This window comes from Ammospiza caudacuta, chromosome 7, assembly GCF_027887145.1.
Source record: "Ammospiza caudacuta isolate bAmmCau1 chromosome 7, bAmmCau1.pri, whole genome shotgun sequence".
Lineage (NCBI taxonomy): Eukaryota > Metazoa > Chordata > Aves > Passeriformes > Passerellidae > Ammospiza > Ammospiza caudacuta.
In genome coordinates, this window is record NC_080599.1 from 47,498,230 (window position 1) to 47,560,802 (window position 62,573).

Consider the following 62,573-nt stretch of genomic DNA (forward strand, 5'->3'; position numbering starts at 1 on the left):
CACCTACATCCCAGGTGGGACAGCCCAGGAACCCCCTTCTGCTGGGCACTGCTCCTCAGGACCTTAGAAATCCAAATCAGGCTGTAAATGTGGATTAGATTATAAATCCAAATCAGACTGTAAATCTGGATTAGATTATAACTCCAAATCAGACTATAAATCTGAATTAGATTATAAATCCAAATCAGACTATAAATCTCAATTAGATTATAAATCCAAATCAGACTATAAATCCAGATTACATTATAAATCCAAATCAAACTATCAATCAGGATTAGATTAGAAATCCAAATCAGAGCATAAATCCAAATTAGATTATAAATCCAAATCAAACTATCAATCTGAATTACATTATAAATTCGAATTAGATTATAAATCTGAATCAGACTATCAATCAGGATTAAATTATAAATCCAAACCAGACTATCAAGGCAGCTTCATTTGAGTTTGAGCCCCTGCCCACTTTTTTGGGGGAGGGAGTGGGGCCATGGAGAGTCCTTAGAGAAGGAGGGGAGGGAAGCAGCTGGAGATGTGAGGGCAGACAGTGGGATTTGGGTCCCTGGGTGAAGATCACAGGGGAAGGAGGGGATGGGGAGGGAAAGAAAATTAATTAAATGCATTCATTATTTAATGAATTAAAAACGAGCTGGTGGGCCAGGAACGACCCCAGACCCTCAAGGGGTAACTCAGCTGCTGTCACCGCTCAGTAGCCAGCCCCTGGCCCAGCCCAGCAGACAAAATGCCCATTTTGAAGGTAAATCTGTGCTTTGCCGGCAGGGACAGCGGCTCCGCGGCAGGCGCGGCTGTACGCGGTGTATCCCGGCGGGATCAGCGCTCCCCGCTCCAGCCCAGGTGAGCCTGACGGGGGAAACATCCCTGGGGCTGGGAACGGCGCAAACCCTCCCGCCCAGCACGGCAAGGAAAGGATAAAATGCATTTAACCAATGGACTGGTGTCAGACCCGTCTCCAGCTGGTGTTTGCTCCTACCGAGCAGGGCAGGAAAGGATAGAACACATTTAATCGATGTACTGGTGTCAGACCCATCTGCAGCTGGTCTTTGCTCCCTGCACAGACCCAGAACCTCATTTCCCATCAGCAGAGGCACCTGCGGGGTCGTTGTCCCTTTCTGGGGCAGAAAAGTGAGTTTGCACATGCAGAACTCACAGTAAGATGTTGCAGATAAACCAAAATCCAGCACAGAGCTTTTCCAGGGAGCAGCTGGGCAGAGCCAGCCTGCCCTTCCTACCTGGAGTCACAGAGCCTTGGGGGGGGGGGGGACATCTGCAGCTGGGTCAGTGCTGGGAAGGGTTTGGGGAAGGAAGGAAAACCTCATTTCCAGCACTGGGGTGGCTTTGTGCACCCTCAGAGCTGCGCAGGAGGGTGAGGCCAAGCTGTGACACCAGAGCAGGGTCTGAGCCCCAGAGCTGCCCCAGCCCAGCCCAGCCCAGCTGGGGCTGAGGGCCAGGGCTGGCCTTAAATAGAGCCCACCCTGGGGCCAGGTGGGGCTGGGCAGGACCATCAAGGGCTGTCAGAGCCCAAAGTACCTGCAGGTGACACCTGAGGGGACACCCGAGGGTGTCCCCAGCTCCTGGCTCTGATGCCACCTGAGATGGGCCCTCTGCAGCTGCTCAGGGGTTTCTCCTGTGCCAGAGCAGCCCCGTGGCCCTGCAGGAGCCCCTGGAGCAGGGCAGCTGCTCCCAGGAAACGCAAGCAGACGTTCCTAGATGGGTGTCCCGGGTTGGCCCTGGGTGCTGTCCGCGGGGCAGGACCCTTCCCTGTGGCTCCAAATCAGGGACAAGGGATCCCGAGGGAATTGCTGAACTGGCCAGGATCAGAGGGAATCGCTGAACTGGCCAGGATCAAAGCTGGCTGCTTATCTCAGCAGAAAGAGGCTTCTTGCCATGGCAGGGCCTCCAGCTGCAGATCTTCCCTCACTGCATGGAAATAATCAGGAAATTCATTCCCAAGGGGTGCAGGCACTTTGGGAATCACAGAATCCCACAATGGGCTGGGTTGGAATTGACCTCAAATCCCATCCAGTGCCACCCCTGCCATGGCAGGGACACCTCCCACTGTGCCAGGCTGCTCCAGCCTGGCCTGGGACACTCCAGGGATCCACAACTTCTCTGGAAAAGATGTTAACAACCTGGGAGTGCTTGTGGAAAATGATGGAGCTCCCCAGGGGGACTAAATCCTTGTTTAGAGTGCTGAGGGCAGGGAGGGATGTGCGGGGAAGAGGTTCTGTAGGTGGGGACAGGATTGATCAACATCTCATTTAATTGTGGGGATGATGTGGAGAGCCCAGCAGAGCTGGAGTTACTCATTGCTTCAGGGAGCTAAATTGTCCTTGTTACACCATTATTTATTTTTCTCAAAAGATAGAACCAAGGCAGGTTTGGTGTCACCCAGAGCCCTCTGAAGGAACCACAGACATTTTTTCCCTCTCTCTGTTCCAGCCCCTGCAGAGGAGTCGCTCCTGGGCAGCATCTACAGCGAGATGTCCCAGGGTAAGGAGGGCAGCTCTGCCTTGCTGGGCCAAGCTTTGTCCTGTGTGGCAGCTCTGCCTTGCTAGGCCAAGCTTTGTCCTGTGTGGCAGCTCTGCCTTGCTAGGCCAGGCTTTGTCCCGTGGGAGCTCTGCCTTGCTGGGCCAGGCTTTGTCCTGTGTGGCAGCTCTGCCTTGCTGGGCCAGGCTTTGTCCCGTGGCAGCTCTGCCTTGCTGGGCCAGGCTTTGTGCTGTGGCAGCTCTGCCTTGCTGGGCCAGGCTTTGTCCTGTGTGGGAGCTCTGCCTTGCTGGGCCAGGCTTTGTGCTGTGGCAGCTCTGCCTTGCTGGGCCAGGCTTTGTGCTGTGGCAGCTCTGCCTTGCTGGGCCAGGCTTTGTGCTGTGTGGGAGCTCTGCCTGGCTGGGCCAGGCTTTGTGCTGTGGCAGCTCTGCCTGGCTGGGCCAGGCTTTGTGCTGTGGCAGCTCTGCCTTGCTGGGCCAGGCTTTGTGCTGTGTGGGAGCTCTGCCTGGCTGGGCCAGGCTTTGTGCTGTGGCAGCTCTGCCTGGCTGGGCCAGGCTTTGTGCTGTGGCAGCTCTGCCTTGCTGGGCCAGGCTTTGTGCTGTGGCAGCTCTGCCTTGCTGGGCCAGGCTTTGTCCTGTGTGGGAGCTCTGCCTTGCTGGGTCAGGCTTTGTCCTATGGGGGGTTTAACCCAGGCAGCTCCTGGCAGTGGGAATTGAGAGCTCCCAGATGCTCTGGGTTCTCATTCTCAAGGTTGTTTATTGTTCCTTATCTATAAAACTCTCTCTCCTGTCCAGCTGAGGTCTGTTCAGCAGCACAGACAGAGGCACTCTGCCTGCCACCAGGGCAGTGTTATCTTTTATACTAAAAACTACCTGTACAATATTTACCATAACTTCCCAATACCCATCACCTATGTCAGACAGTGAGCTTCTACTCTAAACCAATCCCAAAGTGCCACCATCACAGCAGGAGATGGAGGCCAAGAAGAAGAAGGAGAAAGGCTGGACGCAGATTCCTCCATCTTACCCCTTGGACACCCATTCTAAAAACCCTAAAAAAAAATCTCTTTTTCACTCTGTGACAAACTATTTTTCTACTTAAACTCTTTTGACTTGTAATCCTTCATACAAGGTTGGTAATTGTTTTTCCATGGATCAAGACCAAAGGCACAGGGTCCTTGGGCTCTGTGCTGAGGCCTCTGAGCCCCCTGGGCAGGGGCTGGAGCCCTCCAGGGCAGCCAGAGGGATTTCCTGGGTTCCAACAAGAGCCAATAAAGGAGTTTTTCCCCAAGTGCAGGGAAGGATGAGCAGCACCCACAGAATGCAAGCTTTGAGTTCTGCTCTCTACCGAGGCTAAAACACGATGCCCTGTCCAAGGGGGAGGTGTCAAACCCAGGAAATATCGAATTAACCCATGCAGGAGGCTGACTCCACCCTGCAGCTGGGACCAGGGACGTGTTTCAGCATTTCCCACCCTTCTGGGGATGCTCAGCTTGCACATCCTCTGGTAAAGGTCACGGGTCTGTTTCAGCTCCTAAACCAAAAGCAAAACCAGCCCAGGCTGAGGAATTCACGTCAGCACTTCTGGGGCAGGAAATGGTGAATGGTGAATGGTGAGTGAGTGCAGCCCCCAGGCCGTGACCTCCTCCCTTCCACCCCCTGCAGATGATGACATCCGAGTTTTCCTGGGACTGAGCCTCAGCGTGGTCGGATTATCCGTTCTTTTTGCAGTTGTGATGTTTAAAAAGTCAGTCAGGAAAAGGTATTCCTTTCTCCTCCATGTCTTCTTCCCTTATTCCCAATTCAGAATTTTTTACCCCTTTTTTGGGGGAGGGTGTTTGAGGGTTTGGGGGGATTTTGGGGGAGGTTTTGTGGTTTCTTTTTTTCTTTTTTTTTTTTTTTCTTTTTTTTTTTTTTTTTTTTTTTGTACATAGAAGAAATATAAAATTTCTTCTGGGATGTTTTAAAATCAACTACAGAGTCCCTTTCAACTCAGCCTGAGGGCAATATCACACATTTATCATATGAAAGGACTTTCTGGTGCTCTACAGTAAGGCAGGGACCAACAAAAAACCAGTCAAATATACATGAAATTGGTGAAATTTAAGAATGGGGAACCCAGAGTTTCCAAGGCTGGGTGTTCTTCATGTGTCCTTCCCACCCAGAGAGTTTCATCCTGCATGAGGAATATCTGAATAACACACTACAGTAACATTTGGGGTTTGTTTTTGCCTTTTGTGAAGGGTTAAGGCCGTCCTCGTGTCCCTCTTGCCAAGGTGGATGTTTGAGGACTTTCCCCACATGGAGAACAGCACTGTGGTGAAGTCACTCCAGGTGAGGGCAGGGTTATCTCCTGGCTTTGCTTCCCCTCAGATTAAAGCTGGGCTTTACAGAATTATCCAGGTTGGAAAATCCCTCTGAGACCATTGAGTCCAACCACCCCCAGCACTGCCAAGGCCAACACTGCCCCATGTCCCCAAGTGCAACATCCATGGGGATTTAAAATCCCTCCAGGGCTGGACAGCCCGTTCCACACAGACATTTTCCCAAAAATCCAGCCCAAAACTCCCCTGGCACGACTTGAGGCCATTTCCTCTGGTAACATTCCCTGTTAGCTGGGAGAGGGCAGCTTGTGTGAGATCAGGGATGGGATGGAGGAGCAGGGCTGGGATGGATGGAGGAGCAGGGGTGGGATAGATGGAGGAGCAGGGATGGGATGGAGGAGCAGGGATGGGATGGAGGAGCAGGGATGGGATGGATGGAGGAGTAGGGATGGGATGGATGGAGGAGCTGGGATGGGATGGATGGAGGAGCTGGGATGGGATGGATGGAGGAGCAGGGATGGGATGGAGGAGCAGGGATGGGATGGATGGAGGAGCTGGGATGGGATGGAGGAGCAGGGATGGGATGGATGGAGGAGCTGGGATGGGATGGAGGAGCAGGGATGGGATGGAGGAGCTGGGATGGGATGGAGGAGCTGGGATGGATGGAGGAGCAGGGATGGGATGGATGGAGGAGCAGGGCTGGGATGGATGGAGGAGTAGGGATGGGATGGAGGAGCAGGGCTGGGATGGAGGAGCTGGGATGGGATGGAGGAGCTGGGATGGATGGAGGAGCAGGGATGGGATGGATGAAGGAGCAGGGCTGGGATGGAGGAGCTGGGTTGGGATGGATGGAGGAGCTGGGATGGGATGGAGGAGCTGGGATGGGATGGATGGAGGAGCAGGGATGGGATGAAGCAGCAGGGCTGGATGAAGGTGGCACAGCTATCCTCATTTCCCAGGACAAGGCTGATTTCCCCAGTGCCAGCCTCCAGGAGCCCTTCCTGGACCCCGCAGTCTCCGATGTCCAGGAGGTGCCAGCGCAGGAGCGGCCCCAGCGCCGGGACCCCGAGGCCAGGGCAGGGGTGGCCGAGCCCAGGGAGGTGCCCGGGAGCGTGGTGGCCCCCAGGAGCCCGGCCCCAGGGCAGCTGGGTGCCTACAAACCCCAGCTCTCCGACGGGAACACTTTGGGGTACGTGGCTGCCGGAATCTGCCCGGCGCAGCCACCCGCGCCCATCCCACAGCCAGAGCTGGGAATCTTCTCCCAGGATTACACCAGCCCCGTCCCCCAGCTGTGGGACACGCAGGGAGGGACCCCCCAGCTGTGCCTGCTGGACAAGATCAACCTGGTGCTCAACAGCAGCCTGGAGTTCCCTGTACACGGACACGGATCCGTCCCGGAGCAGCGCTGGGAGCCCGGCCCCGAGCAGATGCTGGTGCCCGAGGAGCTGCTGTCCTGCCTGAGGGCCACCAACAGGGACCCTGCATCCCACACAGCCCGGCAGGGCTGCCCTGAGGGCAGCTGGGACTGGGGATAAACCTGGAGCAGGGACACAGGCGGTGTCAGCACCGGGATGGCCAATGGCAGAGCCAGAGCAACGCTCCCCGCTGGAATTCTGCCTTCTTACTCCACTGCAGCTTCTTGGGGCTGCCTGGGAATCCTGGGCCAGCAAACCCCAGTTTTAACCTTACCTCACACTGGCAGAAGCAAAAAATCCCATAAAGCTTGGATTCCTGGGATGCAATCAGGAGATTCCTGCAGGGTGAAATATCTTCAATTACTGCTCAGCATCGTCCTCTTGTTACGGGTTTGGAGCACTTCCTTCCCAAGGGTTCGGGACATTTCATTCCCAAAGGGTTGGAGCACTTCATTCCCAAAGGGTTGGAGCATCTCATTCCCAAATGTTTGGAGCATTTCATTCCCAAGAGATTGGAGCAGTTAATTTTCAAAAGTTTGGAGCATTTCATTCTCAAATGTTCGGAGCATGGCCTTACCAATTGTTTGGAGCACTCCATTCCCAATTGTTTGGAGCACTTCATTCCCAAAGGTTTGGGGCACTTCATTCCTGGAGTTAATTGCAGCTAAAATGGATATAAAAGTCCCCCAGACATCCTGGAAGAGATGTGGAAAGTATTTTGGGATTGCTCCTGATGAACAGACCCTGCATCAAGAAGGATTTATGTGTCACACTGGTACCAACAACATGGAACCAAGAACATGGAATATTTTCTGTATTTAATTTTCCTCCCATTCCCAATAAAACCCCACTCGGGTGAGAACACACCTCCACCTCCTGCCAGGCTGATTTCAAACCCCTCTGAAGTGGTCACTGGCCAAGCCCTTCTCTTTGGGTGAGGGATTTATCATCTCACAGCACCCTGTCACCCCTCAGCCTGGCTGTGGGAAGGGCAGTGTGGCACAGGAAAATGGGATTTATCTGGCTCATGAGCATGGATTTGGATCTTTGGTAAAACACAGCAGCTGCCTTCCTTCAGCAGCCCTAAAACCATCTCCAGGTGTTCTGGGACTTACAAAATATTCCCATTTTTTTTTCCTATTGTTTTTCCTATGCACTGTGAGCATTTCTCCATCAGCTGCTACACAAATGGATTTATTTTGTTGCTTGTCCTCAGCACTCCCAATCCCCCTGGTGTGCTGCGCTGGTTCCTCCCTGCCCAGCAATCTGTCACAGTGTCCAGAGGAGCAGTGACCAGCAAGGAGGGGAGGATTCCCCCTCAGAAGCAGCAAACCAGCACAGAAATGGGAGTGTGGCAGGGCAGGGAGCCCAGAATTGAATAAATTGAATTAGAGAGTGCTGCTGGAGCAGGAAGGAAGTTGTACAAGAACACCACAGGACTCTGAGCAGCCCAAGCGTGAGGAGGGGAAGGGTTTTTTGCAGAGTCCACATCCTGGGGCTTGTGCTGCTCCTTCACCTGAGCTGCAAAACCTGGGGGGGAGTTGTTCCCCAGCCAAACAGGGCTGGTGCTGCCCTCCAGGAGCTGCTGGGTGCATTCCCAGCCCCAGGAATCCTGAAAATCCCCCTGGGCAGAGCAGCACAGCTCCTGCATTCCCAGGAGCGGGGCAGGGATGGAGAATTCCCAGCTCCCAGCATGGATGGACACCAGAGAACCACCAGTGCCACCCTGCCCTGATCCCTGAGAGATACAGGGAATATTTCTGCTTATAAAGGGAATATTTCTGCTACAGGGAGTATTTCACAGGTGCCCAGAGCAGCAGTGGCCAAGGACACTGGGGCTGGAGCAGCCTGGGACAGTGGGAGGTGTCCCTGCCATGGCAGGGTGGCACTGGGTGGATTTAAGGATTCCCAAACCATTCTTGGATTCTGTGATCCCAAACCCCATCCCAGGATGCTCCAAGCCCCAACCAGCCTGGCCTGGAGCATTTCCAGGGATGGGGCTTCCCATTAATCCCATCACAGTCACTCCCAACTGATTTATTTTGACTTCTCAGGGTTCCCTCCTTCCCTCAAATATTCCAAACCCCCTCATTTTTGGTATCAGGATTTTGTATCCCCTGTTTTAAGCTCGGTTTTACCATTGGCAGTCAGATCCAGTGGCAGAGATTCCCTCTTGTTGTTTATCAGCTCAGGAATGAATTCCATGATTTTCAGGACCCACAGAGATGCACCACGGTGCTGTCTCATCATCACCAAAGTTCTAAAAAAAAATATTTTTTTATAAAGAATATTTCTTTTAAAAACATTTTTTTTATATATAAAGGGAAGGAGGGAACAAGTTAAAAGGAACAAGGAATTGGGTGCAGGCAGCTCAGGGGGGTTGGAGAGCAGAGAGAGGCACTCACTCCTGCTCTGAACTCCAGATGAGTTTTATCGATTAAAATATTAAAAAGATAAAAAATATAAAATTATCTTACAGAGAAGCTAAAATGAGAGTGGATGTGCCTCTGGATGAGCCCCTTACTCTGAACAAAAATTCAATTTTTTATCTCTGGTGTCTGTGTCTACCAGGGGGAGTTCAAGGTGCAAGGAGGTCCCAGCACCCCCAGGGATCAGCCAGAGGCTCCCCTGTGGGATTTGTTCACCTCCCCAAAAAGTCAGCCTGCAAATTATTGAACCTGAAACGAGACTGAAGAAGCAATAAATAAATTTAACACATAATAAACGGTGTATTAATGTGCATCTGAGCTGCGGTTTTAAACCCTTTGTGTCATTGCCATGCAGGAGGAGTGGAATTCATTCTGTTTGAGCTTGGCAGCACAGAGAGCCGGGTTTAGGCTCAGCTTAGTCACCAACCCATGGCGTCACTTCATTCGTTCCTTATCTACAGAGTCTGGGTTCCTGCAGCTGGCAAAGCCTCAGCACCAAAGGCCAAAAACCCCTTAAACCCCTTGGGAAGAGCAGCAGGAGGTGACAGAAACCTGCTCTGAGTAACCTGGTGCCGCTGGGTTCACTCTGTGTCTGCACCTGCCCACCCCGCCAGCGCCTGGCTGTCAGTGAAATGTGGAGAGATTGTGCCTGATAAAGGCACTGCAGGGCTAAAATTGGATTCCAGGCAGGGAGGTTTCACAGAGCTCAGTAACACCCAGGCCTCGGGGGATTTCTGAGCACACAGGGTGCAGATCAAAGCCCAGATTGTGACCCGGGCTCTGCAAAGCTGCAGAGAGAAGTGCCTGGCTCAGCAGAACCCTGCTGAAAACCTGTCAGGGCAAAGCCAGCAGCAGCTGGGGCGGCCCCGCAGCAAAACTGGGGATAATCCTTAAAAATGATGGGATTTGGGGGAGCCTCTGCCATCCCTGAGCCTCTGTGGGGTTTGGGGAGGAGGGTGAGCAGCCCTGCCCAGGGCTGAGCTCAGACTGAAACCAGGCTGGTGACTCAGAGCAGGGGATGTGAGAGGGCAGGCTGTGGCTGGGTCTCACCAGGCTCCACATCAGTGCCAGCCCTCAGTGCCACCTTCCCATGAGGGCAAATCCCATGGGAATGGCACTGGGAGAGCCCTGGGAGCAGGGCTGGGATGGAGGAGCAGGGATGGGATGGATGGAGGAGCAGGGATGGGATGAATGGAGGAGCTGGGATGGGATGAATGGAGGAGCAGGGATGGGATGGATGGAGGAGCTGGGATGGATGGAGGAGCAGGGATGGGATGGATGGAGGAGCTGGGATGGGATGGGGGAGCTGGGATGGGATGGATGGAGGAGCAGAGATGGGATGGATGGAGGAGCAGGGATGGGATGGAGGAGCTGGGATGGGATGGATGGAGGAGCTGGGATGGAATGGATGGAGGAGCAGGGATGGGATGGATGGAGGAGCTGGGATGGATGGAGGAGCAGGGATGGGATGGAGGAGCAGGGATGGGATGGAGGAGCAGGGATGGGATGGAGGAGCTGGGATGGGATGAATGGAGGAGCAGGGATGGAATGGATGGAGGAGCAGGGATGGAATGGATGGAGGAGCAGGGATGGGATGGAGGAGCAGGGATGGGATGGATGGAGGAGCAGGGATGGGATGGAGGAGCAGGGATGGAATGGATGGAGGAGCAGGGATGGGATGGAGGAGCAGGGATGGGATGTATGAAGGAGCAGGGATGGGATGGATGGAGGAGCAGGGATGGGATGGATGGAGGAGCAGGGATGGGATGGGATGGAGGAGCAGGGATGGGATGGATGGAGGAGCTGGGATGGGATGGATGGAGCAGGGATGGGATGGATGGAGGAGCAGGGATGGGATGGAGGAGCAGGGATGGGATGGATGGAGGAGCAGGGCTGGGATGAGGGAGCAGGGCTGGGATGCAGCTGTGGATGTGTTTTGTTCACCATCCAATCCCCCAGGGCACTGCTGGACCCAAACCCTCCCTGGGCCCCCCCTGGCTGGGCTGGCAGCTCGGAGGAACATGACCAATGGGATTTTCCAGGCTGGGTGACTCATTCCATCCTGCTGGGGACAGCAGAGTCACAAAGGGATGGCGAACACTGAGCCACGGCAGAGAGACCCCAGAGCAGCCGCCTGCAGGGAGGGACGGCTCCTCCTGCTGCTGCAGCTGGGGCACAGCTCCATGGCCAGCTCCAGGGAAGGACTGACGGACACCAGGAGGGAGTGATGGAGCTGCTGGAGCTGCTGCAGGGCTGGAGCCCCTCTGGAGCCAGGCTGGGACACCTGGGGGTGCTCACCTGGAGAGGAGAAGGATCCAGGGAGAGCCCAGAGCCCCTGGCAGGGCCTGGAGGGGCTCCAGGAGAGCTGCAGAGGGGCTGGGGACAGGGATGGAGGGACAGGACACAGGGAATGGCTCCCACTGCCAGAGGGCGGGGATGGGTGGGAGACTGGGATGAAATTCCTGGCTGGCAGGGTGGAGAGGGGCTGGGCTGGAATTCCCAGATTTGCTGTGGTTGCCCCTGGATCCCTGGCAGTGCCCAAGGCCAGTTGGATGGGTTTGGAGCACCCTGGGACAGTGGGAGGTGTCCCTGCCATGGCAGGGGTGGCGCTGGGTGGACTTTAAGGTCCCTTCCACCCCAAACCCTTCGGGAACTCGGGACTCTGTCCCTCCCTCCCTCTCTCCCCGGCTCTCCCGCACATCCCGGGCTGCGCTCGCTGCCCCCGGCGCTGCTGCGGCCCCGAGCGCCCGGAGGCGACACCAGAAACCCCTGGCGGTGTCCCCACCCTCGGTGTCCCCAGCCCCCGGCGGTGTCCCCAGCCCCCGGCGGTGTCCCCACCCTCGGTGTCCCCACCCTCGGTGTCCCCAGCCCCAGCCCCGACACGTTGGAGCTGTCGGGGCTTTCTCAGCGCCACCCCCGGGGGACAGCGGGGACTCCGGACCTGCCCTGGCACCTGCCCTGGCACCTGCCCTGGCACCGGGGCTGGCACCGCCGGCTCTGCCTCTCCTCCCCAGGCTTTGTCCCTGGCACCGGAGCCTCCCTGGTTTGTCTGGGTTCTGTGGTCAGCAGGAGGCAATGGAGGAGGAATCGTAGGGAGCAGCTTTGGGGCTTAAAAGTGTGGGAGGGGGAAAGCAGGAAAGGAAAATGGAGGAAAAAGAAAGGGGAAAAGATAAAAAAAAGATAAAAAAGATTAAAAATATATAGATAAATTAAAAATATAAAAATACAAAAAAGATAGATAAAAAGATGAAAAGATAAAAAAAGATAGATAAAAAAGATAAAAAACATAAAAAGAAAAAATATAGATAAAAAGATAAAAGATAAAAAGGTAAAAGATAAAAAGAAAAAAAGATAAAAAATATAAAAAGAAAGGGAAAAAATGACAAAGGAAAGAGATGATAAGACAAAAAGATAAAAAGGATGAAAAAGATAAAAAGGATAAAAAAGATGAAAAGAAAGAAAAAAAGATAGATAAAAAAGATAAAAAATATTAAAAGATAAAAAATATTAAAAGGATAAAAAACATAAAAAGAAAGAAAAAAGATAAAAAGATAAAAGATAAAAAGATAAAAAAGATTATAAAAAAGATAAAAAGATATACAAAAGAAAGGGAAAAATATGAAAAAGATAGTAAGAAAAAAGATGATAAAAAGATAAGATAAAAAGAAAAAAGATAAAGAAGATAAAAATATTAAAAATTATAAAAATATTAAATATATTTTAAATATTTAAAAATATTAAAAAGGGGAAAGGAAAAAGGAAAAAGGAAAGGGGGGGGAAAAGAAAACGGGTAAAAAGGAAAAGAAAAAGGACAAAGAAAAAGGAGAAAAAGAAGAAGAAGAAAGAAAACGTAATAGAAAAAGAAAGAAGAAAAATGAAACAAGACAAAGGCAAAGAAAGAATATGAAAGAAGAGAAAGGGGGAAAAGAAAAAAAGAAAACATCTATATAAAGGCAAGAAAATTTACAAAGAAAAACCAAAACTTTTTTTTAAAAGAGAAGAAAAAGGAAACAAGAAAAAAATAGAAGCAAAAAGGAAACAAGTGGTGGACTGGTGATTTCCTCCCGCCTGTCACTGGAAGGCAAAGCCATCACCTGAGCCGTCCATCACACCTTCCCCCAAACAAGCTGTTATCAGCTCCGGGCGGAGCTCGGGGCCCGGACAGCCCCGGAGCGCATGGACCGGCGGCGGGGCCCGGGCCGAGCCCCCCGAGCCGCGGAACCGCTCTGGAGAGCGGGAACCAACACGGGAACCGCTCCGGGAACAGCCGCGGGAACCCCTCTGGAACACGGGAACCAACACGGGAACCGCTCTGGAACACGGGAACCGCTCTGGAACACGGGAACCAACACGGGAACCGCTCTGGAACACGGGAACCAACACGGGAACCGCTCTGGAACGCGGGAACCAACACGGGAACCGCTCCGGGAACAGCCGCGGGAACCCCTCTGGAACACGGGAACCAACACGGGAACCGCTCTGGAACACGGGAACCGCCACGGGAACCGCTCTGGAACACGGGAACCGCTCCGGGAGCAGCCGCGGGAACCGCTCTGGAACACGGGAACCGCTCTGGAACACGGGAACCAACACGGGAACCGCTCCGGAACACGGGAACCGCCGCGGGAACTGATGAGGACAGAGGGGAAACCAGAGGTAAAATGGAGCTTTGGATATTCGGGATTTCGGGGGGTATCAACCCCCCTCTGGTCCCCCCACCACAGCAAATTAATGATAATTGTTGGCAGATCGGGAAAGGAGCCCCAGTGGTGCTCCTGGGGTTTGGGGGAGGGAGGAAAAGCAGCTGGAGGCTCAAAGGCAGAATTTGGGGTTCCTGGGGGCTGCACATGCTGTGTCCCCTCGTTTCTGGGGCTGCCCGGACATACCCGTGCTGGGGTGTCCATGGTAAGGAAAGCTGATCACAATCAGGCAGAAAAGCTGAGTTTATGTCATTGATGGCCTGAAAAAAAAAAAAAAAAAAAAAAGAACAACAATAGCAGGATATTCATTAATTTAAAGCTCTGTTAAATGTGGCGGTGGGTTGTGGGAATGCTGAAAAAATGAGAGAAAGCAAAAATCATCTGACAGAGAAGCTAAAATGAGAGTGGATGTGCCTCTGGACGAGCCCCTCGCTCTGAGCAAAATTTCTATTTTTTATCTCCTCTTCCTCTTCCTCGCTTCTCCCTCCCCTTCCCTTTTCCCCTTTGTTTTCTTTTCTTTTCCTTTCCTTTCCCGTCCCGAGCATCCCCCGGGGCACAGGCGGAGCTCGGAGCGGCCGCGGGGCTCGGGGTGAGGAACCCCGGCCGGGACACCGGGAAACGGCGGCACCACGCGAATGCTGCTGCTCTGGGACTTTCACTGCTTTGGGATGCTCCTGTCCCGGGATTTTATTTGCCCCGGGATTTTCATTGCTTTGGGATGCTGCTGCCCTGGGATATTCCGGCTCCAGGATGTTCCTGCACTGGGATTTTCTTTGCCCCCGAGTTTTCTTTGCTCCGGGATGCTCCTGCTCTGGGATTTTCGTTGCTTTGGGATGCTCCTGCTCTGGGATTTTCATTGCTTTGGGATGCTCCTGCCCTGGGATGCTGCTGTCCTGCGATGTTCAATGTTTTGTGATTCTCTTGCCCTGGGGTGCTTCTAACTCGGGATTTTCTCTGCTGTGAGATGCTCTTGTCCTGGGATGCTGCTGCCCCAGGGTTTTCTTTGCCCTGGGATGTTCCTTACCTGGGATTTTTCTTACCTGGGATTTTCCTTGTCCTGGGATGCTCCTTACCTGGGATTTTCTTTGCCCAGGATTTTCTTTGCCCTGGGGTGCTTCTGTCCCGGGATTTTCCTGCCTCGGGATCCGTGTTTTCCGGCGATGCTGCTGCCCAGGAATTCTCACTATCCCAGATATTCCCTGCAGGCCGGGATGGAGCAGCCCCAGGAGAGCAAGGCCCATCCCGAGCAGCTCTGGGCTCTGATTCCATCCCTCACTCCTCCAGCTTTGGGGAACAGCCCCGGGTGGGACAGTCCCGAGGTTTGGGGTGACCCGGGGTGCCACTGTGCTCACAGAGCTTCCCCAGAAACTCGTCCAGTGCCAGGAACTGGGGATGGGTGAGATTCGGGGCACAAATTTGGGGTTATTGTGCCTGAAATGACTGAGATGTTCCTCTTTCCTCTGCTGCCCAGCCTGCTGTTCCTGCCGGTTCTTGGAAAGCACAGCAGAGGTTTTTTAGCGACAAGTGGGGTTGAAGGCCAGCTCTGGGCTCGGAGCTGTGGTGCTTCTCAGCTGCTTTCACTTCGGAGCTGCAGGGACAGCCAGAGTCCCTGGGGCACATCCAGGGGGCCAGAGAGGGTGGCCTGGGGCTCTCAGAGGAGATTTTGGGGTAAGAGCATGAACAGACCAGGCTGGTACCCACAGACACCCCCTGAGGGTGTTTCAGTACCCTCCAAGCAGCAATGCTGATTTCCCTCCCTGCTGTGCCACCTGGGAGGGGTTCCCATTAATTTCCCCCTATTGATTTCCCATTGATTTGCCCCTATTAATTTTCCCCTATTAATTCCCCTGAATTTCCCATCAATTTCCCCTTATTAATTCCTCTGAATTTCCCATTAATTTCCCCCTATTAATTCCTCTGAATTTCCCATTAATTTCCCCCTATTGATTCCCCTGAATTTCCCCCTATTATTTCCCCTTAATTCCCCATTAATTTCCCCCTATTAATTCCCTTTAATTACCCATTAATTTCCCCCTATTTATTCCCCCAAATTTCCCTTTTTCTCAGCTCTGAGCTGGAGTTGCTCCTCAGCAGTTTCTCATCCTTTACTCCCATCACAGCTCACATCCTCTGACCAAAGGCTTTGAAGCAGGGCTGGATTTTGAGGCTGGATTTTAGGCTGGATTTTAGGCTGGTTTTGAGGCTAGTTTTTGAGGCTGGATTTTAAGGCTGGATTTTTAAGCTGTATCTTGAGGCTGGATTTTGGGGCTGGATTTTGAGGCTGGATTTTGAGGCTGGATTTCAGGGTGGATTTTGCCCGTTTTCTCAGATATTTTGGGCCCTTTGCTGTGAGCAGCAGCTGTTTGCAGGCTGTTGACACAGCCCCCAGGCTTAGTGGAAGGCAGAGCATTTCCCTGAAGAAGCTGCTGAGATTGCTCATCCTGGCACTTGCGAATCACCTACAGAAGGCACCACACGAGGAGCTCCTGGCTGAGCTGAGGCACTGCTGAACAACAACACAGCCCCTGGGTTCAAACAAAACCAGAGAATGTTCATTAGAAAGGTCTCACAAAATGAGCGTTTGAGATTTTCTGAACAAATCTTTTTTCTACTTTATGACTTTCTACTTTACAATAAAGTAGAAAGGGGTAAAGCAGGAAAATTAGAAAACCACCGAGATGTGTACATGATATCTCCACTTTTTTGGAGCTGGTAACAGGAATTCCTCTCTCTCCAGGCACCAAAATGCCATTTCCACGGATCGTGCCCTCAGCACTGTGGCTGGTGCTGCACCTCACAGCAGGTAAGAGAGGCTTCTTCCTACACAGCAATTAACTCTGAGATTAAGCGCTCAGCCTAATTAGGGTGGGGTTTTTCCAGCTTCTACCCCAAATGCCAGTGAACATTTTCCTTTCTGGGTTCATCAGTGATGCAGGGAGTTTGTTTGGTTTTCAGTTCCAGGTAGAGCTGTTGGGTTTGTGAGAAAAGGCACCGGGACAGGCAGAGCTCATAAACAGGAAAAAATGGGTTCACAGAATCCCAGAATTTGGGTTTGGGTTGGAAAGACCTTAAATCCCACCCAGTGCCACCCCTGCCATGGCAGGGACACCTCCCACTGTCCCAGGGTGTCCCAATGTCCAGCCTGGCCTTGGGCACTGCCAGGGATCCAGGGGCAGCCACAGCAAATCTGGGAATCCTATTCCAGCCCCTGCCCACCCTGCCAGGAACAATTCACAATTCCCAATGTCCCACCCATCCCTGGGAGCCATTCCCTGTGTGCTGTCCCTCCATCCCTGTCCCCAGCCCCTCTGCAGCTCTCCTGGAGCCCCTTCAGGCCCTGCCAGGGGCTCTGGGCTCTCCCTGGATCCTTCTCCTCTCCAGGTGAGCACCCCCAGGTGTCCCAGCCTGGCTCCAGGTCCTTCCTGCACCTCTGCTGACCCAGGCACTTTTCCAATCCCAACAAAAGGAGGGTTCTGGCAGTTCTTATAAAAACCTGGGTTTATCTGGGTTTTTGGGGACTGGGAGCGACCGTGGCTGCTGATCCCACACAGGTGCCGGCAGTTCCTGCGCACAGCCCGGAATTTCCCCCCCCGAACACCCGGGGAGGCTCCTGCTGGAGCGCAGCCCGTCCTGCAGGCAGCGAGGGCTCTGCTGAGGCTGGTTTTGCCTTTCCCTTGCAGGGCCCTGCAGGAGGGGGGCAGTGAGTGCCGGCAGAGCCGCCCGTGGTGCCACAGAGGTGTGTGCCAAGGGGACCATGACCGCCAGCCCCTGCTGTGCCATCCCTGCGGGCACCAACGTCACCCTGTCGTGCCAGCTGGCAGCCCCAGGGGCACGGGGCTGGTGCTGGGCAGCGATTTTCCTCAACAGCTCCGAGCAAACCCGAGCCCAGGGGGGCTCAGTGAGCAAAACCCTCCTGGTCACTGCCCGGGGCAGGCACCACTTCACCTGCAAGTGCATCGGTGGGGGCAGGACAGCACTCATCTGTGGCATCGACATCCACTGTGGCAGTAAGGAAAATCCCTTCTGAATCTGCCCAAAGCTCTCCATTACTTCTCACAGCTCCCCTGTGGGAGAGGGAAGCCCGAGAGGCACTGCCAGGGGGTGGCTTTGTCCAGGGCTGCTGCTGGGAGTCCCATGGGAATATTCCTGGCTGGAACTGGGCAGCTCTGATATTCCTGAGGGGAGAGAGGTTCAACAAATGTCCCTGCCCAGAGCAAACAACACCCTCCCTGCCCTGCATCCCCTCAATGTCCCCTACCCACATCTTTGGGGAAGAGCCACTGGAGCTCTGGGCAGCCTGCTCTGGCTGGAGGTGTTGGCCTGAAGGACCCTGAAAGGTCGTGGATGTCAGGAGTGACAGGAATTTCTGTTTCAGACCCTCCAGACGAGCCCAGGAACGTGTCCTGTATCCAGAAGGGGACACAGGGACGTCCCACCTGCACCTGGCACAAGGGCAGGCTCACCTACCTCCCCACTGCCTATGGCATAGAGTGAGTGCTGGGGTGCCAATACAATTAATGCCTAATTATCCCCTGCAGCAGCTTCCTCAGCACGCCCTGCAGCCCCCTGGGGGTTCAGTGAAGGGGCTGTGCCAATCCATCCCTTTGGAAAGGGAGCCCTGTCCCCATGTCCTGGGGTGAATCCCTAAACCAGGACACCCCACACCCCAGGGCTGACCCTGTCCCCATGTCCTGGGGTGAATCCCTAATCCCAGGACATCCCACACCCCAGGGCTGACCCTGTCCCCATGTCCTGGGGTGAATCCCTAATCCCAGGACACCCCACACCCCAGGGCTGACCCTGTCCCCATGTCCTGGGGTGAATCCCTAATCCCAGGACATCCCACACCCCAGGGCTCACCTTTCCTGCTCCACAGAAATCCAACCAATCCTCTGCTCCTGCTGCAGGCTCTCCAATGGCACCAGCACCTTTTCCTTTCCAGAAGAAGCTCCCAGCCAGGTGTTGTTTGGCTCTGGGGCTCTGAGCAAGCTGGATTTTGGCTCCAATTACACCGTGGTGGTTTCTGCCTCCAATCCATTAGGAAATGCCTCTTCCCAGCCGCTCACCTTCACGCTGATAGACATAGGTAAGGCACCCCTCAGACAGCTCCAGACCTTGGGGAGACCCGAAAATAGTCAGGACCTCTTGGCAAAAACATTAAACATTAAACCTCTTGGAAAAAACACCCATCCAGCCTAAAGCAACAATCCTATTTTCCACCTAACCCCCTTCAGTGCTGCGCTGCCTCTCTGAGCCCTGTTTGTTTCTCTGTTTCTCTGTTTGTTTCTCTGTTTGGGTGCCAGTGAAGCCGCTCCCTCCCGAGTTTTCGGTGGAATTTGATGATTCCTCAGGCACCAGCTGCACCATCGTGTGGCACCACGAGGCACAGGCCCAGCACTGCAGGCTGAGGCACCGTCCCCTCGGCAGGCACGGCTGGAGCACGGTAATCCCGATGGGATTCGGGGAATTCTGCAGCTGCTGGGCAGGAGAGAGCTCCTGGCAGGGCCTGAAGGGGCTCCAGGAGAGCTGCAGAGGGGCTGGGGACAGGGATGGAGGGACAGGACACAGGGAAGGGCTGGAAGTGAAAGAAGGTAGATTGAGATGGGATATTGGGAAGGAATTCCTGATTGGAATAGAATTCCCAGATTTACTGTGGCTGCCCCTGGATCCCTGGCAGTGCCCAAGGCCAGGCTGGGACAGTGGGAGGTGTCCCTGCCATGGCAGGGGTGGCACTGGGTGGGATTTAAGCTCCCTCCCAACCCAAACGATTCCATGAAGATTTTACTGTAAGTGGCTAAAAGAACACTTTGCTGGGAGCTGAGCACATCACCCAGACAGAGATTTTGCTATGAGAGATTTTTCAGATGAAGCCCTGCAGGTCTGATGATCCCTTGCACCATTCTTTGAGTTTCTGAGGCTGCTGTTTTTAAATCCTTGTCTGAATTTGTAACTCAGCCTCTCACTGCCTGCAGCCCTCATTTCCTCGGGAGTCTAATACCAGTTTCTCCGTCCCCCCTGAAGGTGGAGAGCCTCAGCAGGGAGAGATTCCACCTGCAGGGGCTGGAGCCCGACACAGCCCACGAGTTCCAGGTGAGCTGCAGGATGCTGCTGGGCCAGGGGCTGTGGAGCGACTGGAGCAGCAGCCAGGGCAGCACCCCAGCAGCAGGTAAAGAATAATGGGTATTAAACTGGGAAATTGGTACAGAACTGCCCTGCCCTGGGCAGCACCCCGGCAGCAGGTAAAGAATAATGGGTATTAAACTGGGAAATTGGTACAGAACTGCCCTGCCCTGGGCAGCACCCCGGCAGCAGGTAAAGAATAATGGGTATTAAACTGGGAAATTGGTACAGAACTGCCCTGCCCTGGGCAGCACCCCAGCAGCAGGTAAAGAATAATGGGTATTAAACTGGGAAATTGGTACAGAACTGCCCTACCCTGGGCAGCACCCCAGCAGCAGGTAAAGAATAATGGGTATTAAACTGGGAAATTGGTACAGAACTGCCCTGCCCTGGGCAGCACCCCAGCAGCAGGTAAAGAATAATGGGTATTAAACTGGGAAATTGGTACAGAACTGCCCTGCCCTGGGCAGCACCCCAGCAGCAGGTAAAGAATAATGGGTATTAAACTGGGAAATTGGTACAGAACTGCCCTACCCTGGGCAGCACCCCAGCAGCAGGTAAAGAATAATGGGTATTAAACTGGGAAATTGGTACAGAACTGCCCTGCCCTGGGCAGCACCCCAGCAGCAGGTAAAGAATAATGGGTATTAAACTGGGAAATTGGTACAGAACTGCCCTGCCCTGAGCCAGCTCTGGGCTCTGCACCCACAGCAAACTCCAGCTCAGGAGCCCAAATTGCTGCTGGGCTGCTCTGGGCAAGCTCCAGATCCAGACCCCAACCCAACAGGGAGAAGTTTCTGTAATAAAATTGCGTTTTTAATGAGCAAAGAGTGAAGCTGCTCCAAACCAGAGCTCCCTGAGAGCAGCTGAAGGATTTGGGGGTGGGAATGAGACGATTACCCCAGTAATTCTGTGATTCTCTGCTCTCCTGTTTGGCTTTGGCTGCTCCTTTTTGTGAATTACTGCCAGCCCGTGGGGCTGGTGCTGTTCTGAGTCACCCAGTTCCCCTTTCCCCCGTGACAGCAGCGATTTCTGTAAGAGACATTGATTGATTCGGGAGGTGTGAACTTTTCCCTGCCTCCCCCACCTTCCTCTCAACAGCCTTCTCCCCGTTTGGTTGCACCCCGAGTTTGTGGCTGTCACCCCCACCCTGCCCCGGGGGTTTTCAGCTGATCTTTGTGCCCTCAGAGCGAGGGGAGGCTGCACACGAGCAGCTCTGGGCGCCTCCTCACTGCCCTGTGCTGCAGGAGCTGAGCTTCTCCACGAGTTATCACCCAAAATCAACCCTTTCCAAGGAGAAATTCCTGCTCCTGCTCCTTTTTGTGTGAGCTGCCAACACCCTCGTTCGTGTGGCTCACAGGCTTTCAAAGCCAGGCTGGAGGGCAGCAGATGCAATCCCATATTGGGATTTTTCTGCTCCGAGCTCGCAGCCAGTGCTCTGGTTTTATTTCTGCTGCTGCTTTTTGTTTCTGTTCCTGTCTCTCTCTGCAGTCACCCCAGGACAAGCTGCTCCCACCGTGCTGACCTGGTGCCACAGCCCTGGGTGCTCCTCAGCTGCCCCTGCTCCAGCTATCAATGATCATGTTTGAATTGATGAGCTGGTGCTGCTCGAGGAGCGAAGCTCTGCCATCCCCTGTCCCCTCAGCTTTCCTTCCCCATTCATCTCTGATGCTGGATTTTGGGAGCCAGCTCTTCCCTTTGATGCCATTTTGGGAGGTTTCTTCAAAATATCAAGAGTTTCCAGTCAGAACTGTGGAAGGAACAGGGGTTTAAGCTGCCTCAGAGAAGCTGTTAAAGGCACTTACTGGACAGGAAAATCCCACACGTGCCCCACACGCCCTCATCCTAGGCTGCCTGTTGTTCTGGGATGGATGGAGCCAAGCCCAAGGACCTTCAGGAGCCTCAAATTTATGCAAAGACAGGAGCAAATGCTGTGCTTTGATGTGTGGCTTCCCCTGGGAGCCATCCAGATTACTGAGGTCAGGACATCCAAACTCCTCTTCCTGGGTTCTTGTTCTCCTCCTGACCCCACCCTCAAAGCAGCCAAACAGCAGCAAACCTGGGTTATCACACCCTGCAGCACTTCAGGGCCATTTAAAGGATTAAATTTGAATTTTCTCAGGGGTTTTACCTCCTTGTTTGTCAGCTCCAAGCCCCAACCACTGCCTCTGCTCTGCTTTTCCCTGTCTCCAGTGCCAACAGGGACCCTGGATGTGTGGTACCGGCAGCAGGAGCTGGGCTCAGGGCTCCAGAACCTCTCCTTTTTCTGGAAGGTGAGTGCAGTGAGACCCCACGGCCTGGCTGGAACAGACAGGTGCCTGCTCAGGAGGCCAGAAGCCTCCTTAAATGGAGAATGTAAACCCCCTCCCTCCTAATTGGTATAATTTTGGAATTTAGGGGCTCTCAGGCAAAGATGCGGGAGCAGGAATAACAGGTCCTTATTAGAGAAATAATAAAAATAAAATGAAAATGCAGCAATACAAAACAAACCTGCCAGAGTGAGAGCAGGAGAAAGCTGCTCCTCTGGGAATGCAGGGGGCAAAGGCTGTTTCTGTTGTCCCAAACCTCAGATTGTACCCAGGCAGGAATGCTTGGCCCCTCCCCTGGGCGGGGCATCTCCCCATGGGATGATGGGATTGGATCAGCCATGCAGGGACACTCACTGGCCATGGACAGAAGATAATTAATAATTAATGGCCCTTTAACACAAGAGGTCTCCTGGAGGGGGGATTGGCTGTGGAAGAGATAAAGAAAACTGCCCAATGAACAGAGATAACTGCCCCAGCTCTGGCAGATGGGGATGGAACACACAGCCCCAAGCACACCTTGTAACCCAGGATAGCCCAGCAGAGGCAGCAGAGCCCAGCCAGGTGAGAGGGGAAACGAAACCAGAGCCAGGTGAGAGGAGAGATGATGATTTCTAGGATGGCAGGGAAGGAGCACAAAGGTCTCACCAGTTGCCAGGGACAGGGACACAGACCAAGGGTGCCCTCCCCATTCCTCCTCTCACTCATCAGCATTTTCCTGCCTGCAATAACATGGAATGCCAGAATTATTTGGACTGGGAGGGATCCTGAATGTCATCCTGTTCCATGGCAGGGACACCTCCCGCTGTCCCAGGCTGCTCCAAACCCGTCCAGCCTGGCCTTGGGCATTCCAGGGATGCAGGGGCAGCCACAGCAAATCTGGGAATTCCATCCAACCCCTCCCCACCCTCCCAGGAACAATTCCCAGTTCCCAATCTCGCACCCATCCCTGCCCTCTGGCAGTGGGAGCCATTCCCTGTGTCCTGTCCCTCCCTCCCTTTATCCCAAGCCCCACCTGACAGCATTTTTGGGGTCTGCTGGGCAGAGCTGGGGGCTGGAACCCCACAGGGAACATTCCACACAGAATTTGGTTTAAAACCCGCCAGAGCTGCGTAAAATATTCACTGTGTTCCCCCCCAACACCACGCTGCAAGTGAAAGCAGAAATTCTCATGTAATTCTGTGACCCCAGACTTTGTGGCTTCAGCTTGCAGACCTTTATCTTGCAGCACTTTCTTTATCAGGGGTAACTTCCTGCAGCATCATTCATAAAACAGGGTAATAAACTGCCTTTAGAGGTTTCACTGCAGCTCCCAGGCCAGGCTGACACTCAGCACCACTTCCTACCCAGGGTGTGCCCTTGTTCTCACACAAACACCCAGGAAAAGGGTTGAAAATTTAACTTCAGCAGGTTTGCAGTGCTGCCTCAGTCCTGAGCTGCTCCCAAAGCTTCGCAAACATTTTGGTTTGTGCTTTGTTTCGTTATAACAAACATCAGCTAAATAAATGAATTAATGTCATAGAAACATCAGGAAACTAAAACTGAGAGTACAACTGAAGTCGCCCAGAGGGGAGTAAAACCAGGGTGTGGTGTTCCACAGACTGTCAGAGGTGTGTGTTCTGAGTGGCTCAATTTAAATAATTCTTTATGGTGGTTTAAGTAAAATCCAGGGTTTTCCTCCCAAGCAAAACCTGCTCATTTTGACAAATCCAGCTGAGCAGCTGATCATCTTTTTTTGCCTTCCTTGTGAAAAAGTGTGGCTTTCAGTGAAAAAAAAAAGAAAAAGTGTGAATTCAGCCTCATGGCAGGAAATGTTTCAGTGTCCTCAGGGCAGGAAGGGTTTCAGTGTCCCCAGTGCTATCACAGCAAAACTGGAATTGGGTGGGAAAAATAAATCCTGGAATGGTTTGGGTTGGGATGGACCTTAAATCCCACCCAGTGCCACCCCTGCCATGGCAGGGACACCTCCCACTGTCCCAGGCTGCTCCAGCCTGGCCTTGGGCACTGCCAGGGATCCAGGGGCAGCCAAAATCTCTGTGAGCACCCTGTGCCAGGGCCTGCCCACCCTGCCAGGAACAATTCCCAATTCCCAACAGCCCATCCCTCCCTGCCCTGTGTCCTGTCCCTCCCAGGGGGCAGCCCCTCGTTCACAGCCGGTGACAGAGGCTCTGTCCCCGCAGGCTCTGAGCAGGTGGGAGGCAGGAGGGCGGATCCTGTGCTACAACGTGACCTTGGAAGCCCTGGAGCAGGGGAAGCTCCCGGCGCAGTCCCACCGCACCACCCAGACCAGCTTCTCCAGGGTGACCCCCAGGGCGGGGCACAGGGTGACGGTGACAGCGCAGAGCCCGCGGGGCAGCTCCGCCCCTGCCACCGTCCTGACACACCTGGGCAGCCCAGGTAAGGCTCCTGTGCCTGGGGATGGCTGGGAGAACTGCTCTGCTGGGCCGCACCCCCACTGTGCCACACCCCCGCTGTGCCACACCCCTGCCGGGCCACACCCCCATGCCACACCCCCACTGTGCCACACCCCCACTGTGCCACACCCCCCATGCCACACCCCGCTGTGCCACACCCCCACTGTGCCACACCCTGCCGGGCCACACCCCCCTTTGCCACACCCCGCTGTGCCACACCCCCACTGTACCACACCCCTGCTGGGCCACACCCCCATGCCACACCCCCATGCCACACCCCCATGCCACACCCCTGCCGGGCCACACCCCCATGCCACACCCCCACTGTGCCACACCCCCACTGTGCCACACACCCCATGCCACACCCTGCTGTGCCACACCCCCCTGTGCCACACCCCTGCCAGGCCACACCCCCATGCCACACCCCCACTGTGCCACACCCCTGCCGGGCCACACCCCCCTGTGCCACACCCCCACTGTGCCACACCCCTGCCAGGCCACACCCCCATGCCACACCCCCACTGTGCCACACCCCCACTGTGCCACACACCCCATGCCACACCCCGCTGTGCCACACCCCCACTGTGCCACACCCCTGCCGGGCCACACCCCCCTGTGCCACACCCTGCTGTGCCACACCCCCACTGTACCACACCCCTGCTGGGCCACACCCCCATGCCACACCCCCATGCCACACCCCCACTGTGTCACACCCCTGCCAGGCCACACCCCCCTGTGCCACACCCCCACTGTGCCACACCCCTGCCAGGCCACACCCCCATGCCACACCCCGCTGTGCCACACCCCCACTGTGCCACACACCCTGTGCCACAACCCCACTGTGCCACACCCCCCCTGTGCCACACCCCTGCCGGGCCACACCCCTGCCGGGCCACACCCCCATGCCACACCCCTGCCATGCCACACCCCTGCCATGCCACACCCCTGCCATGCCACACCCCTGCAGGGGTTGCGGTGCCTCCACCCTGTGCTCACCTCAGCGACCTTCAGGGATGTGCAGATCCGCTTGTCCCTGCGGCTCCTGCAGGTGAGCAGCCGCAGCTGCTGGGTTTTGTTCTCCCCTGCCAGATCTGCCCCCTCCCCAGCGGGTCAGTGCCGTGGGCCTGGGGAACGGCAGCATCCTGGTGAGCTGGAGCCGCCCTGCCGGAGCCGCCCTGCCCCTCGGGGGGTACCTGGTGGAGTGGGCAGAGCCCTGGAGGGAGCCACGGCTGCAGCCCCCGCACACCTGGGTGAAGCTGCCCCCGTCCCACCTCTCCACCGTGATAGCAGGTAATGTCACCTGTGAGAGCAGGTAATGCCACCCCGGGCTGGCACGGCACCAGCTTGGTTGGAAAATATCCTTGGCAACAAGTCAGGTGGGAATTCGGGCACCTCAGCCAGGCTGGATGGGGCTTGGAGCGGCCTGGGATGGTGGGAGGTGTTGCCATGGCAGGGGTGGCACTGGATAGGCATTGAAGTCCTTCCCAAGCCAAATCTGTTTGAAAGTCCATATTTCTATATATTTCTATATATAAAAATATATTTCTATATAATCTATATAAACTATATTCTATATACTTATATATATTCTATATATTTTCTATATATTTCTATCATTTTTACTAAAATCACTTCCAGGGATCCAGGGGCAGCCACAGCTTCTCTGGGCACCCTGTGCCAAGGCCTGCCCACCCTGCCAGGGAACAATTCCTTCCCAATATCCCACCCATCCCTTTCCTCTGGCAGTGGGAAACCATTAATTTCCAATTTAAACCCCAGTAAGGCTCTGCCAGGCTCAGCAGATCAGAGAAAATTTCTTTCCCTTCTTTATGAAAGATCTATCAATAATCACAAGATTTATCTAAGATTTAAGCATCTGCTGCAATATTTCTGCCCTGACTGCAAATCCCTGAAGAAGCAGCTCTGCAGCTGTGATTTCTCCCCCAAATCCCTGAAGAAGCAGCTCTGCAGCTGTGATTTCTCCCCCAAATCCCTGAAGAAGCAGCTCTGCAGCTGTGATTTCTCCCCCAAATCCCTGAAGAAGCAGCTCTGCAGCTGTGATTTCTCCCCCAAATCCTCGAAGAAGCAGTTCTGCAGCTGTGATTTCTCCCCCCAGAGCACATCAGAGATAACGTCTGCTATCAGATCCACGTGTCTGCACTTTATCAGGACAGAGCTGGGCAGGCAGCATCAGTCAGGGGAAACTCCACAGCTCAAGGTAAACCCCAGGAATGCTGTCTGGGTGATTGTAAGGCGTTTAAGCTCAGCTCTAACACCACTGCTGTGCCTTGCAGCCCCCTCAGCTGGGCCCCAGATGTTCACCACCCCCTGGGCCAGCGGAGTCTTGGTTTCCTGGGAGGAGATCCCAGCGCCCCAGCAGAGGGGCTGCATCACTGGGTACCACATCTACCTGCACAGGAAGGATGGGCAGGGCCAGCCCGAGGTCCACGGTGGGTGCCCAGGGCTGGAAATGCTTGCCCTGCTCCCCTGTCATTGCTGAGGGTCTCCTGTGGGATCACTTCCAGCCCAAAACTATCACTTCTCCCTGCTCCTCCTATTCTTCTTCCTCCTCTTCTTATTCCTCTTTATCTTTTTCTTCCTTACCTTCCTCATCTTCTCTTCTCCTTTTATTTTTCTTCCTCCTCCTCCTCTTATTCTTTTCCTTATTCTTCTTTCTTCCTCTTCTTCTTCTCATTCTTCCTCTTATTTGTCTTCTTTTTTTCTCTTACGCATCTTCCTTTTCCTTATTCCTCTTCTTCTTCCTCTTCCTCCTCTTATTATCTTCCTCTTCCTCTTATTTTTTTCTAACTCATCTTCCTTTTCTTTTTCCTTATTCCTCTTCTTCTTCCCCTTATTCATCTTCCTCTTCCTCTTCTTTTTTTCTCTTACTCATCTTCCTTTTCTTTTTCCTTAATCCTCTTCCTCTTCTTCCTTCTCTTTTCCCTTTTCTTTTTCCTCATTCCTCCTCCTCTTCCTCTTCCTATTCCTCCTCTTATTAATCTCCCTCTTCTTTTTTTTTCCTCTTACTAGTCTTCCTTTTCTTTTTCCTTAATCCTCTTCTGCCTCCTCTTCTTCCTTCTCTTTTTCCCTCTTATTCTTCTTCCTTTTCTTTTTTCTTATTCCTCTTCCTCCTCCTCCTCCCCTTCCCGCCTTCGCTCAGAGCCCGGTTCCAGCTGCAGGCAGTAAATCCGGTGCCAGGCTCTCCATTTCCACCCCCGTTTTCCCGCAGCCGTTCCCGCCGGGGCTCCTCGCTCCCTGCACCTCCCTCACCTGGAGCCGGGCGAGCACCACGAGCTCTGGATGACAGCGGCGACCGCGGCCGGGGAGGGGCCCCGGGGCAACAGCGACAGCGTCTGCCTGGACGGTGAGGACACGGTGCTGGGTGCTCCTGGGCCTGGATCCCCTTTCCCGCTCTCTGGGAATGCTTTTCCTGCTCCCTTGCGGTCACTGGAGCTCTCCAAGCGGTGCCAGGGCACTCCTGGCCCTGGATCCCCTTTCCCGCTCTCTGGGAATGCTTTTCCTGCTCCTCTGCAGTCACTGGAGCTCTCCAAGCACTGCCAGGGCACTCCTGGCCCTGGATCCCCTCTCCCACTCTCTGGGAACGCTTTCCCTGCTCCCCTGCGGTCACTGGAGCTCTCCAAGCACTGCCAGGGCACTCCTGGCCCTGGGATCCCCTCTCCCACTCTCTGGGAATGCTTTTCCTGCTCCTCTGCAGTCACTGGAGCTCTCCAAGCGTTCTGAAGATCTCTTGGTGCTGAAGATTTGCAGTCTCAGCTGGGTTTGGGATGTGGAATCTCTTTGCCTTCAAGCTCCCAAGTGCTGTGCTGTTTCCTCTGTGGTGAAGGGTGGTTTATCCACAGAGCACAGAAAGATTTGGGGGTTTCCCCTCTTTTTGCTGGAGCTGAATGGTGGCTGCTCTGCATTCCAGGTGCTGGGGACTGGCTGACTCTGGGGCTCATCTGCAGCTTCTTCATCCTCTCAGCCTGCCTTTGTTCTGTGCCTCCAGCAAGGAGAGTGTGAGTGGATCCATCAGCTGTGTCCCAATAAAACTGGGATGGTTATCAGGAGGGATTAAATCCCACAAAGATTTGGGTTGAGAGAGATCTTAAATCTCACCCAGTGCCACCCCTGCCATGGCAGGGACCCCTCCCACTGTCCCAAGGTGCTTCAGCCTGGCCTTGGGCACTGCAAGGGGCAGTCACAGCTGCTCTGGGCACCCTGTGCCAGTGCATTTTAAAAATCTTCACTCCCACCTAATCTAAATAGATCCTCTTTTAGTTTAAAAACATTTTCCCTTGTCCTACAGGATGGTCATACCCTTTCATGAGCATGGAACAGTGAAGATTTCTAAAATTTAAGGTTTCAGGTACATGAATGATAATGAAAACAAGCTCTGAGCTTAAAATACACCTGTAGCCCATAGATAGTGTGAATTTTCAACCAGATCTTGAAACCAAACTGAAGGGGAGCAATCCCTGGGAATTAACACCAGCCAAGAGCTCTGAGGGCGGATCCACGATCACACCTGGGTTAATTCCCCACCCGAGGAGCACAAGGGCGCTGCAGGTCTCACCATTCACGTTTCTAATTGCATGTATCCCCCTGCAGGTTGCAGTGGCTCCTGTCCCTCCTGCTGCCGCAGTGGCACAGCAAAGCCATTCCCGACCCTGCCAACGCCACGTGGGCCAAGAGCTTAGCGGCTGCCAAGGTAAATTAGAGGGGTTTTCCTTCTAATCCCGCAACCTTCATTAAAAAAGCAATTGGAGCCAGGCGAGCCTGTAATCTCCCGAAGCAGCAAATCCAGCAATCTCTGGCAGCAGATAATCTCTGCTGGGGGAATTAAAGCGCAGATCCCCCGTTTCCAGCGGGACGAGCGGCCGTGGGGAGCGAGTCCCGGAGATCCGTGCCGGGATTCACTCCGCGTCCCCCCGCAGGCGGAGCTCAGCGCTCCCTCCAGCCCCTTCCTGCCCGGCGGCGCCTTCGAGGAGCCCGAAGCGAGCCCGGTGCAGGAGGCCCCGGCCCAGCCCGAGCCCCCCAAGCCCCCGGACAAGGAGGAGGTGGGCAGCGCTGGCAGCGGGGGGCACGGCGAGTGGGCAGCGGAGAGCTGGGCGGAGGAGCAGCAGCTGCCGGAGCTGTACCAGCGGCTGCTGCTGGAGGCGATGGAGCCCCCCGAGCCCGTGGCCGAGTACATCTGCAACCCCGGCAGCCTGGCCCCGGAGCCGGCCCCCGAGCCCGAGCCCAGCCCCCTGTCCGTGTTCCCAACCTCGGCGTTCCTGCCTGCCGCCCTCTGCTGCCCAGGGAACCTGACCCTGGATCGAGTGAAACTCAGCGGCAGCTCCTGACCGAGGGAGGCAGGGGGCGGTGTGAGCCCGGCAAGAATTCCGGCACTTTACAAAGCTTTTCGGTGTGTTTTGATGCGAGCTCAGCCTGGATTTTGGCATTTTACAAAGCATTTCGGTGTTTTCAATGTGAGATCAGCCTGGATCTCGGCACTTCACTGAGTATTTCAGTGTGTTTTGATGTGAGCCCGGCCTGGATTTTAGCATTTACAAATATTTCAGTGTTTCAGCACACGCAATCCAGTCCCTCACATGTGACACCTCCGAGTGACAAAACCCTTCCCCAGTCACACCTCACCTTAGGACGTGGCTGCTCCTCTGCAGAGGCACACTGGGGATGCCAGAGCTGGATTTTGGGTATTTGGGGAGCCCTTCCTGCAGCCTGGGCTGCCTCAAGCCCTGTTCCAGAATCAGAGTTAAAAATCATCATTTCCACCAGGAAGAGCAAGGAACTGCAAAAGGGAAGGATGGAACAGCTCAGCGCCTCTTGTTCCTCCCCTGGCACCGAGTCACAGAGTCCCCAATGTCACCAGACCCACAGGGGACACAGCACCAGAGCCAGGGCCCCTTCCTTGCCTCAGGTCAGGGCAGGAAAATTCCTCAGCAGAACTAAAAGCACCAGGCAGCATCTGTACTCAGCCAAATGGATTGTCAAGAGGAATTTCAGTGATTTATTGGAGTGTTCTAATTACAGGCTGCAAGGGTGTTACACATTTAATGACTTTGTTTACCAGGTGCATGTATAGAAATAAAATGTTGGAAATCTGAACTTGGCTTCCTGTTGTTTTCTCTGGTCAAGCTCCAGCTTTACACAGAACAATTAAATTAAAAATAAAGCTGAAAGGTTGCAGTTAGAGAAGGAGCAGCCCAGGTATGAACTTACCTGGAGCATCCTCTGCATCCCCGAGCAGGGACAGAGCTGCTGCTGCCACCATTCAAGTGCAGATTTGGCTATTGCCAAATACCTGCTCAGCCATGGCACTTTGGGCTTCTGAGCTCTGCTCCCACCTGTGTCACCTGGCTGGGTGACATCAAAGGAAAACATCTCCCTCAGAACTGGGTCAGACATTCAAAAAGCAGAACCTGCTGCCTGATCCCCACACCCTGCCTCGGAACCACCCTGGTGAGAGGGTTCTGCCTGAGCACCACAACTCAGCCCCTCCAGTCAGCTCTGCAAACCAAACTGAGCTAGAAAGGCAAATCAGATGCCAAAGAACGGGTTTTTTTAAATAAAGCACTATTTTACCATTCATATTTGTCTGAACGCTGATTTTCTACCTCACCCTAAGGATAAGAGAACATTGGAATTAATTTTGTTCTCACCCCACAAATCTCCAAATCAATCACAATGTGGGGATTCCTGTCCAGCCTCACTCCAAGAGACAAGGACCAGAGCTCTGTGACTCCAGCCTGGCAGTCTCCCAGTGCTGTCCCTGAGCATCCCAGGGGGTGATTCCCCCTCAGGACACCCTTTCCAGCAGGAATACCGGGTCTGGCTGTCCTGGGGACACCCCAGTGGCACCTGGCTGGGGCAGAGCAGCCCAGAGTGCCCAAGGCAGGGAGGCTGGTCCTTGGGATGACCCTAGGGAAGCAGAAGCTGGCACAGCTGGAAGAGGCACAGCTGGCTGTCAGTGCTGGCTTTATTAAACCAGAGCTCTGTCTTTGCAAAGCCATCGCTGTGAGTACACAGGTGGGCTCAGCTCCTCCAAGTGCTGCCACCACACATTTCCACTGATTCCTGACATTCCAGGAGAATCCATGTCCTTTCCCACACAGCTAACTCTTGGAGCTGACCAATCAACCCCCCCTGCTCCCTCCCAGCATTCCAGCTCTGAGATAACTCCCCTGCTCAAACCTTGCCCTTGCTCATTCCACAGCCAATCTGCTCCGCACCTCCAACTTTCTCTGCTCTCTTTTCCAAAGGATCAGAATTTAAAAGCTGCAGTCCCCTAGATTTGGTGTGACAGCAGGAGCAAGCAAGAGGACAGAAAATGTTGCTAAAAGCAAGTTCATTAATCATAAATAAACTACTTGGGAGATGCTTTTCCAAGGCAAAATCCATCCTGGGAATGGGAATGCAAACTGGATTTCCTGGGACAGACCCTAGGTGAGCCACTATGAACCTCAGTGGTTTCATTTCCATGTGGTTTTCAGCACATTGTTTTTAAAAGAGCATGAAAATAAACCTTTATTTCAGTTAACACCCACCAATATTAAAGATAAATGTTCACAGTTTTAGTTCTTGACACAAATGGACTGAAAGAGGTGAATTCACATCTGGCAGAACAGCAGAAGGACCAATCTTAAGTTACAAGCTGTGTTGAAAATCACTCTAGGTGCCATTTGGGAATGCTCTAGAGCAGGAAAAAGGAAAATCCAGCCAGCAAAATCACCTGGGTGGCAACTGGAACAGCAGTTTGGATCCAGGAGGGGCTGTGTTCCAGGGAAAGCTCTGCTCCACCTGTTTGGGTGTTATAAGGCTGTCCCCAAGGCTGGAAGGGCAGCACATCCCACCAGACAATGGGAGAAGGAACAGCTCTGCTCCTGCAACACTCAGAGCAGAGTCAGCAGAGGAGAACCAAGGGATTCTCCCACCCTCTGGTGGAAAACCTGCCTGGGGCTGGAGATCCAGGTGAGGGAACTGATCCATGGTACTCACAGTGGGTCCCAACTGGAGCTCTCGTGGAGAACAGCTCAGGAAAGGCAAAGGCAGCTGCTAACACCCCAGCTGAGCAGGCTGCTATTCCACATTCCAAGGTCTCCAACACTTCCTGCCTGTCCTGCACAGTTTTTACAAAAATAGGGGGTTACCTTTAGTTTTCTACCTACCTACAAAACTACCAACATGCTCTAATGGCCAAAGAGGAAAACAAGAAATAAAATGGGAGAGTTGTTCCTATTCTCCTACCAAATGCTGATAAAACCCCTACAAAATCCCCTATTAGCCATTCACTCAACTCCTTTTGTGTATTAAAGGGATACACAGGGAAGAAATGGAACTGATGGTGCATTTCAAGGGGGGAGAAGGAATTTCTTACAATCATTCTCTGGAAAAACTTTCCTTGGTGATGTCCCAAGCAGATCCTGAGCACTGCACTGAGCCAGAGCTGCATTTGGATGGGGAGGTGAAGTGTTGAGGTTCTGGGGTGGATTTTTGGTGTCCCATGCACAGATTGCCATTGTTCAAGCCCAAAACCATGAGCCCCAACTCCCTCCTGAGCCAGCCCAGCTCCCTCCTGGGAACACCTGGAGCAGAGCTGGGAATGCCTCAGGTACTGCTGCACCTGGGTGCCAATCCCACAGCCCACCTGGGAGAGCCACAGCTGCCACCTTCCCCCCACTCCCAGCTCCAACAATTCCCCCAATCTCATGGAATCCCAGCTCCAAGGACAGGAAATTCCCTCTATTTCAGGGTATCCCAGCTCCAATAACAGGAATTTCCCCAATCTCAGGGTATCCTCTCAAACAAAAAGCAAAGGTCATTTAAAAACTCTTTTTTTTTTTTTTTTTTTTTTTGCCAAAAAAGCATCTTGTTCTGTTGAAGGGAAGGAAGAGGAAATAAAGGTCCAGAGGGGGAGTGCAAGGTGGGATACAGGAATTTTAAAAACCTGGTTTTCAGACCAGTTACCCATTGCTGGGTCCATACACAGGTATTGAATCATAAACCAATGTGCTTTGAATCTTGATTTCAAGTATCTACTTTCAATTTTCTAGAAAGATTTTGTGTAAACAAACTACCCAACAGAGATGAAAATATGACTGGTTTTCCATGTTGGAAGTGAAGCATTGAAAGTTAAGTACTCCAGGAGTTCATTCCATTCAGCACTAACAGCCTGCCAAATTAATGTTCCACAGATTCCATGGGCTGAGAAAAATCTGCCAAAGAGGAATTAAGGAAACTGAAGTAGTGTGTAATAATTAAAACCTAGTTTCGAGTTTGGGGTGGGGGGAAAGGGGAAAGTCTAAAATGCTGACTTTAAATTAAAAAAAAATGAACACAAATGAAGGGAAAGCTTTTAACTGGTACACACTGTTCACACCTATATTTCAAGTTTGGAAACGCATATTTTCAAGCAGCAATACAAAAAAGTATCCATGAAGAATGCATAATCTCTGAAAAAATTATGAAAACATCCCTGCTACCATTACATTTCTAAATACAAAACTTGACTACCATATTTTGTTGCTTCTGTGTAGCGAGAGAAGTTCATTTTCAAAACAGATAAAATTCAGTCTTTAGGTGTGAATGGTATGAATGACAGTCTCTTTTTTTTTTTTTTTTTGTTTTGTTTTTTTCAATTTCTTAGTTGTTTTAGGATCCTTAAGCATGCAAGCCTCGGAGAGGAAGGCCCGACGAGGGCAGGGTTGGCTTTATGACATCCAGTTTAGGACAGAGCTGGGAAAGCCTCTGGGTCATCTACGTCAGGAGCAGAAGCACTTGACTGAAAGAGAAACATCACACAGTTATTGCCTGCAGGCAGAGGTGGCAGCACCTTGGGGATGGAGCAATCGCTACAAAAACAACCCTTTTTTTAATTTATTCCAAGTATTACAAAGCCTTCTATACTGTTTTTTTTTTTAATCCAAGCTATCTGGAGAGGAACTGTAGGCAAATGGATGTTTGCACATCATTATAACACAATTCTCTTTTTAAAGAGATCTTAGAATGGTCTGGGTTGGAAGGGACCTTAAAGACCATGGAATTCCAATCTCCTGCCATGGGTTGATCTTTCCCTGTGGACAATCCTTACTGAGGGACACAACTGAAAAGGCCCTTTCTGGAGCACAAATTAAGTTTTTCACGTTTAATTTTCCCCACTCAGAAACCAGGTGTTGATTAAAGTAATTTTTTGTGCCAAATTTTTAGCCCTAAAATTTCATGCATTAGCCAAGGATCTCCTCAGTAGTTTTCTGAAAGACTCTGCACCACATCTAAAAACCAGAGCAGAAATAAGGAATTTCATACTCTTGGTCTTTGGAGAAGAATAGGAAGATAGTGTAACTTTTTGTCATGGTATTAATTTATCAAGAAATATATTTAAAATGAGAGTTGCATCAACACCTGTAGCTGCAGAGTCTCTGCCTTGTCTAAGACTCCACAGGCCACAAACCAGAATTAAAAAGTAACTTAAGCCACAGGCTCAGCATGTCCAGTTGTTCAGCACACAAGAACAGGAACAGCCAAAAAAAGGAGGGGAGTTTTGGTCCCTGATCCCAGGGAATGCTCATGCAGAGCTCACCCACCTGGTTGGGCGTGTGGATCACATCAAACTCCTTGACCAACTGCAAGGAAACAAAAGCAACACAAAGTCAGGTGCAGGAAAGCCTGGAACTACTTTATGGCAGCATTCTTGAAGAGTATTAGTGAAACAACTCAGACCAAACCATCACTGCTTAATTTCAATTCCTTAAAATATTCTGATACTGTTGTCAGGAGAGAGCTTCCCAACTAATAAACTAAAATTTGTGAAGTCTGTGTCTGCCAGAAGGGACAAAACCAAGCAAATCTGTGTGAAGGAAACCACAGCACACAGACTGAGCCCATTTTCCAACCAGTAACAATTTGAGTGATGCCTTTAAGGCAAGTAAGTGATTCACAATAAATCAAATTGTCACTGTAGCTACACTGCAGTGCCTCAACTTCACATATTGTCTCCCAAACCCCAATGAGTATTTTTTCAGGGTATTTATTCCCCTCGTGCCTTAGCACCAAGGAAGGGAAAAACATCACTGGAGGTTAGAGAAAAACCAGGAAGAGCCCTGTTTCCAGCTGGGAAATGTGAATTCCTCAGGTTCAAGATGTGACATGCAGCTGTACAAGCAGTCCCTCACCCCCAGCAGGTCACAATGCACACAGAGTGTCCTGGCTGTGGCTGAAAATAACCAGCACTTGTGGCTCTGCTCGGGCACCACCTCAGGCAGCTCATGGTACATTCAGACCTGTCCATGCTGGAAAGCCGTTCCTCAGGTTCAGACACAAATCCACCCTCCCTTGTTTGTGTTTGGTGACAGCACTGCTCAAACCTTTTGCGCTGACAGCCTGGTTTAAAATCAGCTTTGCACAGAAGGATTTTCACTTGGGTTTAAAACATGCTGCTGGCTGATAGAGCATTTTCCCCGGGGAAAAGGAAGATGGCAGCAGGAGGGGAAAAGGAGGATGCCAGCGGGACGGGAAGGGGGAAGGTGCCAGCGGGACGGGAAGGTGCCAGCGGGACGGGAAGGGGGAAGGTGCCAGCGGGACGGGAAGGGGGAAGGTGCCAGCGGGACGGGAAGGGGGAAGGTGCCAGCGGGACGGGAAGGTGCCAGCGGGACGGGAAGGGGGAAGGTGCCAGCGGGACGGGAAGGTGCCAGCGGGACGGGAAGGTGCCAGCGGGACGGGGAGTGAGGGCCGTGTCCCGGGGTGGGCGCTGCTCACCTTGTCGGTCCTGCCCCCACGGCTGGCCCTGCCCCCGCGGCCCCGGCCGCCCCTGCCCCCTCTGCCGCCGCGCCCGGGGCGGCCCAGGTCTCCAAAGTTGATCTCCAGCTGGGATGTGATGTCGTTGGCCGGCTTGCGGAAGTGGTGATCCATGACCGAGTCCTCAGCGTGAGCCTGCAACCAGCACATCTCCATCAGCCAGGGAACAGCAGCAAATCCCCTCCTGGGCACTGCAGCTGGGCTCTGCCAGGCACAGCCCCTGCCCACACAGCCCCATCACCCACTCCCGGTTTTCCCCTTGGAATTTCTTAGCAACCAAAGTATTTTGCCTTTGCAAAATAATTCATGAGCTCACACAATCACTGAGGTTGGAAAAGTCCTCCAGGATTGAGTCCAACCTGTGCCCAATCCCCATTTTGTCACCAGCCCACATCCAGTCCTTCCCTGGACACACCCAGGGATGGGCACTCCAAACCTCCCTGGACAGCTCCTTCCAATGCCTGACCTTTCCTTTTCCAAGGAGAAATCCTTCCCAAAATTCCACCACAGCAACATGTCCTTAATCCCAGACCAGACTGACTATTACCAAGCCAGTACACAATCTCATGTTGTAGCAACTCCCATTTTGTGTCCTGGTTCCACCACTTCCTTCCATTCTTTTTCCACTCTTGGTCACCCACCCTGATTTTTCTCCCTGAGCATTTACACTTTTTTTATTTCAGCCCTTGATAAATATTTAAGGCTGGGGATCTGCTGAGAATCCCTCACTGCTCTGCACTCACTGTAACAGCAAATGAGGCACAGAAAGCTCAAATACAAGGAGCTGAGGGAGCTAAAACACAACCAGTCTCAGCAGTGACACTGGAAAATGTGGATCTCGGCACTTCTGCCAGGATATTCCCTTACTGGTTTGTTCCCAGTGCATTTGGTGGAAAGCTGAGCCTGGAGGAGCAAGAGATGCTCCCAGGAGTTACCCACAGCAGCAAACTTGGAAAATTTCAGTTACTCACTGAACCCACCAGGTGTTTTTAAAGCAGTTATTTCTCCTATTTTACACAAATAAAATTTCCACGTGCAAGGCAGTTTTTGGCATCCAGGATAATACAAAGAATGTAAAACCCTGCCTATCACAGCTCAGCTGTGGTGTTTTGCAAACTTGACAACATCCAACACGTTCCTCCCCTCCAAGCCCCAGCTCCTGGCACAGCACTCATCAACTCCCTGCTTTTCCTACACAAATGCCACGTGCAGGCTCAAGCTTCCCAACTCCAATTGACTCCTCTGCTGTAGTTACACAACACTCGGACTTTCAAAGGCAACACATTGTGCAATTAAGCCCTGTGATCTTTAATTACCATTTGTGGAGCCTTCACAAGGCTGCCAGGGGATGGAGAGGTCTGGAGCCAAAGCTGCTGCCAGGGATTCCATGGGTGCTTCCCAATATCTCATCTATCCCTGCCATTCCCCCTTGTCCTCTCCCTCCATCCCAATTTGATCCAAAATATCCCTTCCATGCTGCTTTATTTCCAACACATTCCACTGGGATGTATCCCACAGAACAGCTGGTCCCTACTTCACTACTCCTCATTTCATTCTTCCTTCCCCTGGAAATCTCTTTGCCTAACTTAGAAGTTTGTCTCAACAAAGGAAAGTATTCCACACCTCAGCCTGGCATGGCACTGCTCAAACCTAACACCACCACTGTAAAACACTACACCACCTTAGAGATGCTCCAAATTCCTTTCTTACTATTTCATTTTTTATCACTGCAGGGTACTGAGATTCTATTTCCAACTACTGCTAGCCATGTGGTAATTCCTTTTCCTGGGATTACAAGGAGTGGTGGGATCAGTGGATTTGTGCAGTATTTTTGTGCATTTCCATCCCCTATGCTGTTTTTATTTAAAAACAAATCACTAGTTTACTAAAAATCATTTTGATTTTGGTGTAACCACTGAACCAACCAATTGCAAATTCCCTACGTAACCTGATGATTCCTCTATATAAAGTAATTAAAGGTCACTTAAAACTCCAACAAAAGACTTGGCACATTGTCCTCAGCCTCTTCCATCACTGGGGTGATAAGTCAGACATCCTGAACAAGTTGCTTATCCTGAAAAATCTGGAGAAACATTAAATTTCTGATCACTTCTTGAAGGCAGTGCTGCCCTTAAGAGTCTTGGGGAAGGCTGTCAAAAATTAGGAACAAACTACCAAGAGAGCCAAAGCAGACAATGAGAGATGGAAAAACAGCAGCAACAAAAAAAAAAACCTCATGATAGAAGCTCTTATGGTAAGGTTTGAAACCAGCAGGATGAGGAGCAAGGGGACCAAAACCATGCTGGGTGCTGGGTGGTGCACAGTGAGACAACAGGCACGGACAGAAAAGCTCCATGATCAGTAACACTCTTTCTTTTGGGGAGTTTTCAATATCCAAACGCTCCCTGCCAAAGGGGCTGATGCTCACACCAGGCATCAGCAGTGACACAGAAAGGATCAGTACCTCATGTGAATCCAGCAGACTCCCCTGCATTTCTGTCATCGCCTTTGTCTGGTGACAGTTGTGTGTCCACGCCAAATGACAAAGGGAACAAAGGGAGAAAACAAAAGGGAGAAATGAGACTCAACTACATACAGGAACAACAGGTAATCAGGTCACAGGAGCTGCTGGTACAGATGGCACTGAGCACATGGAGCAGCACAGGGAGCAGCTGTGCACGCAGCCAGAGACAGCACGGGATGGAGGTGCCAAGGGTGGAGACAAGAGAAAGCTCAGATGGACACCAAAACAAGGCTCAGATGGATGGACACCAAAAACCAGCTCAGACGGACACCAAAAACCAGCTCAGATGGACACCAAAAACCAGCTCAGACAGACACCAAAAACCAGCTCAGACGGACACCAAAAACCAGCTCAGACGGACACCAAAAACCAGCTCAGACGGATGGACATCAATAAAAAGCTCAGGAGGACACCAAAGAGAAAGCTCAGGTGGATGGAAACCAACAAAAAGCTCAGGTGGATGGACACCAGAAGGCTGCCCAGAAGCTGCAGGAAGGCCTGGCAGAGACCACACATGCAGGCTGGTCTCCAGCATGGCCACACGTCAGGCACAGAGATGGAAGAGCTGGGATGTTTGAATCACTGCTCATGGAAATCCTCCTGCAGAGTCCTCATTCAAGAGTCATTGCTCCCAACTCTGAGGAGATGAATCATTCTTTTCCAAAATACATTTCCTAATCTCCCAGTGCAAGCTCCTCTAAGGAAGGATTGGATCAGTGAGGAGGTTTGAAGAGGCACAGCAGGGACAGTGTTCTACTGGGTATCAGTTTTTCCAGGAGCCCTGGATTCCATTTTTGGGATGAATTTCAAGATCTGTCAACAATATAACTCATTCCTGGTTTTTTTTGGTAGGAACTGAAGACTCAAGGCACTAAATCAGCTGGAGAGAAAAAGAGGAACTCTGTGCTATGGCATAACCCTTGTCCTGGGAAGAGGCTCCTTGGAGCAGGGCTGCTGCTGGCCCTGGATATCAGATTAAAGCAGCAAGAACCTGAGACAGAACTGAGTTAATTCTATCAGTACCTGCAGAGTAAAGGGGAACACAGGACAGACCTCAGGCAGGGCTGAGCGTTTCAGCCCTCAGCCAGGAGGAAAAGGAGGACAGCTCCTTCCCAAGGATGAGCAGCAGCAGATCCTCATTCTCCCTTTTCCTCAACTCCTGGGGCATCTCCAAGGAGTTTCCAAGCTACAGGAATGCAGGTGCTCATCACAACACCTCAGATTTCTGAGAGATTATTGGGGCACACAGGGTTTTTCAGCCATAAGAGTATAGACTTGGGGCTAAAACCAGAATTTACCTATAAACCAAATCACTTCCACACATCATCTCCTTCTTACCAATAAGAATCAGAGAAACCTTAATTTCTTGACTCCTAGGTGCATCCAAGAGAACAAAGAGAGGAAACAGGAGGTGATTGGTGGTTTTTTAAAACATGTTGCCTTCTAAAGCTGCTCACAAAGGAGCTGCAGTGGAAGCTTTCCTAAGGCCTGCATTATAGAGCTATTCTCCTATAATCCTGAGAGCAAATCCCCACACTGCTTCCCATGGGATCAGGGAACAATGAAGAAGGGAGATGGGGAGACACATCTGCTGGCTGGACAATAAAGCAGGCTAAAGGCAGCTCAATTTGAAGGCACATTTGTTAATACCTCACTTTCGTGCTTACGCAGCAAGAGGCTGTTACCTTCTTATGTGATGGTGCTAAAAATATCCAACTTGTTTATTTGAGAAGTTCACCTCTTAAATAGAACAATCTACTAATTATGTCAGGTCTTCATGGCAGTAATTTGATTATTCACAGTTTTTCTTCAGATTTTTTAATTGTTTTTTTTTGCTTGGTTGTTTTGTTAGGTTGGTTGTTGTTTTTTGGTTTTTTAAGTTAACTGATTCAGTTTTCAAATGGAAAATACAGTCTGGCTTTTTCTAGCCTCTAAATTTCTCACAAGTAGCATCACCTTTACTATCAAATAGGCTCATATATTAAAAAAAGTGCTCTCAAATGAGTAAATGTCAAATAAATCTGATTCAGAGAGACTGAGGGAATTTGAAGAACTCCAGGTTTAGTAAATCTTAGTAAAGCACATAAATACTTCTGTTTAACACATTCTTTCAGCACACAGCAGCATTAAATGTAACTCACATTCCCTTTTCTACCCGAGCCAGAGAAAGCAGCATTTAGTGAACACTTCAGAGGAGACACAGCCATGCAATCACTCCAAGAACTGTCCCACACAGCAAGGGAACAGCCTGGTCTGTCACCAAGTCAGCCTCACTGGGAGCTCAACAGAGCAGAAATGGAACTTTCACTGAACTCTGAGCAGTGCCCCCCACCCTGTATTACATCCCAGCTCCCAGCAGAAAAATTGGCAAGGTGTGAAAAAGCAGGAGTACATTTTAGAGAGCAAACAGAGTATTACACACTATCCAGCCACTTCAAAGGACTCAGCACCATCAGTATACAAAGTTGCTGCCACCAATCTCTTAAGTGAGCTACTTAACATATTACAGAGTGCTAAAAACAAAGATTAGAACCAAAGATTAGCACAGCCCTGCATTACAAAACAAGAGCACTTCCCTCCCTGGTGCATCTCCCCTTGCCACTCTTGGAACAGAATAATGAACATTATGCAATGCCTGAAATGAGAAACTACAAGTTTAAAACAATTCTACAGCAGCTAAGCTGAGTGTCACTGGAGCACATAAATCATTCCAACTGCCTTCCCAAGAGCTTGTCTGTGTCACAGCACTAAGTGAGGAGACACCCACACCACCAATTTCAGATGCACAGTTGGGTTTAAGGTCTCTGAGGCATGACCAGTCTTCCTTCAAGCTGGCATCACTTAGCAGGCACCATGAACCTGTGTACTGCAGAGCAGATGCTAAATAACACAAGCTGCCTTTTTTAGGAAGCAGACTTGACAACATTCCCCTGAAACTCTCACCAAGAGGCAATTCTTACAAAGCTAAGGGCACAGCTCAGCTCCTGAAACCAACCACAGTCAGAATAGCCACTTGTGCTACTGCAGCAGTTCAATGCTGCTACTTCCAACAACATGTCAGCATCTCCCAAAATGGAGCTTCCACTCCAAAAAATGCTCATCAACAGCAAAACCTTCACAAGGTGGAGGCTCAGAGTATGGAAAGGCACTTTACCTCCTCGCTCTTTGACTTGTGGAGCACAAATCCTTTTTTCCATTGCCCATCAGCTCCCTCGTTTGGTTTGCGGATGTTGAACTCGACTTTTGCACGATCCTTGCTTTGAATGGCTTTCCACTCATCCAGGGTCATCTCCTTGGGGCCTTCCTCCTTCACTTCCTCAACCTCGTTCTCCCTGTGGTCAATTCAGGCAGGTCATGGTCACAACTGAGCATTTACACTCCGGATACAATTCCAAACCCATTTGCTGGCTGGTACCAGGGTCTAAATTGAACTTTGCCAAGGATTTAGCAGTTAAGGGGTGAAAATATGAACACCTGCATCCATCACAGGAAAATTCATCTCCTTTAGAGGGAGTGCCAAAAAAATTACACTCAGCCACCTCTGAGCACAGCAAACTGTTAAAATTAAAATTGACCCATGCCATCAAATATCCACATTACTGTCAATTTTATTTCCAAATCTGAAAGCCCAGCTTCTAGCATGACTTGTTTGGAGCTCCTTCCCCCCTTTTTGAAATCCATCTTTATTCATAAACATTCAAGTCAAGGCAGTAAGAACTCATTCTTCCCACAGCTTTCAAGCTTTTTAGTATTTTAAAAACCAGAATTTAAGCAGCTTTGCTCCAGTTTGCTTCCTTTGTTGAATCAAAAACAAATATTCAAACAAATTCTACTTCCAGCTAATTTGAAAAAGTAACTGCACACACGTTATTTGTGAGATACAGCATATCTCCCTAGTGCCAAAGGCTATTTTTAAGTAAAACACACAACCACTGTGCTCAATAACAGATCATATTCCAGCTACTGGAAGCCTCTGGTCATTGTTCAGTGTGTTTATGCAACTGAATTTCTGATTTATAGGAAACCAATGCTGTGTATGTGCAGCAAAAAGATCATGCAAGCCTCAATTTCAAAGGTCTTCATTTGGCAGCCATTAATTTTGAACAACAATGCAAAGGTTTTACATCAAAATAACTGTATTTGAACTTTTTCTAACTGTGTAGGAGAAAATGATTTTTGACATGGGATGTAATCAGAATTTGTTTTGTTCGAGCCAAAGTTTGTTTTACTGCAGTAAAACATGCTACAGTTCTGCTGAAACACTGAGAGCAAAGATCCACATAACACCAGACAATTAAAAAGTTACCCATGTGGAGATGCTTTTTTTATATAGAGGAACTTTTCAGCAAGGCAACCAAGCCATGACAAACACCTTAGGAATCATCAGGAACAAGTACTTCAAAATTCTGTTCGCCAGTTTTTGAGTCCTCTACAAAGCCCACTCCTCATTAAAATACAACATTAGTCACACTAGGCTACCATAAAATTTTGTATTGTATTTTTACATCAACTCAGTATCAGTAAGGCTCCTTCTGCTTCTCTGGTTACTCTTTCATTCATGCAGTCCCTGGTTCCTCCTGTAACAGTGTCCAAGTGAGATGGGAAGAGACCCAGGTAACTTTGGAAACTGCCTGGACAATGAAAGATACAACTTTTCTCCTACAGCTCAGTCACACAGTCTCCAAGGCTGTTCAGGAAAATTGAGTTTAGAAAGTTGCCTTCCACTGGCATTTCTGTCCCATTTGCTTGGTGCTGCTACCTAGTCTGAGCACAGACACTTTTGGATTTGGAATCTGAAGCTGCAATCTCAAGATCCAGAGTCTATCAGAAATTATTATTAATAAATAAATAAATGTGAAAGAGCCTGCAGGACTCCAAGGAATGGTTAAAAGACAACAATTTTCAGACACAAGGTTTTTAGGGAGACTCATTCAGCAGCACTGTGGATGATCTACTGATAACATGAGTTTGACCAAACAAATGTGGAATAAATAGCAGAGGTTAAAGGGAATGGAGCAGCACCTCTGAGGTAACCCAGGAGCCTGGAGAGAGTGGTACTCACTTGTTTTCAGAATCAGCAGGCGGATGCTCCTCTCCCTCCGGCGTTTCCTCAGTCACAGCTGACTGATCCAATTCACTGCAATTACATAACGGTGGGAGTTGGGCCTTTTTACAACTTCATCCCTCTTTAAAGCTACGTAAGATTAACAATCAAGATCTACTGTGGATTTACTGTTTCAGTAAGGATTGGTGCTCTCTCTAGCTTTTAAACTCTATGCTTTTCACTTAACTAATGGTTTTCCCCAATGCTTCCTACTACCCCTCCTGAAAGGCTCCCACTGTCCCTTCCAACACGAAATGGATTTGGGCATTAAAAATAGATCTCAATGGGACAGCTGAATTTTTGTATTACAAAATGTGCATTTATCCTGATCAAAATTTACTAAAAGTAGAACAGTTTCATTTTAACCAAGAATTGTTACCAAACCAGCACAAGACCTCCCAAACTTCCCCAAAACTCTGGCTGAACAGTGAAGCTATTCTTATGCTACAAGAAATCGCTGGGGTTTTAAACTCTGCAGAAGCGTGGCAAAAACCATGGAGATCAAAGGCAAAAATGCAGCTAAATCTGGGTGTTCTGCAAGCCATAATTAGGGCTGATTAACATAGTGCTAATGGTTTTCTGAGCAGTGACAGTATACTAACGTTAGCTCGTCTTTGACAGTTCCCCAGTTGTGTGATCCGCTGCCACCGCGCTTGTCCTCGTGCTTTAGGCCGCTGAAATGTGAATGTGAAACAGAACTAACAAAACTGAGTTAACATTATAGTGTCCAGACACAGAAATTCAAAAGATCAATTTTAAACGGGGGGCAGGGAGGTAAAGGAGAGCCACGAGGGACAGGAAAAGGCAAAGACTCACGATCTATCGCTGCCACTGTGTCTGTCAAATTCCCGTTTGCCACGAGAGTCAAAGCCGTCGCCTCGGCCCATCCCGCGCCCCCGGCCACGGCCCCGGCCCAGGCCGCCACGTCCACGCATGGGCCGGTCCAGGATGGGTCTGCACGGAACACACACAGGTCAGGATCCACCCCAAAAACACACAGCGTCTCATGCTCTTGTCCTCTCTGAGGATTTTAATTACTTGGTTTTGCTTTGATTATTACTGTCTGGAAGCTGGGTCAAGTGATCGGCCTCCAAAAATGTACAGCGTGCTTCATGGTCCTTGTCATCCCTGAGAACTTTATCTACTTGTTTTTCCTTTGAGAATTTGTTTGTAGCTGGGTTCAGGCTCTAATTCCAGATAAGTCACTCCTCCATCCCTGGAAGTGTCCCAGGCCAGGTTGGAAGGGCTTGGAGTGACCTGGGATAGTGGAAGGTGCCCCTGCCCATGGTGTCCCTTTAAGGTCCCTTCCCACCCAAACCATTCTGCGGTTCCATGATTTTAGAATCTGGAAACAAATACTCAGGACTGTTGTTTGTTTGTGTCTTCTGGCATTAATTCCAAAATTTAATCTCTGTATTCTGTTACATAATTAACTGATGTTAAAATTTCAACTAAATTCACTTTTATCCAACTTACTTTTAAAAGGATTTTAACTTTGACAACTGAAACATTAATATTTGAACATTACTCAAATTCTGGCTGCCTCCAATACTCAAGACAGTTTAAATTTCACATAGATCTAAGATGGCTTCACCACTTCCAGGTCTGAAGCCCCTGCAGCCAGGGTGCAAACACCTACATGGACAAACTTTTGCTGGCTTTAAGTCAGCTGTGCAAATTAAAGCCACAGCTGTAACAGCAAACAAATCTCATCCTGCAGGAAACAGCTATGTTTGGGCTCCCTTCCTGAGCTATCTGCTGTAGATGTAGAGAAATATGGTGAATATCCTGATTTAAACCATAATTCAGTTACACCTATCACCCTGTTCATGCGTATCACTCCCAGCCTATAACTTAAGTTTGCAAACAAAACCATGGCAAAGGGAAGTGTTATCACTTGCACGGCAGGAATTCAATCTTGATTCAATCAGCTTCTTTACCTGAGCAGCAGAAGGCAGGACAGCCTGCCTGTCAGAGCTAGGAAAGCTGTTAATGAGCAAGACAAACTCTTACTTATCCACGGAGAACTCTCCTCCGTCGCCCTTCTCCTCGGCGGGTTTCTCGAAGCGGCGTTCGCGGGGAGGCCGTCGCTCGGGTCTCCTGTCGATGGGTTTGCCCTCGCCCTGCTGCTGCTGCTGCTGCTGCTGGTCAGGCCTCCTGCCAATCCTCCTTATCCCTGCAACATCAGGCCACACACATCAACGGAATGTGCAGTGCTGGGGACAGATACCAGCCCCATTTGCCCGGGAAGAGAAGTTTTACTGCTGCATTAACTGAGCAGCCCCACTCCCACCTGACTCTTCTCAGTCCCTGTTTTACCCAGGATTTCAAACTGGGTTTGACTGAGAACTTAGGTAATCCCTAATGAAACAACAGGGTCAACTTTCAAACAAAGATGAAGGTAAGCAGGATTTTATTACTGTTTTTTTCCACTGAAAGGTGCTTTTCATGTAAAACAAGTGGGTTTCATTTGAAGAACAGCCAAACAAAGCGAGCATCACCTCACTGGCCCTAACACCAGTCAATGCTGTGCTCCCTAGGACAGTCATCCTGTGCTGCTCTAACAGCTGGACCCCATGGTCTTGGAGGTGCTTTCCAACCTGAATGATCCTGTGATTCTGTTCTTGGAAACTCTTCTGGGCAGCAGTGCCACCACCTGTCCTGGAGAGGTGTCACCTGCAGGTGCTGGTCAGTGACTAACCCAGCTCCTCACCCACATGGATCCTCCCAGCCCAACATTCCCTGACAAAGATTCTCCTTCTGGTGCACTCCTCAAAATAGCTGAGAATCCACAGTGCCACCGAGCTGCCCAGCCTTCTTCCTCCCTGCCTAGGCCTCCTAAAAGGGTTTTTATTGCAAATAAAAACCTCCCGTGGGCATTCTCTTCTCTACCAAGCCCTCTCAAAGATCTAACACAGTTTTCTTTTGCACTCATGTGAAAGGCCTTGTTTACTCTTCTTTAAAAGATGAGGACAAACACATTTCTTACACCGTTTTCTTGCCAAAGCCCCGGCTCCAAAATTAACAAACCAGCTTTTAAATTCAAAGCTGACTTTTAATTATTTTTTAAAGAATCGAGTTCCTGCCTAGCAAGCAATGTCAAATTTGGGTGGGGCCACAGAAGTTGCAGTTGTAATGATATCCAAGCCAACACGCCCAGATGAACAATGCCTCCCTCACCTTCCAAGCCGTGTTTAACATGAAGTTTGCATGGCACACGGAGCTCCCCAAGCATTCCCGACCCCCGGGGAAGCAAGGGTTAAAGCCAGCGGGCTGCACTGGGAGAAGGGCTCTCCAGTGGGGACCGGCATTCCCCGGGAGCAGGAGAAGCAGGGAGAGGAGCAGGCATGCTGCAGAACTGGAATGGAACAGCCACGGCTTTTGAATTTTTCGAGTTCAACGCCCTGCGCTCAGAAAAACCCGGCTCCTGCTGAAGCCTAACCCAAAATACGAGTTATTTCTCAGCATCGCCAAGCTTTGAACTGCTAATTCAGCAGGCAAATCACTTGCAGCCTTATGGAGCAGTGGAATAGCTTAAAATACATTCGCACAGGAAACAAACCCTGGCATCGAGCACCTTTATGATGCCAGAACTGCAAAAACAGCCACGCACAAAAATAGACATTTTCAAACTCGACTTTGTTTACCACACTGCTACAACAGCAGCTCCGACTTTCTCTGTTTCACTACCACAACAAACCACGAAAATAGTTATTTTTCACATTGCTCTTGAAAACAAGCTGTGAAAATCGGAAGAGGGGCTGCCCAAAGCCCTCCTCCTGTGGTGCCGAGGACTCTGCGGTGTCCCAGGTGTACCTCGTGGGGCAATCCTGCACCCCGCTAAGGCTTCCAGAGGACACTGGCTTGGCTTACTGGGACTCCAGAAAAACCATTGCATCCCTCACACAGAAAACACTCCTAACCTTACTGAGCACCAGATCCACAAGGAAAGAGTATTTCTAACATCGCTTCTAAATTCGTCTTCTCACAAGGTGCTTTCGAATATTTACAACACCCACTTTCCAAAACGAACAACATAGTAGAATTATTTCTTTCTTTAACAGCATAAACCAGTGGAGAATTAGAACCACTTTGTAACATAAATGGGGAAGCACTAAGATGCTCTCACGTAGCATCGTGCTCTGTGAAAAGCCTGCTGAAATTGCACTTAACCTGTTATTTATTCCCTTGCTCCCACGTCACCTGCTGCCACCACGCTCCGATGGGGTTTTTTTCCAAGGATTCCTTGGAGCCCGAGCTGTGACCCACCTGCCGAGCGCTGGAGTCTGGGCGCGGTGGAGCCGCTGCCCGCACGGGACGCCATGTGCCCACATCCCTCCCTGTCCATGTGGGGCCCGGCCTCCCAGCTCCCAAAGCGTGTTCTTCAGGCTCTTTGTGCTTTAATTTCCTTTTCCCAAAGTTTTTCATGTAAGATGTCGTGAAAATTTAGAGAAACTAAGAACTCGTGCAAGTGATTATTTAAATATAGATGAAAACAAGAAGATGGCTATCAACGCTGTTCCCCTAGAAAATGACCCAAACGGATCTTGGGAAGCCCAGGAACTTCCAGATATCCCGTAAAATCCATCGGAGCCCATGAACCACGAGTGAAGTTCAGGATACAGGGGTGGAAGGGGGTTGAAGCAACCAGGCCTAGTGTAAGGTGTCCCTGCCCATGGCATGGGGTGAACGAGAAGGGCCTTTCCAACCCGAACCACTCCAGGATTCCATGTGCCGGTTTAAATGGGATATCGGAAAGGAATTCTTCCCTGGGAGGGTGGGCAGGCCCTGGTACAGGGTGCCCAGAGCAGCTGTGGCTGCCCCGGGATCCGTGGAAGCGCCCAAGGCCAGGCTGGACGCGGCTCGGAGCAGCCTGGGCCAGTGGAAGGTGCCCTGTGGCAGGGATGGACCGGGATGGCCTCTCACATCCCTTCCAACGCGAGCCACCCCGCGACTCCCCTCACGGCTGGCCTTTCCCATTCCGCGTTGCCCCTCTCCCTCCCGCGGGCACCGAGGCAGCCCCGGCCGCCCCGCACGCCCGACTCCATTTTGCGCGGGCCGAGCCGCGGGACACGTGGGGCCGGCCGAGCCCGGAGCCGCCGCCGCCGGCCCCGCGGGCGCCCCGGGCGGGCTCCCCGGGCGGGCTCCGCCATGCGCGGCCCCACGTGCGGCTCGGCCCTGCCCCGGCCCCCTCCGTGCGGCCCGGCCGACCCTCCCCGCCGACCCCCCGGCCCGCTCACCCTCCTTCCGCAGCGGCGCTCCGGGCTGGCCCCCGCCATCCTCCCGGCGGTCCCCGCCGGCGAAGGGCGGCAGCGGGTTCTTGCGCTCCTTCTGCGACTCCCTGCGCAGCTGCTTGGCCGCGCTGCCCGCGCCGCCGCCCGCCTGGCCTGCTCCGCCAGCCCCGCCAGAGGAGCCGCTCTGGGCGCCCGCCGGGCCGCGGGCCCCGCCGCCCGCTTGGCTCCCGCCGCCGCCGCCGCCGCTCTCCTTCCTCCGGCTCTCCGCCGCGCGCAACACCTCGAAGGGGTCGGACTCGTCATCGAAGAGCTGATCGAAGCGGTTGGTGACGACGCACCCGAAGCCCTCCTGCAGGTGTCCGGGCATGATGGGCCCCCGTCGGCGGGATCCTGCGCGGATGCTACCGGGCCCCCCGCGCCCTGCTCGCTGCCGCACAAGATGGCGGGCCCTGAGGAGATGCGCTTCTCTTCCGGCGCGGCCACATCCGGGCACCCCCACGGGGCGGGCGCTGCAGCGCCGCCAGCGGCCGCGCCGCGAACTGCGCGCGCATTGTGTGAGGCGGGCGCGGGGTTTCCCGCCGTGGGCTCTACCATCGGGGAGAACGGGGGGGAACGGGTCGACGGGGGAGGCGGCGGGGGCGCGGGGCGGGGCTCCGCCTCGCCCCGCGTCCCCCCCCGCCTCCCCCGTCGACCCCCGCGCCTCGCTCGCCGATGGTACCTCCCTCGTGAGGGGTCCCTCAGAAATAAAACCTAAATAAAGCGGAATTTAAAGATTTGGCGTTATTAACTAATAAATGTTGATTTCCAGGCCTTGATCTGAAAGTTATGATAAGATTTGCCGCTTTCGTGGGCATTTCTGCTCGTCTAATTAGCGGACGAGGGTAGCAGGTAGTGTGAAGTGGAGGTGGTAGATGTTTGTGGTATTAATACATATTAGCTGTATTAATACATATTAATATATTACATATATTAATACATACATGTTATCAATATAGAAATATACAGTATAAATAAATACCGTGTATTTCTACATATAACAATATGTAATGTATAGTATATTATAGTATCTATGGTAATGTATCATATGTAATAACAATCCATCATGCATAATTCATAACATGCAATGCACACTTGATGTTAATATTAACATAATAACTATTGTATATTAATAGTAACATATCGATGTAATTATAGATCAGCATACCACTATTATAATATTGATATATTATAATATGTATATAGTAGTATCTGATTATAACCAAAAAGCATTATATCAAGAAATCAATATAAAACATAATATATAAAAAACCATAATAAAGAGGCACATATTTGACTTGTCCTTCAAAACACAATTTGATTGCTCACAGTTTATATCTCTAAGTCATCAGAACACTTTGGCGCTTTGTCATAAAATAAACTTTGTGCCTCAGCAAGGATGTTATTTCCAATATTTGCTTTGCCTGCTCCAAGAAGCTTGAAATAATTGCCTTAAAAATTAATTTAATTGCATTTGTTCGGTTATTGGATGTGTATTGCTCATAAATTCAAGACTCAACACTAACTGGTTTGGAAAACTGCAAAGTTTAGTTTCTTAAAATTGGCGTTTGGAAAATGCCAAAGCTTGGGGGTTTGAGTTCAATTTCTTCAGATAAATGAAAATTTTTTTTTGTTTCATGGATTGTTCTTCATTATATATTATGTATTATGTTTCCCTACAGTTCCTCAGCTCCCCGTGCTCACTTTTGGGGAGGTTTTTGAGGAATCTCCTCCTGCGGTGACTCTGAGGGGGATTGCAGCAGCTCCCCCCCTTCTGGGATATGAATAATCCCCATAAATTACACCCTAAGGACGGAACACGTTCTCCCAAAGCCTTTTAGGGATGAATCAGAGGGCACCACGCAGCACCTAATGGAAAGGACATTCCCAGGAAAAGCCTGGGCTCCCCATGAGGCACGTGGCACCACACGCACATTTTAGGGACAAAACAGCAACAATTCCCGCTCAGATCCTGACGTGCTCCTGCCAGATGGCACCGGCAGCTTTATGGGAGGGGATTTGCTCAGGAAACGGGCTCCGAGGGCTGGGATTTGCAGCTCCAAGGGGAGGCAGAGCATCTGCCTTTTGTTGCTTTCCAAGGGGCTCCCCTGTGCTGCTGATATTTGCTCAGTGCCCCACAATTTTCCAATGTAAAATGTTTGGGGTGACACTTTGGGTTAAACACACACCAAACAGGACTAGGGGAATGGTTTCCCGCTCCCAGGTGGGATACTGGGGAGGAATTCCTGTTTTTGAGGGTGGGCAGGCCCTGGCACAGGGTGCCCAGAGCAGCCGTGGCTGCCCTGGATCCCTGGAACGTCCAAGGTTGGAGCAGCCTGGGACAGTGGAAGGTGTCCTTGCCCATGGTAGAACCAGACAGTCTGTAAGGTCCTTTCCAGCCCAAACCATTCCATTCTCTGATGAAAACAGGCTGGAGTGTTTAATACACAGAGGGAGATGCTCACCACGTGAACACAACCAGCAGAGGTGTGCATTCCATGCAGCAGGAAGCAGGAATTGCACCTGCAGGAAGCTCCAGCTCTGCTCTGGAGTGTCACACGCTGTGCTTGCACGCTGCTGTTTGCATTAAAACGGCCCCACAGTCAGCCACATGGGTCAAAAGTCCAAAAGACAACGTTTTCCTCGAGTATAATTCACAGTTTTCAGGCACTTCCGGCCTCAAGACAACATTACCATTGCTGACATTTAAAAAGGGTTTTTAAAGTACTTAAACTAACATGAATTCTTTACACCGAGGGCAGATCCTAGTGCTGCACCCACGTAAGAGTCAATGCTCTCGTGAGGGACAAGGACAGGACAGAAGTCACCTGTGTTTAGGCCTAACTTGAAGATCTGCTCATTAATTGGCATGTTGAAATTGATGAGTTTTCCCCAGCGGACAGGCAGAGCCCTGCAGGAATCCCAGCCCACACTGGATCAGGACACAGACCCACTGCAGCCTCCAAGGGGAGCATGGGTGGCAGTGTCTGCACTCAGACAGCGAGGGAGTGATTAAAAACAAAACCACCCAGAGATCCTCCAGGACCTGCCACCAAAGGCTGGGCTGGTTTTCTCCTGCAGGACGGACATGTGTTCCCCTTTCCCAGCGAGCAGCCCGGCGTTCCCAGCGGCCGGAGGAGCAGATTCCCAGGGCTATTTCTGGCTGGGACACGCAGGGCTATCCCACCTAAGGAGCTGCTCCCGAGCTGCTGCCCAAAAGAGGCCCGGAGAGCGTCCGGACACGCCACGCTCCTCTGCTATTCCCAGGCTTTGCCAGCAGCTGTCAGCTGCCTGCTTAATAAGCAGGAATAGGAAATGCAGCAAGTTCACAGCAGGGGGAAAAGTGTCCGGCCGGGTCCCTGATCCATTCCAAAACCATGGTTTTCCTAATTCTGGACTTTATGAATCCGATTTGTGGAGTTTTCAGTTATTTCGCTGTCAGCATAGGCTGCCATAATAACTTATGGACAAGGAGGATGTTGCTTGGAGGTTTTTTTTGGCAGGAGTCTTCCCTTAGGTTGGACTGGATAATCTTGGATGTCTTTTCTAACTTTAATGGTTCTGTGATTCCGGGCCACGGGAAATACAGGGATTGCTTCCAAATAAAGTCAAGTATGGCTACGACTTCTGAGTGAGAATAAATTCACATACATCACAGAGAAATGTAGCAACTTCTCAGCTTGCTTCCACACACGGATCCCTTCCGAGAAGAGCTCCCAGAATTAACCAGCACTGCCCAGCTGGACAGCAGGAACGAGCAGGAGAAGGCAGAACTCACGAGGAGATCCATGATCTGCAACGCACATCTTTATCCTCCCACATATTCTGCTCATTTCAGCACATCACGAGCTCTTTTATTTTTTTTTTAATATGGCAGAAAAGGCAGCAGTTTCATTACGAGGAGGGCTGCAAACATGTGAATAACAGCAGAATTTCTGCCCTAAGTACGTGCAGTAAAAAACGCCCTCCCACAGCATTGCTCCGTGCTTTAAAATGTGCACACACAAGCGAAGCAAATCATGCAGACACAGAACTTGGCTTGTAAATTAAGGCAGACTAATTGAGCTCTGCCTGAACTCTCTTCCCCTGAATCCTAAACAACCTGCCGAGCAAGTGTTCTTCCTTGGAGCAGCCAAGGTAAGAGGTATTTTTAGTTTGGAGAAGCAGCACTGGAGCCGTACAAAGCAGAAGGTCGGGTACGCCAAACGCTCCTCCTGTCGCTGCTATTTCTGTGAGCTGGGCTGGTTCCTGCGAGCTGTGCTCCAGCCACCCCTTCCCTGGCTCCCAAAGCTGTGGAATGGCACTGCCAGGAGGGGCTGGGGGGATGGAATCATGGAACCACAGCGAGGGCTGGGTTGGAAAGGCCTGAAAGCTCATTCCATTCCACCCCCTGCCATGGGCAAGGACACCTTCCACGAGACCACAGTGCTCCAACCTGGCCTTGAACGCTTCCAGGGATGGGCACACGGGAGCCTCCTTGGCTGCAGTGGCCAAACACCTCCTTTGGAAGCTGCCCTGGAGGAGAGAGGCTTTGCCTTCCTAATCTAAAAATACAGAGAAGAGGAGAAAATTATGCTTCCCCTCCTGGGAAGCTCAGGAGAGCTCAGGAGCACAGGGATCACAGTGCTGTGGGACTGAGGGAAGCCTGCACACCCAGCACTCGTCACTGCTGGGCTCAGCTCCCGCTGGGCACCAAGCCCTCCTGCCCGAGCCCCTCTCTGCACCCCCAGCAGCTCTTCCCAGGGTCATTACTGGGGGAAATCAGGGGGAATTATGAGATGTCTCCATGAAACAGCCGAGAGCAGCAGTGCTGAGAGGACTGGGACGTGCCCAGTGGAACCTGCTGGGCAGGCTGGTGGCTGTCTGGGCAGAATCTGCTCCTCCCTGCCAGCTCCAGCTGCCTCTGGAGATCACCCTTCAACAACCCCATTTAGCCACTGTGTAATCTAAAAAAAAAATAAAGATTGACTGTAAACTACCGTGCATTAAATAAAGTGACTCCACCGCTGAGCGCTGCTGTGCCAAACACGCTAAAACTCCAAAGCAACAAAATAGTATGCCACTAACAATATTGCCAATACATTTTTCTCCGTTCCTCTAGCAGCAAAATGCAAGCCTCAGTTTGCCTTCACCTAAAGAAGTGCACAGTACACCTAAAACTGACTGCCCCAGAGGTAAAAGCACAATCCCACTATCTGCCATAGACTGAGCCAAAATGCACTAAAAAAGGTAAGGCTCCAAATCATCTACAATATATTAATTACATCATTGTGTAAAAAAAAAAAAATAATAACAGCAAAAGTGTTTAAGAAAAAACATATGGGTGGTACCAGCTGTGCTGCCGCTGCCCCAGCTTGGTGCCCACTGCCATCTCCCACGCTGGCACTGCCACATGGCCGCAGGAACGGCTGGAGCAGGGCCTGCTCTGCCTGGTTTTCCCCCGTGCCACGTTATTTCAGGCTGGCTGTGCTGGTGTGGCAGCCTGTGGGCAGCGGGAAGGGGAACACGTTAAACCACGGAGTGTGGGGAGCCCGGGCCGTGTTCTGTGTGAGGGGGGAGCTGTGCTTCCCCCTCCGCTGCCCCACTGCCCCTCCTGGGCAGCTCAGGCTCCTGCTGGCCCCCTCCCACAGCCACAGGCCGTGCTGCTGGGGGAATTGAGTCTCCGAGAGGGGTAAGGGGGTGCCAGCGGTGATGGGGATGCTCTGGCTCGTGGGATGCGCACAGGAGCTCCGGGACCCGCAAGAACCATCTCGCAGCGGGCTGACTCACTGCCCTGTGTCCGGAGCAGCCATCCAGCCCAAATCTGGGCTGCCGCTGTCCCTGGGGCACCGGAAACCTCTGAGCTACAAGTGTCATTGTGCCCCAGGGTGACACCGGCACAGAGCCCGCGCAGGAGACCCTCACGCAGTCGCGGTGCCTGGGGCAGGGATGGTGGGGATGGAGCTGAGCTGAGCCGTGCCAGCAGGGAGCCGGGCTGGTTCTGTGCCCGCTGCAAACCCGCCCGTCCTGTCGGGGCAGCCGCACGGCCGCGGGGCCTGGAGCAGGGCCAGGGAGCCGGGCCGGGCCGGGATGCTGAGCCGGCAGCGCCGCCGGGTCCGCCGCGACCGCTGCGAGCTGGGCGGCCTGAGTCACACCCAGCGCCCGTGAGAGGTGCGGGGCTGCCCCTTTATCATCGTCATCATCGTCATCATCATCGTCACTCAGCCTGCCCGCTCGCCTTCTTCATCTTCATCATCATCATCATCATCCTCAGCCTGCCTGATCACTCACATCACCCTGCCCAGCATGGGCCTGCCAGGGACACTGCTCCCTTCATCATCATCATCATCATCATCCTCAGCCTGCCTGCCCCCCCTTCTTCATCATCATCATCATCCTCAGCCTGTCTGCCCCCCCCAGCACCCTGCTTGGCATGGGGCTGCGAGGGAGACTGCCCCCTTCATCATCATCATCATCATCATCCTCAGCCTGCCTGCCCTCCTTCTTCATCACCCGCAGCCTGCCTTCTCACCTTCATCACCCTCAGCCTGTCTGTTCACCCTCATCATTATTATCCTGCCTGCTCTCCCTTTTAACTCAATAACTAATCACTCAAAGTCCACCATGTGGATTTTTCTGTCCAGTTCCAAAACACTTTTTTGGAATTGGACAGAACTTGGACGAAGAAGAACCTGAAGAAGAACAGCTAGCTACTGTTCTAAAACTTCTATCTTGCTCCATATATATTGTTGTGTTTTAAAGCTCTAAACTCTAAGTCTTCTGCTCAGTGATATCACACACTTCTAATCAAACTACAGAGTCATAATCCCAGTGTTATCAATTAATTTTGGAAGCTTTATTCACAGCCTCAGGTCAAATATGGTATTTTTTTTTGTGGGTCTGTGCCCTTCAGCACAGAAAGTTTAAAATTTCCAGCATGTAGGATTCCAACAACCATTCTCATCCTTCCTGCTCACCCTCACCACGCTCTGCCTGCTGCTCCAGTGGCTGCGTGGAGCACAGAGTTCATCTGCCACACAAATAAAAAAGGTCCTTTTGTTTTATGGAGGACAAGGCAGGGCAGGAACGAGTGCAGGTTTATTTTGGGGCACGGCCAAGGCAGGGCTGAGTTAAGGAAGACACGATTTCCCACCTGGCAGCTGCAGGAGAGTGAGGAGCAGGAGCTGGGCCGAGCTCTTTGCTGCACCCTGAGCCTGGTGGTGCTGGGATAACCCTCCTGGAGCAGGGATCAGTGCCACCCATGCCAGGTCCCTGGCACCCACAGCCCTTCTCGCACCAGGGACCTGTCCCAAACACGATCCCGCCCCAGTGCTTGGCTTTTCTTGTCCCTGCAGCTGCATTTGGCACAGAACTGACTGAGCCATGCCCTCGGTGCCAGCTGGGAGCACCCAGGCACTGCTCTTTGCCCATGGGCAGCGTCCCTAGCTCTCCTCACCCAGCCCCATCCTCCTGTTTGGTTTCTGGGGGAACACAGGCCTGCAGGACCCCTGGCAAAAAGGGAGATCCCCTTGAGGGTGTCAGCACACAGACTGACCCGGCCAGCATCTCCCCAAGATCCGCTCAGCATCCCTTATCCCTGCTGGGCTTCCCTGGGGCTCGGCTGAGCATCCCTTATCCCTGCTGGGCTTCCCTGGGGCAGGCTTGGTGGGATCTGGGACCTCGGTGGGATCTGGGACCTCGGTGGGATTCTGGGCACAGCAGGAGCGGCAGCTCCAGTGCAGAAACCCCCAGGGCAGGGGTGACACCACATTTGCCACCAGTGCCAGGTTTGGGCCGTGAGCCGGAGCCGTTCCTGCGGCGGGCATTCCCAGGCGGGCATTCCCAGGCTGGCATTCCCAGGCGGGCATTCCCAGGCTGGCATTCCCAGGCTGGCATTCCCAGGCCAATATTCCCACTCCAGCATTCCCAGTCTGGCATTCCCAGTCGGCATTCCCAATCTGCCATTCCCAGTCTGCCATTCCCACTCCGGCATTCTCACTCCGGCATTCCCAATCTGCCATTCCCAGTCGGCATTCCCAGGCCGGCATTCCCAGGCCTGTGTTCCCAATGTGCCATTCCCAGGCTGCCATTCCCACTCCGGCATTCCCAGGAGCCGAGCAGGGCCCCGGCCGAGCCCACGCGCGGCTCCCGGACCACGCGTGCCCGGGCGGAGCCGGCCCGGGTAAGGGAACGCAGGAGCGGGGGATGAAAGGCGCCGAAAGGAGGTCACGGAGCTGCCCCTGCTGCTGCTGCGGGCCCGGGCACCCCCTCATTAGGCTGATTACAGGCACCAGCTCCGCTAACGAGCGCGTGGGCCCCAACGAGCCCCGGGGCTGTTGTGGCACGCTCGGCTCGGCTCGGCTCGGCTCGGCTCGGCTCGGCTCGGCTCGGGTGGCAGCCGGGGAGGTGCCCCAGAGCTCCAGCTGGTGCCAGCGCCCTGCCCTGCGCAGGGCACCCCAAATCCCGCAGGTGCAGTGCACCCCGGCAGGCTCTGTGTGCATCCTTGGGGCGCTCCCTCAGCCCGGAGCTGGGAATATCGAGGAGCAGGGAGCGCCCAGAGCACCCAGAGCACCCTGTTCCAGGGAATTTACTGGGGGTGAATATCGAGGAGCAGAGAGCGCCCAGAGCACCCAGAGCACCCTGTTCCAGGGAATTTACTGGGGGTGAATATTGAGGAGCAGGGAGCGCCCAGAGCAGCCAGAGCTCCCTGTTCCATGGAATTTACTGGGGGTGAATATTGAGGAGCAGAGAGCGCCCAGAGCAGCCAGAGCACCCTGTTCCAGGGAATTTACTGGGGGTGAATATTGAGGAGCAGAGAGTGCCCAGAGCACCCTGTTCCATGGAATTTATGGGGGATGAATATCGAGGAGCAGAGAGCTCCCTGTTCCATGGAATTTACTGGGGGATGAATATCGAGGAGCAGAGAGCTCCCTGTTCCATGGTTTTTACAGGGGGATGAATATTGAGGAGCAGGGAGCGCCCAGAGCACCCAGAGCTCCCTGTTCCATGGAATTTACTGGGGGTGAATATTGAGGAGCAGGGAGCGGCCAGAGCACCCAGAGCTCCCTGTTCCATGGAATTTACTGGGGGTGAATATCGAGGAGCAGAGAGCGCCCAGAGCACCCAGAGCTCCCTGTTCCATGGAATTTACAGGGGGATGAATATTGAGGAGCAGGGAGCGCCCAGAGCACCCAGAGCACCCTGTTCCATGGAATTTACAGGGAGATGAATATTGAGGAGCAGGGAGTGCCCAGAGCACCCTGTTCCATGGAATTTACTGGGGGTGAATATTGAGGAGCAGAGAGTGCCCAGAGCACCCAGTTCCATGGAATTTACTGGGGGTGAATATTGAGGAGCAGAGAGCGCCCAGAGCACCCAGAGCACCCTGTTCCATGGAATTTACGGGGGAATGAAGGGGCTGGACCTCGGGGCAGTGCACAGGAGGCTGCTCACAGGCTGAGCATCCGGGAGCTGGTTCTGCAGCACACAAAATGCCTGAGGAGGAGCTGCAGAGGCTTGGGATGTGTTTGGGAGAGCTCCTGCCCAGGAAGTGAAACTTACCTGGATCCCACCCGTCCTGCCTGGCCCCTGGGCTGCAGACACATGGAGACGCTCAGCCTGCAGCCCAGGCACAGCAGCAGGACCCCCAACCCCTCCCCGTGCCGAGAATTCAGCCCTGGGTGCTTCAGCCTCTGCCTCGTGTGGCTCAGGGACCGTCCCAGGGCTGTGTCCCCAGGGCTGCTGCCTTGGATAAGGACACGAACGAGAGGGAGCTGCAGGGCTGACAGCTCTGATAAGGCACCACAGGCTGGTGGCATGATGGCATCGTCCCCAGGCTGGTGGCACTGCAGGCATCCCATCCTGCCCATGGCACAAGTTCGTGGTCAAGGTCATTGAATCACAGAATGGGTTGGGCTGGAAAGAACCTTAAAGACCATCTTGTTCCAACTAATCCTAATTAGAAAATTATGCATATTGGGGGGGGGGGGGGGGGGAAATGGTGTATTTTCTCAAGAAAAATCACCCTTGTTGCAGGTTCATGTTGAAGGATTGGCCTGACAGGTGCTGCTTCAGAAAGTGGTGGCAGGTCCTCGTGCCCCCGTGGCAGGTGGAAAGCAGTGTCACCACATCCCGGCGACACGGTGACATCCATGGAGCTGCTGCTGCTGCCCCACGGGACATTGCTGCTCCCTGCAGCTGCCCTGGGGCACGTGCTGCTGCATTTTTCTGCTGTTTCATCACCTCTAATTCCTGCTAAACAGCTTCTGGGCTTGGGGCACAAACCCCACGTTCCCCCACAGGGCTCCCCACTCTCTGCATTGCTGGTGTGGAGGTGCCACCAGGATGGGATGTCCTGAGCCCCATCCCACCCTGCTCCTGCCTCCATCCTCTCCATGGGATGGTTTCTCACCCTTTTCCCTCTGGTTTTCAGCCCAAGTTACTCCCCGGGATGTTGGTGGCCCCAGCCTGCAGCCCCACAGTGGAGCAGGGGGGTCAGCACAAACAGACCCCAGCCCCACTGCTCCCACCAGGCTCTCCACGTCAGGATCCCGTGACTAAGGCTGGACTCATCGTTCTCTTTTTCCTTACTGCAAAATTATGTTTAAATTAAAAAACAAACGCGTTTTTCCCCCGCGCGGGAGCCGCCGGGTGCTGCCCCCACTGCGGCCGCCAGAGGGCGCCAGAGAGACGGCGGCGGTGCCCGCGTCGTGTCCGTGTGTCTGTCCCTGTCCTGTCCGTGTGTCTGTCCCTGTCCGTGTGTCTGTCCCGTCCCTGTCCTGTCCGTGTGTCTGTCCCTGTCCTGTCCGTGTGTCTGTCCCTGTCCGTGTGTCTGTCCCGTCCCTGTCCTGTCCGTGTCCGTGTGTCTGTCCCGTCCCTGTCCTGTCCGAGTGTCTGTCCTGTCCCTGTCCGTGTGTCTGTCCTGTCCCTGTCCGTGTGTCTGTCCCGTCCCTGTCCTGTCCGAGTGTCTGTCCTGTCCTGTCCCTGTCCGTGTGTCTGTCCTGTTCCTGTCCTGTCCGTGTGTCTGTCCCTGTCCCTGTCCTGTCCGAGTGTCTGTCCCTGTCCTGTCCGTGCGTCTGTCCTGTCCCTGTCCTGTCCGTGTGTCTGTCCCGTCCCTGTCCTGTCCGTGCGTCTGTCCCTGTCCTGTCTGTGCGTCTGTCCTGTCCCTGTCCTGTCCGTGTGTCTGTCCCTGTCCGTGTGTCTGTCCCGTCCCTGTCCTGTCCGTGTGTCTGTCCTGTCCCTGTCCGTGTGTCTGTCCCTGTCCTGTCCGTGTGTCTGTCCTGTCCGAGTGTCTGTCCCTGTCCTGTCCGTGCGTCTGTCCTGTCCGTGTCCTGTCCGTGTGTCTGTCCTGTCCCTGTCCTGTCCCTGTCCGTGTGTCTGTCCTGTCCCTGTCCTGTCCGTGTTCGTGTTCATGTCCCTGTCCCTGTGTCTGTCCATGTTCGTGTCTGTGTCCTGTCCCTATCCTGTCCGTGTTCCTGTCCCATCCCTGGCCTGGTCTCTGTCCCTGTCCCATCTGTGTCCCTGTCCATGTCCCTGTCCATGTCCCTGTTCCTGTCCCTGTCTGTGTCCCTGTCCGTGTCCCTGTCCGTGTCCCTGTGTCTGTCCCTGGCCCTATCCACGTCCCTGGCCTGGTCCCTGCCCCTGCCCCTGGCCCTGGCCCAGCAGGGACAAGCCCGGGCAGGGCTTCTCCAAACCCATCCAGCCTGGCCTTGGGAGGGATCCAGGGGCAGCCACAGCAAATCTGGGAATTCTATTCCAGCCCCTCTCTCCAGGTGAGCACCCCCAGGTGTCCCAGCCTGGCTCCAGAGGGGCTCCAGCCCTGCAGCAGCTCCATGGGTTCCTCTGGAATTCTCCAGCAGCTCCAGGTGCTGCTCATGTTGGACCCCAAGGCTGGAGGCAGCTCTGAAATAGGGTCTCATAAGCCTTATATACATTTTTATGTCGTTTATTTTAATTTATGTTTTTAAATCTGCTCTCAAATGCCTCAGTTCCATTATCTCTACTGCAACAATCATCAAACCCTGGACTTCACGCTCCTTCCTCTTTGCTTTCCAGACACTCTTCCCACTCCACGTATTTCTAGGAGACAAAACCAATCCAGATTAACGATTTAACGTCCCCCTGAGCTCCCTGCTGCCCACAGGAGCCCCACTGAAGGTCACTGAGAACCACCCCAGCTCCCTGGTTCTGTGTGCACGGCTGGGGCTGGTTTGGCTCTGCTCACACCGGAGCTCTCCTGCACGCCGGGAAAGCCAAGGAAAACCTGGGGAAAAACGGGGAACTTCCCTGCGGGAGGCAGCAGGGGCTGCTGGCTGGAAGGTGATCCCTTGTGCTGCAGGACAGTGCTCCCCCATGGAAGCGCCACTCGAGCGCTGCTTTATGGCCCCACGCTGAATGGACAACGTTTGTTTTTATTCCAGCGCCGCTCTCCGTGTCCCCAGCCCGGACTTTGCCCGGCCGGGCGATTCCCACCGGGGCTGCCACGTGTGCCCCGCGTGCCCGGGGGGAAAAACACCCGTGCCTGCAGGGAGAGGGGACTGGGGAGTGCATTCAGGGCAGGGGAATGTCCCTGCCAGCAGCAGCACAGGATGGCAGGGCGGGCACAGGGAATGTCCCTGCCACAGCTTTGTCACAGGATGGCAGGGGGGGCACAGGGAATGTCCCTGCCACAGCTTTGTCACAGGATGGCAGGGTGGGCACAGGGAATGTCCCTGCCACAGCTTTGTCACAGGAGCCCAGCAGGGACTTGCTGGGGAGCACCTCACAAAAGATATCCCGGCTGGAAATACCCTTCAGCAGAAGGAGATGATATTTCAGGCGTTTAGCCAGGGTGGTGGCACATGGGTGATCCCTGAAATCACAGAATCCTGGAGTGGTTTGGGCTGGAAGGGACCTTGGACCTCACCCAGGCCCACTGCCTTGGGAAGCAGGCAGGGACAGCTTCCCCTACCCCAGGCTGCTCCAAGCCAGCTTTGAGCACCTCCAGGAATGGAGCAGCCGCAGCTGCCGGGGTCTCACCACCCTCACAGCCAACAATTTCCTCCTATCTCTAATCTCCACCTCCCCTCCTGCAGTTTAAAGCCATCAAAGCCCTCCCAGCTCGCTGTTTGCAGAGCTCCTGCAGCAGCCAGGGTGACCCCGCTCCCTCCCAGCGGTGCCCCAGCTCCACGGAGGGCAGCAGGAATGTGCTGAGCGCGGGCAAACCGGCCGGGATAAACACATCCACATCCACATCCACATCCCCCAGCCCTGTCAGCCTTGGGGAGCCAAGCCCAGGCAGGAACCTGCAAAGGAGCCCGTGCCAGGCAGGAGGGAATGCCCGTGCCAGGCAGGAGGGAGTGCCCGTGGCACGGAAGGGCCAGCCCTGCTCTGTGCCCGCCCTGCTCCGTGCCAGGGAAGTGCCAGCCCTGTTCCATGCCAGGGAAATGCCAGCCCTGCTCCGTGCCGGGCTCTGGGCTGCATTCCCGTGCCCTGGGCGTTGGGAAAGCCGCTGGCACCGTGCCCAGCTCCGGAGCCAAAGCCAGGCGGGCCCAGACGTCCCTGGGGCTGGCCAGGGCCAAAGCGTGCCAGCAGCAGGGGGGGCTGCAGCTGAACCCCGCTTCTGGCTCCACCAGGGATGGAGGGACTCCAAGGAAAGCTGAGGAATTGTCTTCTTGCTCCTGTGCTGCCCGTGCTGGAGGGCACTGGTGGTGCCA

General features: G+C 52.6%; 3 protein-coding genes across 6 annotated transcripts in view; 2 read left to right on the plus strand and 1 right to left on the minus strand.

Annotated features, from left to right (window-relative positions):
• IL23R (interleukin 23 receptor) overlaps positions 1 to 6,360 on the plus strand; it is a 14,645-nt gene extending 8,285 nt beyond the window's left edge. Inside the window, 6 exon segments of the mRNA XM_058808097.1 lie at positions 1 to 14; positions 778 to 852; positions 2,458 to 2,508; positions 4,167 to 4,263; positions 4,745 to 4,835; positions 5,785 to 6,360. The exon segment at positions 1 to 14 is cut by the window's left edge and continues 184 nt beyond it. Of these exon segments, the coding sequence (XP_058664080.1) occupies positions 1 to 14; positions 778 to 852; positions 2,458 to 2,508; positions 4,167 to 4,263; positions 4,745 to 4,835; positions 5,785 to 6,360 (904 nt within the window).
• A 9,754-nt stretch (positions 6,361 to 16,114) lies between these two features.
• On the plus strand, positions 16,115 to 29,551 carry IL12RB2 (interleukin 12 receptor subunit beta 2). The gene is made up of 15 exons (XM_058808964.1): positions 16,115 to 16,172; positions 17,050 to 17,376; positions 17,745 to 17,859; positions 18,277 to 18,455; positions 18,673 to 18,812; positions 19,391 to 19,535; positions 21,683 to 21,762; positions 23,976 to 24,192; positions 25,299 to 25,499; positions 26,326 to 26,427; positions 26,504 to 26,659; positions 27,439 to 27,573; positions 28,138 to 28,225; positions 28,818 to 28,917; positions 29,144 to 29,551. The coding sequence occupies exons 1-15, from the start codon at positions 16,115 to 16,117 to the stop codon at positions 29,549 to 29,551; spliced, it is 2,451 nt and encodes an 816-aa protein (XP_058664947.1).
• A 4,232-nt stretch (positions 29,552 to 33,783) lies between these two features.
• SERBP1 (SERPINE1 mRNA binding protein 1) lies at positions 33,784 to 49,347 on the minus strand. 4 transcript variants are annotated; one of them, XM_058808521.1, is made up of 10 exons: positions 48,871 to 49,347; positions 45,644 to 45,806; positions 44,447 to 44,584; positions 44,233 to 44,304; positions 43,589 to 43,663; positions 41,681 to 41,858; positions 38,467 to 38,514; positions 35,964 to 36,137; positions 34,793 to 34,831; positions 33,784 to 33,990 (listed from the first exon to the last, which is right to left on the minus strand). In XM_058808521.1, the coding sequence occupies exons 1-10, from the start codon at positions 49,229 to 49,231 to the stop codon at positions 33,934 to 33,936; spliced, it is 1,305 nt and encodes a 434-aa protein (XP_058664504.1). In that variant the 5' UTR covers positions 49,232 to 49,347; the 3' UTR covers positions 33,784 to 33,933. The 4 variants fall into 4 exon arrangements, with proteins under 4 accessions (XP_058664504.1, XP_058664503.1, XP_058664506.1 ...); XM_058808520.1 differs by having other exon boundaries at positions 44,233 to 44,328; XM_058808523.1 differs by lacking the exon at positions 38,467 to 38,514.
• Between the last annotated feature and the right edge of the window lie 13,226 nt (positions 49,348 to 62,573).

What these genes read in the sequence shown, in the direction of transcription:
- IL12RB2 (XM_058808964.1), top strand. Translation starts at nt 16,115, where the DNA reads ATGCCATTTCCACGGATCGTGCCCTCAGCACTGTGGCTGGTGCTGCAC. An exon ending in GACACACCTGGGCAGCCCAG is followed by an intron (nt 24,193 to 25,298) that starts GTAAGGCTCCTG and finishes CTCCCCTGCCAG; the next exon opens with ATCTGCCCCCTCCCCAGCGG. An exon ending in GGGAAACTCCACAGCTCAAG is followed by an intron (nt 26,428 to 26,503) that starts GTAAACCCCAGG and finishes TGTGCCTTGCAG; the next exon opens with CCCCCTCAGCTGGGCCCCAG.
- SERBP1 (XM_058808520.1), bottom strand. Translation starts at nt 49,231, where the DNA reads ATGCCCGGACACCTGCAGGAGGGCTTCGGGTGCGTCGTCACCAACCGC. An exon ending in CACAGTGGCAGCGATAGATC is followed by an intron (nt 44,329 to 44,446) that starts GTGAGTCTTTGC and finishes CAGTTTTGTTAG; the next exon opens with TTCTGTTTCACATTCACATT. An exon ending in GTGGGGGCAGGACCGACAAG is followed by an intron (nt 34,832 to 35,963) that starts GTGAGCAGCGCC and finishes GTTTCCTTGCAG; the next exon opens with TTGGTCAAGGAGTTTGATGT.